The sequence below is a fragment of the Camarhynchus parvulus genome, chromosome 6 (assembly GCF_901933205.1).
Source record: "Camarhynchus parvulus chromosome 6, STF_HiC, whole genome shotgun sequence".
Taxonomy (NCBI): domain Eukaryota; kingdom Metazoa; phylum Chordata; class Aves; order Passeriformes; family Thraupidae; genus Camarhynchus; species Camarhynchus parvulus.
Genome location: NC_044576.1, coordinates 19,074,393 through 19,146,481, shown reverse-complemented (window position 1 = coordinate 19,146,481; position 72,089 = coordinate 19,074,393). Strand labels below are relative to the sequence as shown.

General features: G+C 39.0%; 1 protein-coding gene across 3 annotated transcripts; it reads right to left on the bottom strand.

Moving 5' to 3' along the window:
• Nucleotides 1–36,779: 36,779 nt before the first annotated feature.
• HECTD2 (HECT domain E3 ubiquitin protein ligase 2) lies at nucleotides 36,780–69,645 on the bottom strand. 3 transcript variants are annotated; one of them, XR_004060843.1, is made up of 21 exons: nucleotides 69,268–69,645; nucleotides 64,954–65,083; nucleotides 61,400–61,538; nucleotides 59,860–59,962; nucleotides 58,925–59,014; nucleotides 58,305–58,369; nucleotides 57,249–57,294; nucleotides 56,073–56,182; nucleotides 54,505–54,653; nucleotides 53,011–53,134; nucleotides 52,180–52,276; nucleotides 51,201–51,308; nucleotides 49,237–49,369; nucleotides 46,282–46,370; nucleotides 45,101–45,259; nucleotides 44,736–44,810; nucleotides 43,817–43,904; nucleotides 43,460–43,529; nucleotides 42,161–42,276; nucleotides 41,403–41,546; nucleotides 36,780–39,313 (listed from the first exon to the last, which is right to left on the bottom strand). XR_004060843.1 is itself a non-coding variant. In XM_030951391.1 (21 exons), exons 1-21 carry the CDS (start codon nucleotides 69,517–69,519, stop codon nucleotides 39,193–39,195), a joined length of 2,445 nt encoding a protein of 814 aa, XP_030807251.1. In that variant the 5' UTR covers nucleotides 69,520–69,645; the 3' UTR covers nucleotides 36,780–39,192. The 3 variants fall into 3 exon arrangements, 1 of the variants encoding a protein (XP_030807251.1); XM_030951391.1 differs by having other exon boundaries at nucleotides 43,460–43,566; XR_004060844.1 differs by lacking the exon at nucleotides 43,460–43,529.
• Nucleotides 69,646–72,089: the final 2,444 nt, after the last annotated feature.

Below are 72,089 nucleotides of genomic sequence, written 5' to 3'. Positions count from 1 at the left end.
AAGTTGCTGACCTGAGGAATTAATTTAGAACTTACATATGGCTGGACTCAGAGCCCACCTACCAATCTCAAACTCAGTTACTAAGTGCACTGGGTCTTCGTGGGCAGGAGCTCTTACATACTGGACCACCAGGTCCCTGCTCTAGAAAAAAAAGTGAACTAAAAAACTAAGTGGCTTGAAGGCTGCTCTGCCTCAATGTGAAATTTGGCTTCAACTACCACAAAGCTACTGGGTAAAGCAGAAGCCCTCTAGCATGAGGAAAAGAAGCATTTATCCTCCAGCCAGGCTTTGACACCAGCCAGCCCAACTGCCCTGCTCCTGACTGAGACATAAATCACTTAAAATTACCAGAAGACAGATTCCTTTGACCAAGCCTTCCTTTAAGCCAGCTGCTTTGCAAAGACGCCTTGCAAGGTCCTGCTTGCCCAGCAGAGAATCAATGTGGTGCTCAGTGTTGCTTAGCAGCTTCAAAGCCCTCCCTCAGCAGAAAGGAGAAATCCTTTGCCCTTTCTCCACTCCCTACCAAAGCAACAGTTTCACTCTTTCCTCTTTTGAAGCGGCTCATGTTTAATGCTAAAGCTCACATCCATCAGAAAGGTAACAGGCTCCTGGAGAAAAGTGTTCGCAACACTTAGGTATATTGACTGAGAAAAATACTAGTCTACAAATCTTTTTATCAAACACTCAAAAAAACATCACCCTTGGAAAATTGTCTTAGCATCTTAGATGCTGCCCTTTCAGACATATCTGTTCCAAAACCTGAAGGTATAAAGCAGATGTGGTCCTTGGAAAAAAAAGCTTGTAACCTGTGGCATTGTCTCATTCTCTTAGGAAGTCACTTTTTCAGCTGCACTGTAGGTCTGTATTTCCACCACTAATGTGACAGCAGTGAGTAACTGGATTCACTTCTATACTTTTGCAGTGCCTGACTTTCAGTTATAGCCTATGGGTGGCACAGTGCTTACAGACCTTATTCTTCAAGCATGAGTGTTTTATGCTGGGTTCCTAATAGCTGTGCTCACTTTTGAGAAGCTAGATCTAATTTTGCCATGCAAAATTAAATTAAGATTTGCTGGTGTTTTATATTAACAAAGATCTATCACCCTGGAAGATCAGTGTCTGAACATTTCCTGAGAACATAATTAGAATTTTCATGGGCAATTAGTGAATGTCTTTTTCTGTAGTTAAATATAGCTAAGCAAATCACCACAATTTATACGGTAAATCTGGTATATTAATGGTAATGTGGTAGATTTTACAGTGTTAAATATGCATAAAGCAACAACTCCCATCTCTCTCAGACACTTCTGAGATTTAAAATGAAATGTAATCAAGAATACAATATTTCCATGAGGCTAAAATGAAGGAAAGCAAGAATGTGCTAAATCCTCTTGAGGGGTCTCTGCTCCTGTTTCAAGAACCACCTGTACTTCAGCCTGTCCTGGCTGGCATTCCCTTCACCTATTCTTACAGCCCTTCAGTGGTGGTGGCTTCCAATTATTCTTTCCTCATTTTAAGAGTCTCCTCAGGTTCTAGCCTGATTAAAACTAAGCTCTTAGCCTCTTGTTTTATTCTGCATAGGCAAGAAGAAACACCTATTTCTTTCTTTTTATAACAGCATGTAATGGCTTGAGAGGAAAGAACAGCTCTCTCTCCTCTCAAGACATCTTCTCTAGGCTATGTAAAACTTCATTTAATTAAAATCAACATTTTGACTTCCTATCCTTGTTTGGGAAGAACCTGTTATAGCTTTGAATTTTCCTTAAAGCAGAAATATCACTCTTGACTATATTGGCAAAAGCCTCATGGTGTGGTCCTCAACTTCACCAGCAAAAATTTAGCACAGCTCAGTACCCGTTTTTCATTGCTCAACTGGTTTCATCTATCTCATTCAGAAAGGCCTGGGGAATGTACAGCTCATTTCAGTGCTCCAGAGCTGTCTGTGAAGATCATGGCAGCTGGGCAGATTGAGCCACTGATGCACTCCTCTGACCATTCATCCTAACAATGGCATTTCTCCACTAAAACCATTAGTCTTTTTCCTAGTCCTCCTCCCTATATTGCAAGGGCACCAGACAAAGAAACTGGTCTACAATTTAACTATATTGTAAAAAGAAATTAGTGGGGAAGAATGAAATAAAATTATTTGCCTCAAAGGTGTTATTGGGGAAAAACATCTGCTATCTCTTCATATTTTAGGTCATTGTAATATTTTATATGCTTCAATCCTTACTTTCAGGAACAACATGAAAGTGGCTGTTGCTACAGACTTGGTGGCAATTAGAGTGTAAGGGCAATTCCCCTCAATTGCAAAAATGGGAAAACAAAACAAAAACCTTCACACAGCAAAACTCCTGCCCTAAATAGTCCCCTCATCCCTGAATCACACACACAACAGTAGTTAACCATAAAGTCAAATCTGTGAAATAGTTGCTTTTGGTACAACAATCTCAATATTTTTTTTTCAAAAAACATTCCTTACTGATATCCTTTTGAGAAAACAACGTTTTAACAGATGAATTCAGAGTGTGCAGCAAGCATCGTTACCTGAAATCAGCAGAAGGTCAGGGTGAGGGTTTTTTTGTGTTCTTTTTGGTTTTGTTTGTTTGTATTTTTTTAAGTGCTTTTCTTCACAAAGCTTTGTCTTTTTCTCCTGCCTTCCCACTCACAATTCCCCTCCACTTTTCCTTGCCTGGGGCTAAATCAATATTGAACCAGGAGACACATAAATTCTCAAAGCATCCAGCCTCACTTTGGCCTAAAAGTGAAGGGAATTTCCAGAGATATACAAGAGAATTTCTAGAGATATACCAACCCTCAAATACAAACCCATACCAACAAAGCAAAATCCAAAACCCCCAGTTCTTGTTCTCAGTTTAAAGCTAATTACACACTACAGGTCTGTCAGCTGAGGCACCAAGAATGTTATGGTACAGCACAAACATCTTTGACTTGGCTCAGAGCACCACAGTGAATCTACTGACCCCAGGAAAATAGACCTGTCCATAAACTCAGAGCTCAGCCACAACCATTAGCAGCCACCCCTCTTCTACCCATCAGAAACTCAGGTCACACACTGGTACCGCACAGAAACCCACAGGGCCTGCAGACTTAAAGGTGATTTTTTTGTGTTCAGGTGACACAGTCATATGTCAAATATTGATACTCTTCAAACTCTCCATCTAGCAAAGGCAAGTAATGGAAGACATCCTAATATTTTCTGCTCCACTTTTTTGTTTTCTTGGAACAGTCACATTCTTCCATAGCCCAAACCAGCCCATGGTCTCTCTGTCTGTAACTATCACCTCAGCAGCTGCACCACCAAAAGCATTCCCCCTTGCTCTGCATTGAGAAGTCAGGAAAAGTTAACTTCCAAACCACACTCCCCAGCCCTAGAGTTTCTTTACCTTGTTATCAGGCTGTAAAATCCTCCTTTTCTTACTGCTGTAATCTTCTGAAAGACCATGGTTGTCTGAATTTCTGGAAAATACCACTTTCAGAGGTCTGTCATCATCTTTGTTCAGGAAGGACACCAGGCAGGATATAATCCCAGTGCAAAGGAACTGTTTGCTGGTGCAAAGGCAACCCCAGCAACTGAGATAGGTTGAGTTAGGATCAGTCATAGCTCCAAAGGACAGGAACTAAGCCACTTCCAGTGGCAGGAGATAGAAATGATGCTTTAGGGATAGCTGCTATTGCTGAAGTGAATTTCCTGCAAGCTTGATGTCATCCTGGGGGGTGGTGGGTCAGTGCTGCATTGGCAGGACCTGGGAAAATGGGCATAACAGGTGCTGCTTGTATGGCACACATGGTTATTTGCTAAATAACAGAATTACATTCTTCCTCCTCCAAATCAAACCTTTATCATGCTGAAGAAAACTAAAAGGAGTGTTTCACAGTCCCCTGTCTCTGTATCCTAGGTGTACTGGGGCCAGCTGCCCAACTTTGTGCATTGAATCATGGTGAAGTCAAGTCACCAACAGAGAAGCAGCTGGGCCTGTGCAGAATGCAGTGCAGACCCTGCTGGAGTAACAGCTGTGGTACAGAGCATCTCTACTCAGCTGCAAGAGAGAAATCAGGCACTACATTACATGATAAGAATCTGCTTCTTTATGGCAAAATCCATGAGCAGCTGAATACTGAAGAACTCAATTCTGATATTTATTTTAGCTAGTAATTAGAAAAAAATAGTATTTTATATTTTGGTGAACTGCAAATGACAATTATTGTATTATTATTCTCAAGATCAGTAACATAGATATCGTTGCATTTTATTCTATACAGTGAAAAATATGCTACCTCAAATATAAAATGTCATACAAATGCTACAGGTGTATATCCTGGAAAGTTAAGGTGTCATGTCATAGTACAATACTCATGTATTGTACTATGTACTATTTATTTTGTTTTGACCCAGGAAAAGCAAATGCTACAGCCTCAAGCAGCTGACTGACAGAGAAGGTTGTGCTGGGTTTCTCCCATCACGCTTCAGTCATTGTTCAAAAGGGGGGAAAAAAAGAGGGATGAAAAGTGTTTCTGAGATCACATCCTGCTAGCTGTTTATTAGAACTCCCATCTTTACTCCTACCAGCTCCAGGAGAATGCCCAGGGCAGGGCCATGGTGGCTGTGAAGTCATTCACCCTGTAGTCTTTCTTCTCTCTTGTGGTAGGGTGGGAAGGAGTTACTTTCTGTCAGCATGGCAGTGATGAAGAATCACAGAATCAAAGAGAGGTGATTCTGCCACAGAATCAAAAAGAGAAGTCTGTGAAGTCATTTTATATAGTCAGTCACCTTTCCTGGACTAAAAGCTCCTTAGAGAAGGAAAATTTTACCCCTTAGGACCTATGGTTCAGAGGTGGGTATTAATGCCTTCTTCAGCCACTGGTGAACATATTGCAATGCCTTTACAAGGAATAATTAGGCAGAGACATATATTTAGAGTTAATTATCTTGTTAGGGCAGCAAGAGCAGAGTGAATTCCAAATGCAAAATAAATGCCCCCCCTTCCTTCCATATGGATTATATTAGCCCCTCTGGTGTTTGCTTATTCCTCTTGGGAGCCTTTTCAAAGACTTCTCAGCTCTGAGATTTAATGCCTGGCATTGCTGACATGAAGAATTAAAAATGTAAAGCGTATTTGCTGCCTTCTGTTTTTAGATTAGCAATAGAGAAAATGGAACTTGACCTGCACATAAAGCCAGAAGGGCCCAAGGGACACAGCTGCAGTGTGAGCAGAGTGGGGAGAAGAAAGCGCATTGCAGACAGCCTGGAGGGGCAGAAGTCCCTCTGGAGCTACAGGAACAACTGGAGGAGAGGGAAGTTGTGGAGAAAAGCCCTATCAAATCTTCTTTGCTGGCATGGAGATCTGTTGAAGTGTTATTTCAGGAGACAAGAGCAGAGTGGTTTTGTCTGTAGGCCAGGGAAAGGATTGTGTCACAGCTTTACTCATATCTGCAGTTAGTGATCAAGTGGTTTGAGGAAAGAGTAAAACTCCATGATTTTCACTGGATGTACAAAACTAAAAATCTTTAATTAAAAAAAATAAAGAGAATAAGAAGAGTGTTTTTTCCACTTTCAGCGGAACATTATTATCACCTCTAGTGTTTGCTTTTTGAAGTGGCCTACAGATAGTTTCCAGACATCATCCTACCTATTTTCCAATTTGTCTTGTTTATGGAATATTTTTTAAACCCTGAAGGCATAACTATTAAATCAGCACTTACAAAATGTTTCTCATGACATTTTTGAAGAATTTTCTCAGAAAACAGGGTTACCACACCACCCTTGCATGACTAGAAACTAGAATAAATTCCTAGTATTTTCCTAGTATTTTAACACTATTTTTATACTGTTCTTTTGGTAAATAGAGCAGCGTCATTCACAGGTACATAACCTGAGACTTAGGTGCCACAGGCTTATTTGCCACAGGTTTAAAATAATCTTGGGACAGTGGTGGGTTTTTTCATCTATGGTTTCAATTTTTGTCAGAGCAATTTTCTGCCTTCCCTGGTCTGAGTCACAAGTTTGTGAGAACAGAAAGCAGCTCCTGAAGTAAATTTACATAAGAGTTTATTTGTGCGCCTTTCTAGAGACAAATCTGCACAGTGCTTTGGGATGTATTCTTTCTCAGCTGAAGTTCTGGCCCCCTGCAAATAACCTTTCATGTCACTATGAATTTGCTGGGTTTGTGACTACCCTGGAGAGGGAGAAGTGTCAGTAGGGCAGTTCCTCTGAAACTCATGCCAGTTCTGCTGGAAGTGACTTTGGCTCCTTATGTTCAAGCACCTTTTGTTCTCCAAAGGGCTTTCCTTTTCAACACCATGAGCCCACATGATTTCTTGGACAGTTTGGATTTCCTTTGGATAATGGTGCAAATTAAGTGCCTCTGGCCTTCAGTAGAATTGAGATATGTGTGACTGCCTCTCAAAGTGGCAAGAAGCACAAAAGTGAAGAAGGACAGCTCGCGGACTGAAGTCCCTGGATGTGTTCCACCATCCGGCCATAGCTCCTCACTTCCCACGGCGGCTGCCAAGCAGAGCCCAGGCAGATCCAGACACAGGGGGAAGGGAAGGCTCAGAACTGAGGGCTGGGTTGCAGCTCAGTGCTTCTAGAGGAAATACTCCTCTGCTCTAAGAAGATGCTGAAATAGTTGTACTGCCAGCATCTGCTTCCTCTTAGACACCTATTCTACTCCTACATTTGACAGATGGACCAGTGAAGAGGAGATGAGTGCTGAGAGCCTCCTGCTAATTTCACTGATTTGGAAACAAAACTGAGAAATACATATATTTTTATCTCTCACTTCTTTCAAAGGCCTTCTACTCCTTCATTCAGCAAGGCTAGAGCTACAAATCAAACGGGGATTTTGTTTAACAAGGAGTGAAGTAGAAGATGGAGGTGTGGCTGATCTAAACCATTTCACCTGTTTTCATGTTTCTGAAGGCCTGAATATTTAAAACACAAAAAATATATTCTTGGTGCAAAGACTCCTTCTGAAGTAGAAGGAGCTATTTTTCAATATCCAGCTGAATTTCCAACTCTATTCTGAACATGCAGTAAACAGTTAAGATTTTTCTTGGATAGCTCTCAGTTCTGTAGGTCAGGTGACACAATAATTCTATTGTGCTTGCCCTTGTTCTTGGGCTTCCTGCAGTTTTTCCTGTCATACACCCTCGATTCCCAAACTTGCTGTGGATCTGTTCTCACCTCCTGCCCTGCCTGAAATTCACTGTATGTGCCAGTGTGAGTCAGCAGTAATTACACTTCATCTGTAGGAAAGACAGTGGAAAAGGAGTTGGAGGTGATTCAGCAGAACACTTTATTGGCAATATCACTCTGGAAATCACCACACCTGAGTCCTCAGGTTGAGGGCTTCACAGTCATAGATCATTGTGTAATAGACAGCCATCCTAAAGGCTTTCTGCAGCAGTCTGAAATTTGCTATCCATTATACTTAGACTGCCAATCAAAGCACCATGGCAGGGCAGGGATAGTGCCTAAGTGCTGTGAGCAATTTCCCATTTGTTCTCCGTGTCAAACGTTCTCTCAAGTCTCACAAAACACAGCCCTGGAGCTGGAAGTCATTTGAGTCTGATGAGTCAGAGCTCACAGTATTATTCTGGCACAATGGAGGCACTAGCAATTAAACCTTATTCTCCAGTTGTTCTGCCCTTTTAATCACTGCCAGTTCTCATGTGTTTCTGGCTTATTGGTTGCTTTGAAGGAGATGGAGGCAGACAGCTGATCAGGTATCACAGAGATGTGCTATACTGATGTCAGTCTAACTGCTGAGTTAAAATCTACTGTCTGATCAAAAATGATTGGATTTATATAATGAATCCACCATGGGATTATGTTGCCACAATCATTAAAACAAGAGCAAAACAGCACTACATACCAATATTATAAAAGGAACCAGCAGTTAATTGTGTGATTGGCTTAGTTAATTTTTGTTATAAATACAGTAATTAGCTGTGTAAACCAAAGTCAAAGTAATTTCTTCCAAAATGTAACTATTTCTATTTTTTTTAACACTTTATGGTTAGGAATAGCTCTTTATGAGGCTGAGGGTGAACCCTCACTGGACTGGGCTGCACAGAGCAGGCTGTTCTGTGGGACGTGTAAGTCTGCAGGTTCCTCTCCAGCCCTGCCAGCACTCTAACCCTGGGTGTGGTTCTTCCTTTCTGGTCTCCCCTTCCAACCAGAGCCTAGGAATTACATGATAATTTGTACAAGACAAATCAATAAAGGATCAACACAAGAACAAGAAACTCCTAGTTTGTGGCTTAAGTAATGCAGTGCTTAGCATATTTTTCCTGTAAGTATTTTGCAGCAATGACATGCTGTCCTTGCAGTGCTTTATAAGGCCAAGGCAAGATTATCTTTCCTTATCTCCTAAATATGTGTAATACCCTGAACAGCATTGGCAGATGCTAATAAAGACAGTGTATTTTATGGATGTTCTAATTTTACAAAACCATGTTTCATTATTTGTTTATTTAATATATTCTCCAAATATTCTCCTTAAGACTGGCAGTATTTTGAACACATGTCAGAACTGAAGCACTGGGTGTTTAATGTCAACAGAAGAGACTGTGTGAAGGCCAAGTAGGGAAAGATGTGAGTGGAATGAGAGCACTGTGGCCATGCAGGGGGGGTCACATTCAAGAGCAGATGTGAAAGCTGCTAAGCCTATTACTGAATCTTAAACGTGCAACAATTTTTCCTTAAATTCAGAACTGAGACTTCTCTTCCTAAGGGGAATAAAGGCATTTCGGGAATAATTCTGTAAAAGCCACAAGGTTATGGAAACCGTTGAAGTTAGCCAATATGAAAGTGTGTGTTAAGTCTTGCTCTTCTCAATAACTTACTTCACATTTTACTAAATTGTACTTCAAATTTTTTCTCAATTCACTTCTGCCAAATGCTTTGATGCTTTTGGTTTTCCTCTTTTTCCTAAAAGCCTGAATTAAAACCTACCCATCTCCTTTCAAGATTCCCATTTCTGTCAAATAAAAGAAACAGAAAGAGGGATATAAAGATAGCAGAGAGAGACCAAGATTATATGGAAATAGGATTTTGGTAGCTCGGCTCTGATAGCTCCATCATTTCCTCCCTCTTTACAGGCACTGAACCACAAACGAGTCCTTCTGCAAGCACGGGGGTACTGAGTTTCTGCTCATCACTTTTCCTTCCTGCAGGACTCTGACAGCTCTGCAGGCACCCAGTGCTGTAAGGAGCATCCACAGGCACAGAGCCAGTCAATGCCCTCATCCCAGCTCAGTGTTGGCCCTTCACTGAGACCACACGGAATTCATATGGCAGTAATAATTCAGATGGCAAATCTGCCTTGTGGAGCACAGGCTCAGGGAGCTCCTGCAGCCACTGGTGTCTAAAACTCTTGTTTTTAGATTGCCATTAGCTACCTCAACACCAGTACAGGACATCCAGTTTGATTCCATTTCAAATCTGAGAAAACTAATAAATATTTTCTAGAAGCATCTCCTGCTCACAAGCTAATGTTCCCTTTGGATCCAAGTGAAAATGCTTGGAAACAGCATTTTCAGGGTATTGCACTATGTGTTGCAGTAAAAAAGCTTCCTTGCATGCAATAAAAAATGAATATCTCTTAACTAACTTATCTTAGTCTACTGTTTAAAGTATTAGCCTGGCTTGCCCTGCCCTATGAATGCTTAAGTATTTTTAAATTGCCATTGGATAAAATGCACAAGTAATTCCTGAAGCTGTCCAGGGGAAATGTATTCCTCCACTTATCCACAACAGGAGAAAAATGGCAGAATCCCTCTCTCAAATGCATACAGTATTTGCCTTTTCCAGAAAAAAACCAGACCAAATTTCTTTATATGGTTTTGCAGAGTTCCTATACAGTTCTTAGCTGTGAAAAGTTACAAGTTACATTTTTTTCTAAGTATCTATAGATTAATTGAGCATTTAACAATGGCTAGAAACAGTCATCACTGAAGCATGCATCTGAGCTCTTGATAAATGCCTTGTTTAAATGTAGTCAAGATACCACCAAATATTTTACTAATAGGAAATAAAACATAGTAATCAGTTCTAATTTCAGTGATGCTGATGTAGCAACACATGTATTCATCAATTCACTTTATCAGAGAGTACCATAAGGACATGACTACCACACTTCCAAGGAGATCCCACAACAGATCACATTTAAACAATGTTTCAGCTTCATTTTCAACCAAGGATTTTCTTTTAAATTTAAAAATGAGACATGATCTGAAATGTACATACCCTTACTCAAGCTATGCATGAATGAGGCCCGGTCTCCAGCTGATGCCTCTGTTATGGACTTCATAAAGAGAAAGTGTTTTATGCTCACCTCAAGCACAGCTTTGCCTACTTTCGGTTAAAGCTCTTCTTTTTAGAGAGCTGATGGCAAAGGTGAGCACACTCAGTATGTTCTTGTAGCCTCATTTACATATTTTTTATATCATGATTTTCTATCTAGGTTATCCCACCTCACCCTTTTTCTGAATAATTGAGCAGTGAGCAAACAGCAGAATTGGGTAATGAAGAAGAAATATCTCAGGAAGAGACTGTACCCCCAGCAGCTTCCCAGGGACCTCCAGGGAGACTGCAGGGAGCTAAAAGTGCACTAAGGAAGGTTCGCACCTTCTGCTTCTGGCCACAGGGTAAGAAGAGCTCAGCTCAGCGAGGAGCTTTGAGCAGCAGGGTGGAATGCCCTAAGTTACAAGCTCTTGGTCCACAGAGCACTTTGGCCTGGTTACATTCCTGACTCTCCAGCTTGTCCTCCAGACCTTTCCTAAGGTCAGTCTGACTCAGGGACTTACATGTGGGACTACAGGGGCAATGCAGACCAGCAGGCTCTTGGGCACCACAGCCACATAAATCTTCACAAACAGAGGAGGAAAAGGAGGTGTGTATCTTCTGCCAGGCCATTTTATTGCACAAAGACTACTAAATCCCAAAAATATGCAGGGTCAGGTTGTGGGTTTAAAAGCATAGATATGGAGAGTATGAGAAGGAGCCACAATTTTAACTTACTGCAGAGTCAGAAGACAGATGTATTCATAGCCTTAAATCTCTGAAAAATGAAGAATGTGAGGCCTCTTGTCTGCTCTCTGACTCCATGTGCTTTTGGGATCTAGCAGTCATATAATACCTCTCAGAACCTGGAACTGAGTGAACCTAAAAAAAAAATACAAGAGCAATTTAAGAGGTCCGGAGAAATGCCACAAGCGTCAGTGGTAGGCATCCTATCCTGCCCCCAGCCCACCAGCCATGCTCAGTGGGAGGTTTTCCTTGCTGGAGCTGCATTAAAAACACTGTCCTGGACCTGATTTCTGTGAGAGGTATTCCACATGCCCATGCCAGAGCTTGGCCCCAAGCTTACATTCCTACTGTCAGAAGTAATCTTATGCTCAACACAACTTGATTTCAACCTGCAAACCACAGACAGTTTTAAACTAAAACAGGGTAGATTTAGATTAAATATAAGGAAGAAATTTTTATGATGAGAGGGGTGAAACACTGGATCAGGTTCCACGGGGCGGGGGGTTGTCACTGTCCCCAGTGGTATTAAAGTGTAGACGTGTTTGTTGTTAAGGAACATGGTTTAGTGGAGGACTAGACAGTGTCATGGTTATGGTTGGACTCAATGACCTTAATGGTAATTTCCAGCCTAAATTATTCTATGATTACTCCTGAAATCCATTGTGGACAGTGAGTCCTGATTGCTCCTTATGCTTCCCTCCCCTTCTAAAAAATTCCCCTGCAGATACCTCAGCTCAGTGCACACAGGTCCACAAGTCCAACTCCTTTGGATGCTAGAAAACAAACAAATAAAAAAAAGAATTCAAAAAACAGTGTTTCTTTTAATAAGGGAGAGAGTTCATGTGAAGGCAATATGCTATGCTGTAAGAAACTCATTCTCTCTACAGAAAATGAAGAAAGGACTAGTGAGACAGTAGCATTCAATAAGTGCTTTTTTACAACACTGTGCTAGCCTCACTGCTTCCTGAGAAACATCTTTTTGGGTAGTTCTCTGAAGAATTCATTATTCCACCCAATGACTTCAATTTATTCCATATAAAGCAGTTATATTTGGAAAAGTTGCAGTCAAAACCATATGATGCCATCACTGATTTATGTGCACAGCAGTAACAATGAGTAATAAAGTTAAAAAGCAATAAGAGAGGTCTGGCAGATGGGCAAAACATAAAAATAAACGTTCTGTTAAAAATGCAGATTCAGCAAACCACCAAACCCAGCAGATTCTTGGGAGTTTGGCTTTATTTGGGTTAACTAAGTAAATTTGCTCAGAATGTTGTTACACTATCATAATATTAAGGACAGTGGAACATAATCTGGATATCAGAGGACGAGGATATCAGAAAGAAAAGGCAGAACATACTGTAGCTCAGTTGCACTTTGCCCCCATCACATAAACTTATAAATCCTTCTAGAAGAGCTGCCCTTTCCCACAATCCATGCTACTAAAACTAGATGCAGCAGTGGTATTTGTGTACACAAAGCCCTCAGCTACTGTTCCCCACATCAAGCCTTCCCATTTTGTATGAAATTGCTTTTATCTCAGGAAACTAGGCTCAAACTCAGGGAAAAATGTACAATAATGCAAGTGTATAAAATACTGAACCATCTTAATGGGACGGGTACATTTGGCAAATAAATTCTCATTAACAAGGTTTTGGGTCGACTGGGTTCCTGTTTCCTGCACCAGGATAGGAAATATTAGTTTAATAATACTTTTGTATTGGGGAATGTGGCTTCATTAGCACTGGGGAATCCAGTGCCATTGCCAGTAGCGGCTTGGGAGAAGATTCTGAAAATCAGTAACTCCCTTATTTCCCATATCCAAGAGCTTTGAACCTGCTCACAGATGGGTAACCCCTCCTTTTGATCAGAAAATGACAGTCACAGGCTGTCTGTGATAATGAAAGATGATTTTTAAGTGGATAGCCCTGCTGCACAATCCATTGCAATCAGGAAATGAAACGGAAAGATTATGAGGAGCATGGTTTTCTTGTATACACAGCTTCTGTACAGAACTAACATTTAATGCTAAAAAGATTTGAAAGTAGCTTCCAACTGCAATTATAACCTGTGGATGGCAGAACACATTTCCAGAGATAATCATCTGTTCTGGGCAGATAATGAGATTTACCATGGCCTGAGAGCAAGATAGAAGTTTAGAAACACTTAGAGAAATAATTTCTAGCATGATGATTTCTCAACAACTCTAAATCAATCCAGCTGTAAGGCACATTTGCCCTGCCATCCTCCTCTGCCTTTATGTTTTCTGCCTTCTGCTGGGCCTGTGGAATCAGACAGTGACAGGACCAGGACACTGTGAAACACAGCTGCAAACCAGGCTCTTTCTCAGCTACGTGCAGCAGCCCAGCAGTTCTGGTTACAGCAGTGCTTTTGAGCCATGTACAATCCCAGCAGCTCTTTGCATGCTGTAGATGAATAACCTGGTTTGTGCTGCAGCAGCAGCAGCTCAGGGGGGTGGGAGCTGCAGTGTGCTCACCCCAGCCCTGAGTGGTCCCTGGTGCCCAGAGCTTGCAGCCTGGAGCCCTGCACCCACTGAGGGACTCCAGCCTTGGGCAGAAACCCGCTGCAGGACTGAGAGCAGGGCTGGAGGACCTGCCTGCTTGCTGCCAGCTATAATCTCTGGCCCTGAGCAAACTTTCCAACGTGAAAACTCACAATGAATAGAGCTTTATAAAAAAATATGGCATGAAGCTTATATAAGTAGGTTTAACCAGAAACAAAGGCTGAATACTGTATGAATGAGGACATTTTGCTCACAGGAGACTGTAGAGCACCTTTTTCAAATATGCATTTGTTGGCTATGGCTGTCTCAGTCTATCAATTCAACATTTTCTAAATTAGGAGGGATTTATATAAACAGAGCATGGTCTCTAAGGTGCTGTTTATGGTCTGTCTGGTATAAATATTTATGATCATTCTAAAATTAGTGATTTTTCTAAAGTGTGCTTTTGTTTAATACAGCTCCTGACAGTCCCTCTGGTAAATATGCAGTTTTGTTTTTTATGAGAGAAACAGAGGCAACAGAGAAACCCACTGGAAATACTGCTGCAAAGATAGCTGATCAATGGAGGGTCGTTCTCAGCTCTGAACTGCAGACTCTCTGCTGTCTGAGAAGGATTCCCTCCTACACACTTTTCCCCAGGGCATGCAATCCTTTTCCCACGTGCCATGCAAACCTACCCATGCCCCGCAGGAATATATATATAGGAACAGGGGGCTGGGAGGAAGCGCTGGAGCTGCTGCCTCCTGCAATAGAACACGTGTGATCACACGGAGTGCATCTGCTTACTCAGATCTGGTGTCAGAATGATAATTCATGTCCTCTCTGCAGAAATAAAAATAAACTGGGTTCAGGCTGAGTTCAACAATCTAAGGTTGCATATTAGCAGTTACCAATCTTCCTGGGAGGTGAGGCATTTTTCAAGTTCCCACTAAGAGGAAAGAAACCAGATAAAAGCCTGGTGCATGATGAGAGGCACGGCGCTCACAGTGACGTGACTCAGACTCATTGGTCGTGACTTCAGTGGGCTTTTGTGAGCCATGACTACAGCATCTTTTAGCAGGATTTCCTTGAGTCATTGGCCTGTCTATTACAGATCTATAGATCTGTGGAACCTGAGCAAACTTATAGAATAGACTGTTCCTGTTCGTGTACTGCATTATGAATTGTAAAGTGCAACTGTGGGTAGACTGTCAATTCATTTCTATCTTAATCTCTTTTTTGAATAACAAAGCTGTATTAAAAAGTTGTAACTATCTCATTGCCAGATCTTGCAAGTCTGCTCTTAGTATAGAATCACCAAATAAGAATAATAAATGACAGAAAATTATTATGAACTTCCAAGCCCCTCACCAGATTCAATCATCCAAACATCCCTTCTTGTGTCTCTTTCCATTCTCACTATTCTCCCTTGTTACACAGCTAGGAACATGGATTTCAGAACAAGAGTTAAGCAAGTTTGCTATGGTCCTCCACTTGAACCACTTCAGCAAATCTCAAATACAGAAAAAAATTTGAATTCATTTATGACAATTTACCAGGAAGATGGAAAACTGGCAAACTGTAAAGAGGACCATCCACTGCTATAATTCAATCTGCACAAGCTGACAAGATGAATGATTAATGTACTTTTGCAAATGGGAGTGAATTTGTCCAGACTTGGAGAAGCCAGGCAGTAGTCATTGAAAGGGAAAGAAATGGGTTTAAAAAAGAATTTGAGGTCACAGGGAATAATTAACTGAACATTGTATTATTGTTGATAAATACCTGGCAATTGTGGTGAGAAGGAAAGAAGAATGAGTCAGACTCTTCTCTGCAGTGACAGGACTGTGACAGGACCAGAGGCAATGGACAAAACCTGAAACGCAGAAAATTCCCCTTAAACATAAGAGAACACTTTTTCACTGGGGTGTAGTGAAACACTGAAACAGGTTACCCAGAGAGATTCTGGAGTATTCACCCTGGAAGATATTCAAAGCTGGACCAGACAGAGCCCGGAGCACCAGCCCTGGCTGGAGCTGCTCTAAGCAGAGGACTTGGACTTGACAGCTTCCAGAGGTCCCTGCCAACATCCACCTCTTGTGATTGATTCTTCAGTACCTACACAGAGATCAGAAATATGAGAATAGAAAGACCAGAAACTTATCTGTGGGACAAGATTCAAGAAATAGGAGCTGATATAAATGCATGAAGTTAATTGTATAGTTTTGACCATTTGACTCGCTGGAGCAATTTGCTAAGGACTAATGTGGACATTCCAACAATTCCAACTTTAAAATCAAATTAGATTTTATTCTAAATATAGTGATAGGACAAGGGGGAATGGCTTTAAACAGGAAGAGGATCTTTTAGTTAATGGTTTATTCTACATAAAGTATATTCTTATACTTCATAAAACACATTCCTGAATGGGACCTATATTCCAGTGAATTGAAGTATTGTGGTGCATCTTTCAGGTAATGATTTTCATTACATTCTTCTGGCCTCAGAAAATGGAAAAAATGCAGAATATATTCTTTTGCATAGCATTATCACCAGGTAGAAAAAAACCTCCAGTGAGAAGACCAGCAGATATGCTTTTTGAACACCATAAATATATTTTTAAGGAAATAAAACCATCTTTGAAAAAGAAAATATAGCAAAAGAAGGCCCTATACACGCAATATTTCTCCCTGGGTTGCCCTGAAGGATTGGTCTTTGCAGGGAGAAAGTATTGGTGTATCTCTTAAGCTGAGGTTTTAAAAAGTTTTTAAGGAAAAAATCTCCCAAATTACAGCTGTAACCATGATGCCCAATTTTGGTAATACTTGTCAATTTGTGGAAGACATGCTTCCTTCTGACTACAGAGGATGGTCACAGAAGATGATGGGCACCGAACTGGAGCTCACAAAGACCTTTTGTATTCCAAGCTAGCTCAGAATATGGGAGCACGTGCACCTGAGCAGCACAATTTCTAGCTCACTGTGTCACTGGGACAGCTGCCAGTGCATGCAGTGTGTGGCACATGAACAGAGTGCCTGAAGAGCCTGCCTCAGTACAAACACTTATCTTGTACATATCTCCCTGATTGCGTCTATGCAGCCTCTTTGTCCAGCTATAGTGTGCTGCAAACATTCAGGTTACAGCACCCATTTTGCTGCATGTCCAGCTCCAAAAGCAGAAAATCCTTCCCAACCTTCCCTTTGACTGTGGCAATTTTCAGAAGTGGAGGTGGTGCAGCTTGTCAGCATCTTCTGTGGGATGGCTGGGTAGTGGCAGCCTGGGCTCCACACTGGCATGAGACAGACCAAGAGAGAGCTGGGGGCTGTTTTCCACAGCCTTCTGTCAGGCAGCCAGACCAAATCCCTTCCGACACAAAGAGGGCATTTTTAGAATAACTAATGTTCAGACAGTGACAAGCTAGACAAAGTGATGTGTTTCAGAAAATTGATGCTCAGGAAGGAAGATTTGAAATATCAGGGAAAGAGGACTCTCAGCTTTACAGAGCCATATTAAATATGTGCTAAATATTTTCAAAACCAAAAGAAGTAAAAGTAAGTTGGCTAAAATCACCAAGTATGTTTGACCTTTCTTTCCTATAAGTAAAATCTTAGAGTTGAGCTGAGGCCTCCCTCATATGAAAAGAAGAGACCTTGCTCCTTCTGGTATGTTACTCCTTTCTAGATATAGGGAAGATGCCATTTGTAATCTTTGTGATTCCAGTCTTTCCCCCTAATCAAGAGACCTGTCCATGAGATGGGACTGCATGGCAGATCCACCTCCCCACAGAAAGCAAAGCTGTGGATTGCCACTGCCTTGGAGCACTGTGGAACAGACCTCTGAATCTGCAATAACCAGGGCTCAGAAATGCCCAAGGCGTCTCACCCGCCTTCCCCTCTACCCTTCAACTCAACTTTGCTTAACAGAAAAGCAAAGATGTCACGGCCACACAAAGAGAAATATGAAGAATGTTTCTCACAGTTACAATTGCAGGGAGTCCCAGATCCCTCCCTCCCCACCCCCAGACTCCCCAGCCCCCAGGCAGAAGCGCCAGGAGAGGCTGCAGCAGCCCTGGCGCAAGAGGGCAGAAAGGGCACAGCTCGCTCTCTCACGTGAGCAAATTTCTAAATACCCACTGTCAGTAAATTAAATACCAACATTTTTTGCTGGGACTGGTGCTTTGTTTAAGTGATTCATCCACAGAGTTCATTTTGTAAAAGAAGTGCAGATAAGCACTGCCATTTCTTTTTTAATCAGAATCTGATGACGGGCAGAGTCTGTACCAGTTTCCTGGGCTGCTGAACAGTGGGTCACCTGCCCAGCAGAGAGTTAAGAGTACCTCATAACTTGTACAAAATGATTGTTGTTGGTGTTCTTTTAAAATTTCTCATTCCTTCAGAGGAGAGGAATGGAGATGACAAATAATTGCTAACTTATAAGGTTTGCTGTTTTTTTTCAAAATGCACCAGCATCTTACCATCCATTAAAGATGAAACCATTCAAATTTTGTACTAAAAAAGTTGCATTTAAGTCCTGGGGGAGATGAAATTTTTTGATCAGCCTCCATGTATTTACTAATGTCCAGATGTCTAAAAATATGTATTTACCAATCAGAGGTTACCCAACTTTAACAGATCAGACAGAAAGTGTAATGTCTGTTAAAATTTAACAGTCTTCTTCTAGCTTGTGTGGCTGCAGACTCTGAAGTCATGGCCAGAATCAAGTAGGAGTTGTCTGGGACTCACCTGATTTGAGCACAGTTAGAGAGTAACCTTTGAAGGACTGCCAATACAAATGATCCTTCCTGATAACATCTGCCTTGGGCATGATGAAATGGCTCTTGGATCCAATGCGCTAAAAATTCTGTCCTCTGAGCACATTTCAAGCTAAAAAAAACCCCACAAAAATTATCAACAAAAATCCCATGGAATTTCAGTGAAAAGTTTAATGATAGGTTGAGATTAGACCTAAAATGGGATTGCCAAAGCACTTTTCATGTTTTACTAAACAAAGATATTTATAATGATTCTAATTAATAAATGTCTGATGGGCTGATTTGGAGACTTCATGATGGGACAGAACAATCAACAGCAGAGTCTCTTCTCATTTAGTTTGCAGATGCTGCTGAAATCAGACCCCTGCCTCAGCTCTCCCAGGATGAATTTAGAGCAAAGAAGGTTGTTTGCAAAAACAGTTAGTTTTGCTTGCTGGAGCTTGGATGTAAAAGCACTGGTATTCTCATTCCCTCTTCTCCCTCCTTTTCCCAATACAGTAGTACCATTTCTTAGTATGCAGCTTATGCTGAAAGTGCCACAGAGCCCAGATGTGGACAACAACAATAGAGAATTTGCAATAGAGAATATGCAATAGAGAATTTGAATCCACACAGCTTCCAAAGTCTCTTTTAGGTAGTACTCTGACAAATGGGAACCTGAATGTGCCCTGGACATATCTTGCTTTGCATATGGGAAGGTGAAGGGAAACACTAGGTACATCTTTTTGGTCCATTATTCCTATTGTTTCTTCCAATATGCAGATTTAAGAAAGTTTTGTCTGGAAGCTCAGTAAAACCATTTATCTTCAATTGTGGTAGGATTTCCTAGAGTTCTGAAGGCTGATCCTCCTGCTTCAGAAAAAGGAGCAAGGTCAGGCACTTGGCAGTTCTCCTGTGTGCTCTGCGTGCTTCCTCCCCATCCCCATCCTGACCTACTTTGGATAACCCTGAGGCACGTCACCATTGCCTTGGCCTTGTTTTTTCAAAAACACCACCTCAGACTGTCCTTCAAAAAATTACCCCCCTGACAGTTTCTCTTTAATGCCAGTATTTTAAGAGGCTACTTTTTGCCACTGTGAATGTCAGTATTCACCCCATCTATACTTCGACACAGATCTCTCCTGCTATCCTATTAGCAAAGTATTATCGCATTTAAATCCAATTATCATTAATTCAAAAGACAGCAGTGAAAGCTCCTCTATGGTTTTAGAGGCTGGAAATAAGTGTCACTGGTTCAACTTTATGTGTATTTTTTTATAATGAGGTGCTGACTTTATTCCCAGGACTGAGAGCATGAACTCCTCTAGCTCAGGCACAGGGTCCCTAGGCATCACCAAAATGTTACAGGGATCTCTGAAGCCCTGCAGCAAATTTGAGACTCTGTTTAGAGATGCCATGGAGCAAACTTGAGCAGAATGAAGAACCTCTGCCTCCGGTAAAATTAACAGCTACCATCAAATTGTGTTAACACATACATAGTACTTCAATTCCCTCTGCCTGGTTCAAAAGCACGGGTAAACTTGGATTTTAGGATATGACACTCAAAAAGCTGATGTAGGCATGTAAGTAGGTGGTAATAAAGCTGTAAGCTTTTGTTGTGACCTCTGCAACAGAAAGCAGAGATGACTTGTCTGGTTATGGGAGAAATACAACTCCTGACAAAATCCTGTGCCATATATGAACTGCATGAAATAGTTCTGAAATGTGAAAACCTTCTTTTTCTTAATGTATTTTAGAACACATTCTCCCACTCTGCTGGACTACTTTGCTGCAGCACAATAAACCATTTCTTGGCTCTGTGCTTTTTGTATTTCAACTCCCTTTCCTGGATTCTGCTCTCATCTAAAAGAGATGGGTTGTTTCTGCATTTAGCAAACAAAAATGCAAGTACTGTGAAGTTTAATAAAATAAATTCATGTCATGAACTAGAGACCTTCTCTTCCTCTCCTGCCTCCCCAAGCAAGCTTTTCAACTGGCCTCTAAGCAAGTGTTTAAACTTCTTTAAAATCAATACAGTCAAAAAATTAAATCAAAGTGGCTTTCACTCTCTCTTCATCCCTACTAGCTATTACATATGGAAATACCCTGGGACTAATTTTCTGACAGGCAGTCCTATTGTCATTTCAGTCCCTTAAGAAATTTTTTTTTTTCAGTCTAAGAACAGTAAAGAAAACCCCAGAAACAGATTTTGTTTAGGAAAAATATTTGTATGTTGCTTAAAACATCCACAGCAAGTGTAGGAAAATATACAATCCTCCCAGCTGATATATTAAAATTATTTTGCTATGAGCCAGGAGGTAAGGTGCTAGAGCTTTCCAAGAGAGCTGGTATGTGGATGGACCAGTAGATTCACCTTCTGGATAGAGAAAACACAAACTGCCCTGCAAACAGCTGGAGTGCTGCCAGGTGCTGCAGACAACTTCGCTCATGTGATGCAGCCCCACAGCTCTCCTCCTCTGACACTGGAACCAAAACCAGCTCTGGGTAGTTACACTACATAAAACCACACTAGATAAAACTTGTCCATTCTGTTTAAGAAATGACCATTTATATCCCAGAGCTACACAGCTGTGATATGAACTCAGACACAGAGAGGATCCACACCACCACAAACACAAACACTTAGAGTGACACTGCTCTAGTTCTGGCTCTACTAAACCCTCCTTAGGGAATTCTGTTACTACAAAGAGGGAATTTCATGGTGTTAGCGTTCCTAGGAGCTGTGCTGGGGTCACAGCAAGTGGTGTGCCAAAAAGTGCCGATCTGACCACACCTCACTGGGTGAAGGGCTGTTGTGGTAAGGAAGCGGTGGCAGGCAAAGGGCAGCTTGGTAAAAAGGAACAAGAACAGCACTGTAGCACCCTGGCACCTTGCTTGCAACAGAAGCTGGCTGCAAGTTTGTGGTATTATTATGCTGTCTCTCCCAGACTCAGGACCCTATTTGCCCTCTGCATGAAGAAACAAAACAGTCCTGAGATTATGTTGGTTGTAGCAAAAACAACCATCATATATAGAGACATGGGCTGCAGTTTCTTACCCAGCCAATGCAATGCTAATAGTCCTGGAGACTACTGTCCTGGGGAGAACTTTCTTTGGAAATATGAACACCCTTCTGCTTAAATATGGTGACGATTTTGGTAAATAATGACTCCATGCATAAATGAAGTCTGATGTTTTAATAATGCTTTTGAAGAAGATGAATATGGATCAGTCTTGGGGGAAGGTGATCAAGAACATATTTCTTGCGAAGGAAAGTGGGCTGCTCTAATACTTGTCAGCATAATTCCTTATTGATGCTATCAGCCTTCAACAACTGACTAGAAGTCGTGGGTTTAGCACCCCTCAAGCACAAAATCTTGAGTGCCACACTCTTTCAAGAAATTGCAAAGGTGGCCCAGAAACACAAAGTTTGTTTCTTAGGCTGTGATGACGTTATTGGGAGTAGGCTGAGCTAGATGCAGAGAAACATGAAACAACCATATAAAGGCAAAGAAAGTCTGTTGTAATCACTGGCTGAGTTAAATCTGTATTTGTAAGAAGCATGTCATCTCAGCCAACAGAAGCTGGCAGCTATACATCTGCAGCTAGTTTTTCCAAAGGAAGGCCAAAGCAAAACTAGAGTGTTTATTCTGGCATCAAGACAGTCTCACCCCAGCTGAAATCTCAGCTATGTTTGTTCTAAGTTCGGCATTATCTTAATTCTACTCAGTGTATTATTATTCCTTTCAGATACACAGACATTCTTGAAACAAATAATAATCTCCATCCAGAAGTAATGTTTTTGGGGAAGGTTAGTTCTGGTGAGGTCACCTGACCATTCAGCAAGGAAAAAGGCAGCCACACAGTCTGTTGTCCTTCATATCAGGAGCTTTTGTAAGACCCTGCACTGCTCTCACTATTTTATATGGAAAAACTGAAGCATAGGGAGATCATCTAGTGTACTGTAGGGTCAATAATTACCAATATTGTTGCACCTTCAGTTGAGAAAATTGACAACATACCATAATTCCCAGGTAAAGGCTATTGATTTTCAAACCAGAGCAGTAAAAAAGCACACCAGTGTTTGCAAAAATCATGTCACACACAAACTATGCAGCCCGGGGAATGAGTTGGCTGTACTAAACCCAAAAAACAAAATAATCACATTCACCTTATCAGAGAGAGGTCTGTGGCTGCCTCCAGTTATGCAGGCATTATCTAGAGGAGTTGTCTGGGACCTGCAATGAGAAGGGGAGAGCATCACTGGAGCCTTGGAAAGAGCTGTGGAGGGTGAGTGGAACATTGCTGTGGTTGGGCTGAGTTCCTGGGAAAGGGACAGAGATAAAGGGATCCCCAAGCTCCACTGAAGCTGGGTAGGTGCTGCTGTGTGCAGGCTGCAGGTGTTGGAGGAGGTGACACCTGTGACACCTGCCCCAGGAGTTGTGGGTGTGCTCACCAGACAAACAGGGGCTGGGCAGGCCTGTGAGATGCTGGTGACTCTGCCTAAACCTGGGTGAGCATCAGCTGGGGTCACACCAGGAACAGCCCCAGGCTAGACCAGGACTGCTCCTGCACCTCCTGGCTGGCAGGGAGCAACAGTGTGGAGCCAGCAAGCCCGGCCCAGAGCCAGGCTCCGTGGCCAGTGTGCCTTGTCTGCTCCCCATGCCCAGCTGCACCTGGATGCCAGCTGCTGTCTGCCCTGGATCACACAAAAGCTCTGATACAGAGCCAGGTGCCCTGCACAGAAGCCCCTTCCAGATCTCTGGAGCTTCAGGCCAGTTCCTTCATCACAAAACTCCCTTCATTCTCCATCAAAACATATGCACTTACTCTCCAAGGTGTATGACTGTCTGTGAGAAGAAAAAAAGAACAGGAAAAATACCAAAAGAAACCTAAAAATTGTAATTACTTCATGGAAAAATCTCACAGAATACAAAAATGAAGCCTGAATTTTATAGAAAGAGTCCCACAGAAATTATAATGTGAAGTCTAAAGAATTTCATCAAGAATTATTACTTGCTTTTTCATTTAAACCTGTATTCAGGCTAGAGATTTCTGCAGCAAGCCTTAAAAGTCCACTTATAAAGCAATACATTATCATTTAGACCTTACATAATGATTTTCAGAGGAATCATTCCTTCTGCAAATCAGCAATTTCATATCTGAATGAGACTTCACCTTGAACATTCATTATTGTTGTTCTAACTGAACAATTTTACAAAACATTCTTTTGGTACCTTGCAAATGCACTTCAGTGAAGTGCAAGATAGGAAAGATAATTACCTTTGGATCTTTATATGGCTGCCCATTAAAGACACCTGCAATGGGAATGAATGTTGTCATCTAAGTTCCCACAAACATATTTATGCCTCACAGCAGGAAATGAGTTACATTCAGAGCTAGCTTTGTATCTTTATTCATAAAATTCCAGCTGTGATGAAAGTATTAGGGACATTAGTAACCAACTGCCAGTCCCAATATAACAGTGGATGTAACAGCCTACTATTCCTGGGTGGGAATTTAATGGCCTGCTAAGTTGACATAACCATGTAGAGTGTCTAGCTGCTGGAAAGAAGGACTTTGGCACCTCAGTGGTTCACAAGAGACTCATCTCCCAGAGAAGGTAGACACCCAAAATGTATCAGAGCCTGAGTTTAAAATATGATATAATTTTGTAAATTGTATTATCCAGACTTATTATGCACGTATCAGCTTTAAATTTAATCTCAGCATTAGCTGACTATTCCGCAGAGACGTACCTTGCCAAGAAGATGCACTTTCATTACCTTCCTATTTGATTTTTATAATACTAATCCCGAGGCAAGCTTGAAAAAGCAGAACAATGACTAAATCCCCATCTGGTTTTGCAGAAAGTTTGTGGAGGTTGGAAAAGGGCTTAGGAAAGGATAATTTACAACAGATACATAGCTTTCAGATCAGATTTAGCAACATGACCAGCCTTAGGGAAACAGGACAGGCCTTGCTACTGAAATCCTTGCAGATTTATTGCCGTATTCATGACCTTACAACTGGCATGAGATACTGCCTCTTGCCATCAGCTGCTCAAGATGCTGATGCTCTGCCCTCAGCAGCAAACTGGCACCAGAGGGGTGAGCAGGCTCCTATGAAATGCTGCGGCTCATGTGGCAGATGAACCATTTCCATTTGGTAGTTTTGGTGGGGCTTTTTGTTAGGTTGGGTTTTTTTTTTTTTTTTTTTTGTTTTTTGTTTTGTTTTTTGTTTTGTTTGTTTGCTTTGCTTTGTTTCCTGGCACCAGATAGATGAGTTGGCTTTTGAAATCTTCTGCATCCTGTGATCACTCGCTGTCTTACTGATCTGGTAACAGCACAGGACTTGGGAATGTGTGGGGGAAGAAAGGGGTACTTTACCTTGCCTGCCATTTCCTTTTCATCTGCCTGCTCATGTTCAGAGTCTGACTACAGCAGAAAGGAGTGTGTGAGGAGTGGGCTCAGCCAAATACACTTTGCTCATGGAGGCTCAGAGGCAGTTGCTGTCACAGACGAGGCCTAGTGCAAACCTAAATTCACAAAATCAGGAATTTTAGGTAAAAAGAACACAAACTCTAGTTTCTTTTGCTTCATTCCCCATCTCTTTGCAAGCTGCTGTGCTCACCGTTAAGAGAAGTGTATGCAATGAGACATGACAGTGAGAGTATTGGACAGATGCTCAAGAATAGTTTGAAATAGCGTTTTTGCTTGCCTGAAGCATGCCTGTGATTGCCAAGTCATGCTAACACACCACTACTAACAAGAGCCTTGTTACTGAGAGGGCAGGCTGATAGCCTTGGCACAAGAAGCTGTTCCTTCAGCTGCAAATCCAGTCCAGCTCACAAACAGGCTTTGGCTCCATCCTGGAGAAGCAATGTTGGGTCCCTGCCCTGTGGACTGTTACCAGAAGACTTGAAAGAGCATAAACAAGGGAAGTTATCTCCTTCTCAAAATCAGCAATTTCACCCTTGAAGAAGAAAGAGCTCACCTTTAACAAAGCTAAATTAAATAAAGGTAAATTAAACTATAGTTCTATTTGAACACTTTTGTGACACTGTAGGACTGGGACTGAAGGCAGAGCCCTCTGCCAGGAGAAAGCTCCTGCTGATGAACCAGACCACTGGTGGAGCCAGAGACCTCAAACCAGCTTTAGAGAGCGAGTGCCAGACACCAGGTTACTCTGAGTAGTCTGATGTCCACAATGCACAAATCCCATGCACAAATCCAGCATTAAGTGAAAGCTCTACTGTGCTTCAAGAATGCATTATTATATTTAAAAGGTAGAGGTAATTAGGTGGTGAATTGAAATTAGATAAAGAAAACATTTAACAATGGTTAAAAAATTTATAACACAAGACTGTGTATGTCCCTGCAGAGGAAATACTTTCAGGGTTTTTAAGAACAGATTTTTTTTTAAATTTTTTTTTTTACATCCTAAAGTCTAAAGTGTCAGCACTCTTTTGGGCAAACACTCCATCACACTGAAGTGAGGATTTATGTGGAGATAAAGCCTTAGGGGCAGATTCCTGCCTAGCATGAACTTGCACCTTTAGGATGGAGGATGGCTCTACTTGTTTGAGTAGATGTCTTTCTGCTAATACTCTGAACCACAGCTCTTGGTGCTGACAATATACATGACTCCAGCAAGCTCTCCACATGAGCTCCGTGCCAACCTATCAACAGCATTTCTTGCCTTGAACTGACTCAAAGTTCTTCAACAACTTTAGAGGACAACTGGGAAACACCTCATCTCCTGTTGAAACAGAGGGCAAAACAGCAACAGATCAAGTGAGTAGGGGACAAACACCCAACTATTTCAGAATAAATAAAAAAACCAGTTAGACTGGAAGAGTAGTCTTTTTTTGTTGTTGTCTTAGAAGTATTTCCAAAACGTGATTGCGATGAAGTTAAAGGTGACGAGTTATACAAACCCATGTTGAGACACCAACACAAACACCTACCTGCAGAAAGTGCAAAGATTAAACAGTCTGGACAATGATTTACTTTATTCATTCACCCTCATCATCCCAAACTAAACATTCAAAAATGGTCAACAGTTTTGCAAGAGAGTGTTTTTAAGTAAGGCACTGCCTGCAGATCAGTGCCAGGTCTGTACCCCCTGCAGCAGCCACATCCTCAGGGCAACTGCACCCACTGATGCAGAGTCCTGGAAGGGAATGGATGGTCAAACTCATCTCAGGCACAATTTCATCTAGACCAAGGGAGTTATACTGGAATGTGAGTAGGCACAGTTAAGCCCAAACACAGAATGTGAGCAGTTAATTTATGATACTATTAATTCTCAAATGAACAGGATGCATGTAAAAATGTTTAAATGTATGCTGCATAAATACCCATGGGAAACAGGCACAAAAGTGCTCATGCTGTTTTTCTTTTTTCTTCATAGTCTATTCAGAACCACAGTGTTCCTGCAGCTGATTATGGTCTCTCCCACAGATTGGAGAGTTATAAGCCCATTTCAATCTACTTTCCTCGTCTTGACAAAAATCAGTTCACTAAAGAATGAGAAGTTCCTTGAGAAATAGGCATAATATTCAGTGCAACAGTACTTCAAGGCAGAGGGGAAAACCTACAGGAATGCTATTTACCTGAAAACAAACACCACCTCCTCAATTAAAACTGAAAGTATTTGTGTTTCAAGGATTTATAAGAGGTAACTTAATAACAAGGCAATTTAGGAATATACAGAGGGGATAACAGCTTTCTGTGGTTTTGGTGTGCTCTGTGCTTTATATAAACATTTGCAAAACATCCAAGTTTGATAAAGGGGAGAAGTATTAGAAAATAAAGATTGAAATATGTTTTTTCATTGTGCAGATTGCAATTCTATGCACAAAGTTATGATTTCCATAAATAAGGAAAGAATCATGAAGTTGTTAAGTTTGGGGAACATATTTTGTAAACCACTGAGTATATAAATAACTGTATTAAAGTCTTTGCCAATCAAGTTGTCAAACTGAAATTCCTACAGTCAAAACTGAGTTCTGTAATGACAGCATTTTTACAAGTTGGCAAGTATGGGATTCATCCAAAGCTCTCTGAAATCAGTGAACATTTTCATGGGCTTGAATAAGTACTTTAACAGGATATGCTCCATAATGCAAATGACAAAGCATTCTCAACACCTATCCCTGCAGAACTGCTCAAAGTTTTATAATAAAAATGGATTATTTTCAGCTTAGAATTTTTCAGCATATTAAAAATTCAAAGTCTTATTGAGGCTCCAAATGCATATTTTTCAAGATAGTATTTTTCAAAGCTTTCTGTACTTCATTTACCCAGATGAAAAAGGCCTCAGTTAATTAGAACAGAGAACCAAAAGTCATTAAATCCAGGTTGGGTTCAAATCTAAACATGATTTTGTGCAAAACAGTCAAAACAGCTCAGTGATGGAGTTACAAAGTGCCATAGGCATGCTCTCCTCCAGAACTTGAAATGCAAAGATTTTTCTACTAACAAAATCTGCAAAAAACAATTAAACTAATTTTTTCAATTATCTGCAACTTAATGTAGAGTTTTGCAGAAGAAATGGCCTAGAAAGCAGTCATAAATTTTCACTGACTGGCATGGCTCTTGCAAATACCCACTAAGAAATCATATATACAAATCCCCCCCATATGTTATAGAAGTGGAAATTTTAGGATGCCTTAAATCTTGCTTGTTCACACAGAATTACTATGCAGTGTGGGATGTGGAATTGAATATTAAAAAGTAACAGTAAGAATTGGTGATAAGGCCTCTCTCTCACACAAGAAAGCAAACTGGCATGAGGAAATAAATCCCACATCTGATGTGAAGGGCAAATGAGTGTGGGATGCAGAGGTTCCCTGCCTGCTCCACTTAGTGGCTATTGAGCTCCCAGCCTGACCCAACACCAGAGCTCCCTAGAGAGAAGGCAGTTACTCCAGAGAAAAGAACCCTTTCAGTGCTTCAGAATCCAGCTTGGTCATAGGTTTATGAAGGCTTGAAGGTTAAATGCAGCCCAGAGACTGTAGTGCTGATATAAGGATAAAAACATGCAATTTTCAGAGTTTGATAATAAAAAAAGAAGTTAGTTCTATGTAATAACTGGATAATTTTCCAGCATGGCTTTCACAGTATTCTCTGTATTTTCAGCCAATAAAGTATTCCTAGCTTGTTATTTTTGCACATTGCTCAGGAAAATTGCACACTGAGACACGAAGAAGAATGGTAATTTAGTTTTTAGACTTACCAGACTTCTCAGAATACTTTCCCATTCCCAGCCCCTTTTGTCCATGGTTCACACCTGGCTTGTGAGTAGGAGGGAGGGTTTCAGGCATGACTCCTGAGCATGATTAATATTTGGTTCAGCTAACAAATAATAAGATTTATAGGAAACAAAGATTATTATCAAATCACACAATTATAGAATGGCTTTGGTTGAAAGGACCTTAAAAATCATCTTGTTCCAAACTCCTTGACCTGTGCAGGGACACCCTTCCACTAGACCAGGTTACTCATAGCCCCATTTAGCCCAGTCTTGGACATTTCCAGGGATGGGGAGCCCACAACTTCTCTGGGCATCCCATTCCAGTGTCTCACCACCTTCACAGTGAAGAATTTCTCCCCAGTATATAATCTAACCTTCCCTCCCACAGCTTAAGGCCAATTCCTCTTGTCCTATCACCTCATACCTTTGTCAAAGGTCCCTCTCCAGCTGTCCTGTAGACCCTCAGCCTGCCTTCATAGGAAAAGTGCTCCAGACCTGAGATCAACTTAGTGGCCCTTCTCTGGACTCACTCCAACAGGTCAATGTCCTTCTTGTGTTGGGACCCTCATACCTGGACAAAGTACAGGTGGGGTCCCAAGATAAATCAAAATAAAAGTGCAGCGGGGGCTATTTTATTTTCCTGAGGTGAGGAAGTAGAAGGCCATGATTCCCACTGAAGCGGAAATGAAGCTTTTATTCCACTTGGAGATGTTTAACAAGAGCAACTGCAGAAGTTAAGAGCTCATGCAGCACTCATGATGGTGGGAGAACACTGTTCTCTGTGAGTGACTCAGTATGCTCACCTGGAGGAGGAGAGGACTAGCCTCCTTCTGCTGATTCAAACCACAGATTCGCAACAACAAAAATTCAATTCCTGCCTTCAGAATGCCAATTCCCCCCCTCACTGGTAAAAGCTCTGACCACCTGGGTGTTGAATGGGACAGATGGAAAAGCATGACACCTTCCTCACTTTGTAAATCAAGTATTTCTCCCCACAATAGTTGAAATTAGCCATTACATTTTATCAGCAATTGTGGATCAAATGAAAACCTCCAGTAGGGTCTGAATGCACAAGAGATAATTACTACAGGTGCAAGTATGAAAAAGCCTGTAGCTGTACTCTATGGATGCTCTGTTTATGTAATTTCTGGCATACACTGTACATATATCTGTATTTATCTTACTGCAAAAATCAGACACCTTTGCTAAAAAAGTCATTGGTGAAATAAGCACTAACACTACTGGCTAGATGTAACTGGGAAGGTCAGGAGCAGTTACAAAAGTAGAACATTGCCCTAGAGTTACCCTGGTGTTATATTTCCTTCAGCCAAAGCCAGCCTTGCCCTGCTTATGGGCAGTCTGGGAACCCCACCAATAAATCCACTGAAACAAAATCCAAATCCAAAAAAGCTGCCCTTACATACATAAAAATGAACAAATCTTTTCTCTTTATATGCAAGTTGCCAACATGTGGTTTGGTACTTTCTGTGGTTCTGTGTTCACATTCTGCCTATGCTAAAATAGTGAGGGAGATGGGAAAGGCTGTTACCCAGTTTTACACGTTATAATGGACATATAATACCCAGCATGTTAAAATAATATGAGGCTACTTTATTTAACTGCTTTGGACTGGTAATATTCAATAATTGTGACAAAACCTGATCTTAACAATAAATTTCTACAATCTTTTTATATCACTGCTTTTAGGTTTGATAAGCTATCTGAAAATTTCTTTGCTATTACCACTAAAAAGCTCTAAGATGGTGATTGGTACAGATGCTTTGCCTTTTAATCTGCAATAACTGAGACAAATGAAGCAATGATATCAATGTTGTACATTTCCAAAATTGTCTTGATTTAAAAAACTCAAGAAAAGTCACCAACCAATTGGTTGATAACTTGGTAGTAGTACCTGATCCATCCAAAACACAATCATCTCCTGCTTCCTGGTTTTCTCCTTTGACCCCCAACCTGAAAAGAAACTGGGGTTCAAATTGCTGAGTGAAGTAATAACAGTGATACCTATATTAGGGAAGAAAGATAATGGCAGAAATTTAGCACTCCAGGATTTTGCATTTAGGGTATTTTACAGGACAGCTCTGTGGTCACATACTACAACGCATGAGCAAATGAAACCTAAAAAAGGCAGAGAGATGGTGGGGTTTTTTAAATAATTATTTTCTTCAAAATAAATGGCTAGTATTTGACCTACTAATCCTATCAATTTAGTAACAAGCCTACATTTCAAATTTTTTTGCTCACCTCCACTTATCAATTTCTAGCAAAACCTGTTTGAAAAAGATTGAGAAATTGTCAATGAAATACAGAGCCAAGATATCCAGTGAGCTTCAGCTGTGATCCAGCCTTCCTTGACTGAGTGACACAAACAAGTGGCAATGACTTCAAAGTTAAAAACTGGGAAGCATTCAGAGCTGAAGGGAAGGGCTGAAGCTGGCTTGCTGCACTGCCAAACCCTGCTGCAGCCTCTCTGCTGGCTCAGCAAACAAGGTCTCCCCACCAGCATTGATCAGGCTGGCTTAAAAATGGGTCCCTCTAGACAGACTTGAGACAGATACTGGTAAACTCTTCAGCTTTCTACATATTGTTGAAAAGGCTGGGATCTCGTATAGTCCAAGACAAGCCTTGGCTTCTTTCCCACCTCCTAAGTGGGGCTCATTTGCTCAATTCTAACATTCAAAGCAGGAGAAACCCACTACTAATAGAAATTAGGTAAGCATGGGCTATGACAATGTCAGTAGAGAAAAGAGCAAACATCCCCAAGGTAATTCAAATAATAAGCTAATGGCAACAAAAAGGAAGAGCAGATTGAGTTATAATGACTGGTCTGAAGCTTATAGAGTTATCCCTCAGGGATTTTTGTTCCAGGATATCTTCAGTATGTAGTGTCTGTGTAGCGCCTCAAAAATGAGAGAACAGCACAGCAATTCTCTCCACTTCCCTCTGCCACCACCTGGAACCCATTGTTTTTAATCTGCCTTTCTTTTTCTTCTTAAGAGGCAGAGACACATTTACAAGTTGCACCCTAGAGACAAAAGTCATTATCCTTTTGCAGTATCTTTATCTATGTGTTCTTCCTCAATATTAGAATCACTTGATTTATGAAGATGTGCTGAAAAGAGAGGATTGACATCACATCTAGCTAGGATAAGGATAGACAAGCTGAATAACTCATAAGTGCAAGTGACACTACACTCTGTTCTAAAATGCCTGTTAAACTCCCCTAAGTTACCCAGTGTTTTGAGAAAATACAAAATAAAATCCAATACCTAGTGAAGAAAAAACCAAAAACCTAGAAAAATGTTCACAAATAGCCAGTGGGATGATTTTCTAATCTAGGAAAATTCAAAGTGAAAGCCTCTATTTCTTTATCATTCTACAATTACATATCTACTGTATTATGAATGACAGCAGATCTTGAACATGGTGAAAGCCAGCAGAACTATACAAAGAATGCAGATTGTTGCTATAAGTAATGACAGGAGAAATTAATCAAGGATTGGTTGTGCTGCATGAAAGTAGCAATTTCATCTTCCCAATACACCTACAAGTATGAAAATGCTGAATGTATGATTAAGCATAGCAGCTGTGCTTAGGTCACACAGAATTAATAAGCCCTACTAATAAAGCCAGCAACAAATAAATTGAGAAGAAATTCAAGGGCAAAAGATAAAGTGAGACTACCTTTGCACCATAAAATAGAAAAGCCTTGATGTGTCAAGGTGCCCTGAAGAGGGAAGAGAAACACAGAAAGGTATTTTTTTCTTTTGAACAATTATGTGAAAAATGATGCAAGCAATGACACCTTCAGATCCCCAGCTGCAGTGTACCCACTGCCAACAGTTACAGGTGAAAATCATACCCAACTACAGCTACCACACGAGGATGTAAGCAAACAGATAAAAAAATTCCAGTTCTATCACTTTCACGTAAAAACTTGAATTCACCAGAAGACAACCAAAACCAAGATCCACATCTCCCATGTTTTTGTTCCATGCCTACAGCAGTTTACACAAAAACAACCAGGGAATGAGGAACAGAAGACACAGCTGTTGATGTTGCCTCAACACCGTTGATTATAAGATGATGTTTAAAATCTGGTATAGGAAAATAAAACAGTTTCTAAACTAATTTTGTTGAGATTTTAGTTCTGTACCCGAGAGTTCTTGACCAACATTATAGACTGCTGAAGAAACTGACTTCCCTTTTTGAGATGAAGAATGAATGGGTATTTAATTGTCAGTATAAGAAATACATTAAAACATCCCCTGAAAGGGTTTGAAACCCATCACCAGTAGAAACTGGGCCAGCATACTCTGGGAGACAATCAATATGAAGAAAGCAAACATCCCCATGGTAATTCAAACACAGCTTGGTTGTAACACCCCAGGAGATTTCAGCCCCCATCTGGCAACTAACAAAGCAATTAGCTTTTAACAAAAAACAATTATTAACTTGGAATCCTTTTCACATATTTGCTGTAACTTCCAGTAGCACAAGCTACTGGAAAGAGAGTTTTCACCTTCCAGAATGTGCCATTTGATGTAACAGGTTAATGCATTTCAACCAATGTGCAGAAATATGATATTGAATAGATTCCGGATCCTAAAGCAAAACCACCCAAACCAAAATGCAATGAGCTTGTTTATATGCAACAGGAACAAATGTCTGTTATTACTTCAAAACTTTCAGTTTGAAGGAATACTGACTGCTTTCAATGTTTGGGAAAGCTTTTCTTTCACGATAAAAATTGCCAGAAATGTTGGAATTTCAAAAGAAAAATGATGAACACTTCATTAATATCAGTACAATCAGACAATGCAGTAAGCAATACAGAGAGGTACATGTAGGAAAATGTGTACTTTACTCAAATTTTAGCTTTATCTAACACATTTATTGAATTAAAGAAAATATTTTCAGCTCTTAAGCTCTCTAAGATATTCTACCCTAGAAAAATTTAACCTTATCAGCTAAGGAAATAAAATTAGATTTCTCCAACTAAAAAGCAATTCCATCAAAATGCTAAGGAAGTAAATTTCTTCTATTCTGCTACTGTGCTCATCTCTATTTTCACAGGCCACATTTATCTGCTATGGTTAAATAAATTTTATATTAATGAAGGATAAAGAATTAATATGCATTTAATATACAAAACATGTTTTGTCAGAGTGTTCAAGTATCTGAGCAAGATATTTTCCATCTTGGAATCCAGAAAGAGCTGGGAAAAGCTCCCTCTTTAAAGCAGTTGAGCAAGATGACAAAAATAAGTGCCTTCTCTGCTCAGTCTGGCACATTACCACTAATCAAGGCCAACTATTAAAAGCCCCAAGCAGTATAAAGTCTTTGGAAACCAAGAATGTGAGGTTCATAAATTCACCAGAAAACAACCAAAACCAAGATCCACATGTTTGAGTTTAAACCCCATGGCTTTCAAAAATGACTGTGCTTTAGCTACTTTATATCCAGCTGGATTGATTTTTCCAGTGGACAAAACACAGTTCTTGACTTTCACAGTATTGCTACTGACACAAAACAAATAGCAATAGAAATTCATGTTCTAGCTCTCTGCTAGAGCAGAGATTGAATGTACACTGAGTAAACTCAGCCCTTGACAAGATGTTTGAATTACATAATGTAGCTACAAATAGTTCTGTTCTGGTAATGCCAGTGGAGGCTGGATTGTTATTATCCATAGTATGGCAACGGCCAGAGATCCTGGTGAGAAGATAACTAACAACTCTCTGAGAACAGATTAATCTCTCCTGGTTAATAGAAATCATGTTATAGAGTTAAAACAGCAAATAAACAAGAAGCCCTTCAATTAAACCTGAACATCATATATCTACAGAATCTAGAATGACTCACATGGGAAGAAAATACTGGATCAAAAAGTAAAAGCCTTACTCATTACAAGTACCAAATCATTAAACTGATGCCAAAAAGAAAAATAGTAAACGAAGCCTTCCTGTAGTAGAACACAAAACACACAAGAAATTCATTGATATATCCTTTCATTATGCATATAGGTATCACATAACTCTATTATTAACTCTAGTACTGCAGAAGAGTCCAGAACTAAACTTAGTTTGCCCAACTTATCTGAACTTCTCCTACCTTTCCAGAGTCTAATGAGCAAGTGCTTCACCAGATCATCAGAAAAAAATCTCTCCATCTTCCTTGACCTGTTGTGTTTTACATAAAGGCATTGGGGTTCAAAGAATTCAGTAAGAATTTAATTAACAATTTGAAAGGTGCAGATCACTGGGGGCCATTTTTGCTCATTAATTTAACAATAAACCTATTTCACTATTAATTAGAACATTTCTAATACAAGAGAAACAGCTTTGGCAGTCCAGGCCACCTCATTATTTTCTTATACACATGAATATTTAAAAGTGCGAGGAACTTCAACAACACATAGCCCAGTACAGACCCTCAAAAAAACCCAACCAATCAACCAAAAAAACCAAACAACCAAACCAAACAAACCATCAAAAAACCCCAAAAAAACAACCACAAAAAAACAAACCAAAAAACACCCAAAACCCCCAAAAACCAAACCAAAACAAAACAAAACCCCCAAAAAAATCGCCCCACAAAAGACTTGAAAACTACTTGACTCAAACAAATTAATTGGAAGAAAACCAGGGGCTCTAGAAGAAAAAAAAATATTATTATCTGACAGTCAGGACATGAAACCAGAGGCTCTGAGGGACCTTTCAGATATTTTCATTTTTTCAAGAAGGAGCTCTGAAAGAATATTAAATACTAAAGCTATGAAGATTAACAATGGGTATAACACTTGCTTCTGGAGCAAGTCAACCAGTACCAGCACCAATTACTACTACAGAGAAGGAATCTCATCACTTTTGGCCAAAAAATCAAAAGGAAACACAGCATTTCAATTTTAAGCCCCAGTTCCAGCCTTCTGATCCCTAGCTGAAACAGGACAAGGCAAGCCAGGCTTTCTAACCTCTTTCCAAATATCAGTCTTGAGGCTATTGACTGGTCAGCGATCAGGTATAACCAATCTCCTGTCTGAGGTTTTGGCAGAGTCTTTCATTGGTCCCAAAACCACATTAGGAACTCTTCCTGAAAAGAGAGGACACTTTCAAAATCCAGCCCTAGATACAAGAAGCTGCTTCTCCTTTCTCCATATTCGTTTGCTATAAGTCAATTTATATTGGTTGACTTTGCCAATTTGCAATTAATTGTGATATAATTTTTTAAAACATTACTTCTTTCTTCATTATGTGCATTTATAATATCTACTGTTAGCTAAGAGGAAAGTCTGACCTCTAATTAAATTGTTTCAATCTTCATCTTTGCTGCCATCTGTAGGTAACTTGAGTGGTGCAAAGGTAACAGTTCTGTGACCAGGACCTGTGTCTGTGAGAAAGCACCATGTTCTTGTTACCTGTCCGTCCTGACTTGTGTTCAAATTAGACAGAAAAACATACAACAGCTCGTGGCTTTGCACCTCCATGTAATCTTGCAACTGAGGTAGTTAAATAAAAAAAGAGGAAAATTAAGTTAGAATCACAGAATCATAGAATGCTTTGGGTAAAAAGGGGCCGTAGAGATGACATAGTTCCAACCCTCCCAGCCATTCACCAGATCAGGTTCCTCAGGGCTCCATTCGGCCTGGCCTTGAATACTTCCAGAGATGGGGCATCCACAACTTCTCTGGACAACCTGTTCCAGTGACTCACCATCCTCTAAATAAAGACCTTCATTCTAACATCTCATCTAAACCTGCCCTCTTTCAGTTTAAAACCATTTCTCCTTGTCCTATCTCCCCATACAAAAAGTACCCCTCCCTCCTTTTCATGAGCCGCCTTCAGCTACTGGAAGTCTGGAACTGCATGTCCCCAAAGCCTTCTCTTCTCCACACGGAACATCCCAAGTTGTTGGATCCATGCTGAGGATCCATGCTCTATTACAGCATTATTACACTATGGGATGCACCAGAACACCTGTAATTTTGACTGTAAATACGAAATTTAAGTCTTGATGTATGTCTGGTTGTTGGAATTTAGTTTCTTCTCAGTGAGCTATGCAATGTTTTAGCAGAACTGTTATGGTAAAGAAAACTTCTCAAGAGAAAAATAAACCAAAAACAGAGAGGTTGATCATAATTTTATACCCATTACGACCAATTTTGGAAATCTGAAATTATACAAGTGAGGTCAGCATTTGAAATATTTGATTTAATGACTGGACAATTTTGATACATAAAAATAGATACTTAGTAGTGAACAAGTTTATACAAACAAGATTTCTTTTGTACAGTACAAAACAATGATGGAGATAAAAAAAGATTTGCTGGGTTACAGGGCAAGACACAAGAACAACAAAACACCATTGAATAAATTTTTTAAAATTATCAGAGGCTTATTTCATAAATACAGTGTAATGCTTTCATTTAACAAATACAAAATTTACTATTTAGTTTATCAACATCAGGAAATATATAAAATGTCTTTGAATGACAATCTGATTTAAAAACTGATGCAAATACAATAGCATTTTTAGAATTCTGAGGTAATATTACACATTATCTCAAAAAAAGCTTCAATAAATAAAACTGAACAGAAGGCAAAGTGCAATTCAGTGAAAAGGAGAAAAGATAAAGCTCTTATTTTAACAATAGTAGAGAAATAGTTATTAAAAGCAGGTTTAAGCCTTAAAAAAATATTTTGGCTAATTTGCCATGTTTTCAGATAAACTGTATAGCTATTTATTCATAAGCCAACCTTTGATGAATCCAATTCTACAAAGAGAGGAAAGGGTGTAGGTCCTTGTTTCCAGGTTTCCCACTTACATCCACATTCAGGTGTTAGAAATTTAACATTGCTTGCAGCTATCTAGTTCATTCAGTGCAACAGTGAAAGCTTAATTTATTTCTCAACATCTGAAATCCTTCAAGTTAAAATTAATTTTAAATTCTCCATTTGGGAGATAAAATGAAAAAATGCAGAATTTTTCAGTGCGGCTTTTAGCACGCTTCATGCTAACCTAGCACAGTTCCAGGCTTAAGCCAGTGGAAATTTTATTACTGGTTTCAACGACAGCAATATGAATACAGTGTCAAATATTCTAAAATATCCTAATATTTATCTCTGCCTTAATAAAACAGTAAAATCACCAGTAACTTTTTTAGGAGAAATAAAAAAATAAAATTTACACGTAGCTATTGAAGAATATCCAGAACAGCTTTGAAAGCATGAATTAGACAGATTAATTTGTTAATCCTTCAAAAATCTGTTGATTGTATCTAAATAATACAGAGAAAGAAAGAAGACCAATATAGTAGTTTGAGTACAGATACTACAAGATAGATATGCATCCATGCCCCAGCAAAAGTCAATGGGGAAAGCTGACAAATTAGATGCCAAAGTGTCTCAAATGATCTGGGCCTTATTCAGCTGAAAGAAAAATCTACAGAACACACAGTAGCTGTTCAAATTTAAAACTATACTGCATGCTGACAAAGTCTTTCCATTTAATGAATAAAACCCAGACTTACAATTATTTCAGTATTTTAGAACCATTTCTTCCCCAGCTGCTAATTTACTAATTCAGAGCAGACATACCAAGAATTCTTTTCACAAAGTTTGTGCAGTGAAAAACACAAAACATTTTTAAATGCTGGTCTCCAAGTTAATGAAAGTTGCAACATTCTTCAGAAATGTTATTGTGTTCACTTTTGTCACAGCTTATTTAAGACTTTTAACAAAGTTGCTGCAAAAAAATGATACCATAATACACTACATCAGTTTTCCACCAGTTGTGGATATAATTCTCTTCCTAAAGCATTTCACCAGATGTGGAATTTATTTTAAATATCTAGTTTTGTTTACTATAATGCTACAGTAGATCTGGCTAGTTTGCTGTTAAGAATGGACATACAAATTCCTTAATACTTGTAGCTTGAACATGAATCCCCTCAAGCTGAAAAAATACCTTTTAACACTCTTGTACAGTCAAGTGTAAAAGCTGAATATACAACATCTAAAACCTCTTATTCATAAAAATAATTTTTTAGCAGTAAATGGCACTATCAAAACCCTATTTCTTCACAGGCAGTTATTTACATACTTCTTAGACAGTTGGTTTCACCAAGCAGGAAAACCAGAATAATAAAACTACATACATTTTATAAAGACTAAAATTCCTATTTGCCTTTGTGAAAAAGAAAAAAAAAAGGCTACATGCTGATGTTATATTTTTTCTGCCACTAGGATTAACCAATAGAGAAATACTCTGTATATTTTCTCCCAGTGGGATACCTTGATGTAAAGGAATTATGATTAATAATAAAGTGCTATTAAGAAAAACCTAGCACTTGGGAATTGCCTTAGTTGGGTTTTGTTTATCAAACAGATGAGCTTTTTGTACAAAGAAAGCTACTTCTGTGACAAAGCAAGCAGCAAATGTATTGCCATTCAGGAAAAAAACACACACTTCATATTTAATTTTAAAAAATTATCTAAATGCGATAAAACTGGCACAGTATCAAGAGACATAACAATGAAAAGCTTAAAGGCACAATCAGAAGAGAGTGAATGCTACATAAAAATGCTGTTCTTGGAGTATTTTATCTTATTCCAGACCAAACCCCTCTGCATTTGAAATTCCAATTATTAACTTTTGCCTCAGTTCCTTCTTGTTCTTGTAAGGAGGGAGACAAAGCTGGTTGAAGCAGGTATGTGCCACAGGTAACCTAAAATAATTTAAAAAACACCCAGCAAAACACATTTAAGAATAATGCCATAGAACCAGAACACTGCCAATTGCCTATATATTTTCAGTTAAACATTTCTTAAATAAGAAATCCTATAAAAGGAACATTTATCCCAATGTTGGTTCAAGTTCTGTTGAATGCAAGTAACACCACTGCTGGTCAAAAGTACTTCAGATGAGTTTGTTTGCCTGCAACTCCCTCCTCCCTCTGTTTTTTTTTCAAGTTGGAAACATCTCCTTCCAGATTTTGGAAACCTCAGGTACCACACTACTTCTCTAAACACAAAATCGGGGTATAGTAAGAAACCACATCATGGAAAAGGAAGGTGGGTCCTGCAGTAGGTACAGACACACCTAGAAGAAGCACAGTTCTGTGTCCGTAAGGATACAGAACTCAGGGTTCAGCCTGGTAAAACAGGTCCTTACGGACTTCAGTGGGGAGCTCTAAAGAACTGACTGAAATGCTGGAAAACAACAGTTCACAAATTCTGGTCTCGGCTATACCAACACTTCCAGCTCCAAGTTTCTTCTGAGAGAGAGCTTGAATATATGTATTGCAGATATGGCTAAGGAATGCCTGACTGAAACACTGGAAACTTTGTTTCTCACTAGAATGGATTAATTTGATGAGCCACAGGTAATAAAAAGCTATAGGAACTTCTCATCATTTAAATTGTCAAGTGACATGGAGGACACCTGAGGATATATACTTGTCCTACAGCTGACAACTTGGGAGCGAGACAGGAGAGAAAGGCAATGAGCTGAAACTCAACCCACCATTTGGAAAACACACTAAAAAATGTATTACAGTTGGACACATATATTTTATTATGTGACTCAAAAGCCCTCTAGGTCTCTCTTAATTTCATCCCTCAGTCTTTTGAATGGCACCAACTCGGCCTTTGATCATTGGCAAACATGCTCAAAAGGGGATGGAAACCCCAGATCTGGAAATCCAAGTTACTTTTCCCCTTCCTGCCCTTTAAATGATCAGTGAAAATCTGTTAATTGGACTGAAGTCAATGGCTTCAGAATTTGGCAAGTTGGGAAGCTTTTATTAAAATTGCCAATTTTTATTGCTATTACATTCTTTGATCCTATTGTGTGAGCAACATGATGATGGTGTCCACATTTATCCCTGTGCAGGCAGTCTGACAGCAACAATTATCTTGCAAAACATGGACCTACAGCAGTTTAAAATGCACACTTATTTCAAAACACATTTTCTCATTTTTAAGAAAGAAAATTATTTCAAAACACATTTTCTCATTTTTAAGAAAGAAAACATTGTAAAGAAGGTACATAAAGAGTGATTCAATGTTGACTGATTTATCTTCAATTCTCATCTGATCTTCATGTTCCTTTAAATGTTACTGGAACCAGTTATTACCTCATTGAGAAGAGCATTAGAAACATCACAGTAATGAGATAAATTAAATTTAAAACAACCTCAAAATTTATTATGTTTATGCCTTTAGATCAGCTCTTCACAGAAAACCCAGCAAAATTCAGACTTTGAAAAATACAGTTCCATTGAAATATTTTGATTCCTCTAAGTGTTTGAGAAATCTAGGTAAAGCCAGTAATTATTGCTTCACAGAGAGCTTTGGAGCAGCAAGTTTTTTATACAGCTTTCAAATTATTTAAACTGACTTTTCCCAGTCCTAAAAATTAAAAAAAAATACTAACTGGTTTGCTATAAATAATGCCATCAAACTAAAAAAATTCAGAAAAAATCATGGTAGTTCAAGGTGTATTTTCATTAGGTCAGCTGTCATGTTAGGAATGATAAAAATAAATAATTTATTTGAATTGAAAACATGTAAATAATCCCTATAAATAATTACCAGTCTCAAATGTAAACATTGACTGGAAAAACAATTTCCTTCTTTTTAAAATTCATGCAATCAATAAATGGGTATAACATTCTGAAAGCAAATTAAAGGAGTTCATGCAATTTCTTCCTTACACAATCATTTAGTCTTCTGTAAAAAGACATTCAAGAGCAATAAGGGCTCTTGGGAAAAAATTAATGAAAAAAAGTTTTAAAAATCCAAAACATTACTTACCAATTAGTGGATGTTTCACTCCTTGAAATCTTGAAATTCAGATCAGCCATTCCTCCCACAGGTACTCTATCACTTCCTGTAGCAAAATGTAGCAGCTTCTTTTGAAGATCCAGAGAAAATCCAAGTACTACATCCCAGAAGTATCTATGCTCAGGGCAGAGGGAGAAGAAAAAGTTGCAAGATGCAATATCATAAAAAAGTAGAATGAAGATGATAATAAAACTACAAGTACTACATGGTGAATATCACTTACTGAGAGTTTAATTAATATAATCTATAGGACATCAGCAGCACTCCAATATACCAGGGTAAATTCGCAAGGAATTGACAAGTACAATATTCTATTAATTTTGGAATGATGTCTTGCCAAATGATGCCCCAACCCACTTATCTATACAAATAAAAATGCCTTCTACTCACTAATATAAATGTCCTTGGTATCAAAGACAATTGAGTAAAAAAAGTATTTTTGAAAGACTGGATAATAAAAATACTGACATTTCATATGAAGGATTTGGAGCTTTTCAAACTATTCCACTTCAATGTGGTCATAATCTTTTAAGGACATTCAGTAAACACACACCATTAAGGTTCTAATTCTTCCCATTTATGACAATTTAGTAGTGTCTTTGTCTTATTTAGAAATAGGTTTCTAAAACTTCAGTCATTCCCAGGTTATCCTTGAAGAGATTACTGCTGGAAGCTTAACATTCCATGACATTTTAAACTCACTAATTAGAATAAAAACTCAGGCCTACCGTATAGTCAGATCAGTTTTCTGGTAGCCCTCATATTGGGTACTTCTCTGTAAAGCAGACATGTCCAGTTCAGGACTGCCACAGACGAGAATTTCAACCTCCTCTGGACGAAGTAGCTGCCAAAAAGCAAGGACAAAATATTTAATTTTTTAAAGAAGATGAGAAATTATGCTACTAGATTAATTTTTCATTTTGTCATTAGAGAAAAATTAACTGAGCATCATACAATGTAAGTCTCTAACTTGGATACATACTGATTATAGAAAAATTAATTGCTCAGCACTTTGAAGAATCTCTTACTGCCATACATAGTAGAAAGGTAATTACAGGATAACACAATATTTCAGCATATTATGTTCTTCATTTCTTCATCATTCTTACATTTATTACACTGACTTGCCTATGATGTGATCAGACTACAAATGAGTCAGGAAGTTTGTACATATGGAAATCTGAGGGAGGGTCTTGATGTCAATTCTGATTTCAACTTCCATTTCATTTGCACTGACAGTCCCAGCATGAGCAGCTGAGCAGCAGAGGCTGACAGAACTTGACTCTTAGCTGTACACACTGCTGTGCAAAGCAAATACTTCTAGCAATAAGCCATATTTAATTTCCACTAAACTTACTCCTGCAGAACCCACTTATTCATTTACTACAACATCATCAAGTTGCATGGAAGTATGCCATGGCATTTCAATGGAGTATCATGGTCCTTCCAGAACCTTCCCTGCGGTTGGGCACACCTCACTTTGCTGCAAGGTGTCACAGTTCACCAAGTTCACTGGAATTTAGAAAATCCCTGACAAATTGAAACTTTCTCTTCTTTCTCAGTGCAGACGGGATACTGTAAATTAAAAAAGTTATTCCAACAGCCAAAGAAGGCTGAAAATAGAAGAATGTTTAATCTCAACCTCACTGAGTACTCTTCCTGCAAAAAGCAATATATGTTTTCAGAGGAGACACTCAGGAGCCCTCAGACACAGTTGTTCTGCAGCTCCTAAATGTGGGGAATACATAGAAACCTTGTAAACATTCACTGGAGAGCCTGTGATGTCTGTGAATACAGAGTGACAAATCAGTCTTCTGGAGCTTTATTTATGGCTTTTCAATGAAACACTACAGAGAATAGTTGATTAATTTCTGATTAATTTCTTCTACTTATGTTGGATTAATCAAGTCTATCGATCAGTCAAGATTCTTCCCAAATATTAAAATCATCCAGTGCAATTTAATTTAGATAACTCACTGTCAAATACTTGAAATAGAAGTGAAGAGTTGTGTTTCACTTATTCTTACCAGTAATGCATATGAAGCACAGACACTATGAAACCCATAATAGAAAGCTGCAAATTGTTTGTAGATCGATCTATTGAGAAGAAAATCAACATAGAGCTGCACATATTCTAAAAAAAAAAAATTATTTTGTTACATTATAATAATTTTAATCAGTAACTTGTTCTGCCATCTAAAATTGTAGTGAATATGAAAAGCAAAAGCATTTAGTTTTAGATACCATTAAATTGGTAGGCATACCAGAAAGAACTACAGCCATTTCATTTTCACACTCTGTTTATGAAAGCATAGGTCTATAAAGGACAAAAAAGGACAAACTTAAATCTGCAAAGTATGTGTGGTTAATACATGTCAAATTACCTTTCCTATTCCGATTTGTGACTGGAATTTTATCTCCATTTGGCTTTAAGTTGTAAGATTTTATAACACCAAATTCTTCCTGAAAAACCTACAGAAAAAGATGAGTCAAGGTCAGCACTGGAAAATACATTCATACACTTACAAATGCAAAGCTTATATTATGTCATGTATTCCCTTCCTTTCTTCAGCACATGCTGTAATTCTGAGGGTTGTGAGGTTTTTACAAGTTAAATATTACAGTTTTCAACCAATTGCTCAGAAAATTAGTATTCCAAGAACAAAAATTTACCCTGTTACATAATGGCATGTCAAACTGACCTGCAGGCTCTGGAGCCATAGATCTTTTCATACAAAAGAATAGCACAGGAGCAGCAAATTCAAATAAGAAGGTATTTGCTCTGCTGTAGCTCACCCAGGAACTAAGTACCACCAATACGAAATTTCATTAACTCGTATGTGTGTTCTGAAACAATGAGTAACTGAAAAATACTTTCCTGACTGAAATAGCAGTTACAACACACAGGTCAGGCAAAACTGTAAAAACCTGAACAGGCTATTGCTAAAGTAAGATTTCTTGGACAAAGTGCATAAAAAAAACAAGTAAACTTTGACTATCTTCCAGGTTAGACAGAAAAGCAAAGAGCTGGAAATGCACCAGCAGCTGGCCAAGTGACCCTGGTGGTGAGCACTGGGATCACCTACACTATCAGGAACAACAGCTTTGAGTGTCACCATGGAGCCAACAGCGGAACACGCAGCGGGGCCAGGCAGCGTGGCTCCCGGAGCCAGCTCTGATCCCGTGCACTTATATTCCAAACAATCAGCAATCACACTGCAATAAACCACTCCACTGCCATTCTAACATTGGGAAAAATCATTGAATGAGTTGAGAACCACTTAGAGTTATGCATTTAATGACCTGAAATGTTGAGTAGAAATCCTCTTCAACATTGCCTTCATAGGATAGAAGTTCACTTAGTCCATGCGCCAATTCCTACAATATGAGTAAAAAACTCTTTACTAAATCTACAAAATTAAGCGATGTACTTTGCAAGGATATGCTAGAAGCGTTGTTTTACACAAAAAGCATCTTGGAAAAAGCTGTATTTTTAAAATGCGTGCTACGCTAGAAAACACAGAGATTTTCTGTTTCCATCAGAAGACAACGTTATCAGCCTGTGCTAAAAAAAAGCTGTTTCCAAACAGTTCATAACTCTAGCATTAAATATGAATAAATCAGGTTTTATATCAGTAATTTTGCCTCTTAGAAAATGTAATACTTACAGGCATAATCTGAAACAGGTCATCTAATGTGACACCACAGATGCCTACAAGTGCATTATGATCACAGGGAACAATGGGAGGACTCAATAATTTCTTGTAACAGCAAGGTGGGAAACGAATGTCCAAGGTGATACTGTTATATACAGCAAGTCCCATAAGCTATATATGTCAAAAGTTAAGGGCAAATCTGACACATCCATATTACAGATAGTATTTTTGTAGCTTGGAAAAAATATTTTAAGATTCATGCTCAACAAACAGAAGGAATGCGAATTATTTCATTGTTTCTGGACTGACAATTTTAAATACAGTTTCCCATTACAATTAAGCAGTGGTTAGCATGGTCAAATGATGCACATTGACAGAATGCTTGAGAATCTTCTTTATAATATTCTATACAAGCATTTCTACAATAAATTTTTCCAAAGTATTGTTATGAAAAATAGAAAGATAAATATGTATTTTCTAGTGAGACATCAATAAAGCAATGTTTCTTTTAAATAAATCTAAAAGCATTAAGACATACCTGCACTGGTACTACAGCTCATCCATTAGCATATTTAAGTGCGTCCCATGAAACAAATTTGAAACAATCCCTATTCAGTTTCTCACAAGAATAGAACAGATCTGTTAGAAAAGACCTACAACCACCATCTGATCCAACTGCAATCAGTTAATAGACACTATTACATCATCTCAGTGGAGTTATGAGCATATACTATCATAAATTGTTTGTCTGAGGTCTTCATTTATAAGCACAAAAGAAAACCTAGAAAATAAACTGGTGCTCAAAAAGTAGCATGTGGCTTCCATTTTGTAATAAAAAAGGCAAAAAGCCACATATTGCTCAATAGGGACTTGAATGAACTATTAATGGACACAGACACATTGATGTTTACTGAAAGAAACGCCAAGGCTTAAAATTACAACGTATAAACAAAAAGATGCATGTTTAATATTGACTTAGCATTTTCTGACTGTAAAATGTACCATGTACCTACGCACCACCATTTTCTTCCTATTTTTAGTTCACTTGCTTGAACAATATTGAAAAAAATACATTTAAAATGTAACATAGGCGCATACACGACCTTTGAAAAAGCTTGAGCCTGTGCCTTATTCCATCCCCACACCATTCCCAGAATGTCGTTTGGAACATTCTAGCAGACATAAAAGGATACAGCTCCAACCAGTCGGAATTCTGAGTAGTTGTCACATTTAAAGCTGCTGAACCAATGGCACTGTGAGTCCTTGTGGTAGGTGAACATGCCTGCAGAATGGCAACATGACCCTTAAAAAGGCACTGAGCTTTGTAAGAACTCGTACAAAGCCTCCTCTTTCTTACCCATGCACCCCCGGAATGCGCCTGCGGTGCCCACATCCCATGCTTGCTCTCAGGACCCTGCTCCCACCCACGGCAGGGTCTGCAGGCTGGTGCTTGGGAAGGAGCACCAAAGGCAGGGCCAAGCTTGAAGCAGGCTCAAGCCCACCAGCCCTGCTTGGTGCAGGTGCAACACCTTCAGGGCCTCCAGTTGTGGATATTTTGCATTTTCCCTATGCAGTCTGTTTCTTCATTGCACTCCAGCATCGGTACTGCCATAAATATTAACTGTCTAACCAAAAATTTTCTTACTGCAATGTAAACTCACTTCCTCCTCTCTTTTCTAGGTCAATAGCAGATGACAATCTCAAAAAATGCTGGCATGAATCCCATGACACAAACACCATAAGTTTACCTTCTTAGAATAAAAAACTGTAAATGGTTTATGTTATACACACACTACCAGCAAAGGGATATGTTTCATATTTTCTGTCAAAAAATTATACCAGAAAAGTTAAAAAAGCCCCAAACCACACGTACCCTAAAAAAGCCACTCATGGGTCTAAATGACAAGTTAGATCCTACTGAAATCATGAGTATAGATGAGTTTGACTGCTGTTTGCGTCAGATACAGAACATTCTGTTTTAAAGAGTGACAGAAAGTAAAAACCTACACAATGAAAGCAGATAACATCTCTAAAATGCCTAGGAGGTATTGCTCAGAGAAGTAAGACACATTCCACATAAAGGTGCTCTAATGCAGAAGTAAACTGGATAAAATGTGATGGCCTTTTTGAATTTGTTGGGATTAAATGGGCCAAGCTTATTATTGTTGCCAAGGTCTTTACAAACCAAAGCACTGACTAGTTCTAAGCATATCTCGTATGCAATAGCTCACTGTATCTCTGTTTCAAAATAAATTAGGTGAAAAATAATATTTAATTAAAAAATAACCAAATCAAAGTCCTTTTCATTAGAAAAAAAAGGAATGAAAATACAACTTTTCTCAGGGACATCTAGTTCTTATGATAAATTACAGGCAAAAAACTGCCTTCACATTTTCCCCCCCCCCACTCTCCTGAACAATTCAATTTATCTTTTGAACTCTTTTTTGAACTTATCACAAAGGGTGATAGACACTGCCATTAGACATTGACAAAAGCAACAGAACAGCTGCATGTAAGGCAGAGCAAAGCTCACATGCTAAAATATTTTAAGGATGTTGGAACAAAATAGGTTTCGAACCCCATTTATTAATTGTCCACGCCAAGAAAAAGAAAGCATTGCAAAACACACAGGCAGACAAACAGCTGACTTAATTAAGACTTTTTAAATTCCAGGAGTTAAACCTGAAGAATCAGTTAACCAGGAAAGGGTAATAACAGTGACATTTTCCCTTCCAAGCTTCTGACATGTTATTTGCATTACAGACAGCAGAGGATACAGTCCCTTTTCCAAGGGACAAGAATATTTCTGAACTCCTCCCACACTTGGCTGATAGTCGTAACAATGAAAGAATTTGCACTTTAAAGTAAGGAAGCCTGCCAGAGATAGTGAAAAAATAAATTACTCTGACTGTTTCCAAACTCATCAGTTACCAAGCTCTGCTGACATCTTTTTTACTAACGAAACTGTCAAACTTACAGAATGCTTTCTGCAGGATAAATTGTTTCCTATTAAGGTTGCTATCACCAATGTCATGTCTTCACACAGACCACATTTCCTGTAGCCCTGGAAAAAGGGCTACAGGCAAATAATCTCAGCAGATATGACGACAAAATTATGACTTAAAATTCTGTACCTTTAGAAGTAGTCCTAATAACAATAAAGGACCATGATTTTAAGGGACATGAACACTTCCAGGCAAAGACAGGCAAGCTCAATGACTATCAGGTGTTATGCTCAAGTCCCTGGAAATCAATTTAAAAGTCATCCTGGCAACACTTTGATGCACTAAGTCATCAGTAATGTATCCATGCATAGAGGAAAGCTCATCAGAATGGTGAATAAAACACATCCAGATCCATCTACACCACTATAAAACAAGTGGATAGAACTGCTTGTTTATGACTGCTCATTCATATCTTACAACCTCCTGTTTAACCAAAAAGCCTTACTTTTTTTTCCCCTTGGGCATGAAATGTCCTTATAGGCTCACAAGCCCTGGTAACAGCAGAGTTAGGCTTTTTCATTCAGGCTCACACCTGCTATACTGTCTCTGCTCCTGACTGAAGGACATCTCTTTTCTGAGATTACTCCAGACCCCTTTAAGAATACTGACTACACAGATACCACAAACAGAACGTATGACAACAAAGATTCAAGTAAAAACTAACCTCTACCTATCCTAGTCACAGAAACAGTACTAGAATGTGCAGGCAGTCTCAGGACCAAAAAAAATCCCCATTGATACATGAGAGACCAACGTTGGCAGTTTGTCAGAACCCAGCATAGTAACAGCACCCAACTATAGTTGCTGACAAAACCCAGAAATGCTCCCTCCCTAAACTAGCAATATGAAGACAACTAAGGGCAGAAAGAGAAAATGCAGCATGTGAAGAAATAGGGAAGGATGGTAAATGATAAACCAATACATTTGGCCTTATCTCCACTTGAATATTTGCTAAACCACTGAGCTGTTTTAGGCTGAGATAACTTCCTTCATAACTAACAGCTAAGCTATTAGAAAGTTTATGTTTTGGATTTGTGCTAAAAAAGTGTTTATAATACAAAGAAATTTCCATTATTGCTGAGTAGTGCTTACACAGAATCGGAACAAATTCTCACAATCTACTTAAAAATTATGAGGACTCACCATAATCTGGGTGAAAAATCTGCCGAATCAAAAGCAGAAACCATTCCTTTGTCAGGCCACCCATATCAAGACCAGCTTCTCCTACAAATGTGACTTTCAACTTCTTTTTCAGATCTGCCTTCTTCCTTGCGAGCTATTGTGAAACAGATAAGGCAGAAGAAAAAGGACATTGAACATATTATCACAACCACTAGCCATAGAGAACACATCTCAGACTCTGCTCTACTCCTCTCACTTCGCTGAAACCATTAATTTGCATAATTTTCTACTAATAGGTCAAAACTATATTAAAACAATGATTGAATTGCAGAAGCAAGACAATTATGAGTACTTGACATCATCAACTACTTTGCACATGGTGGCACTCTCAGGGCTTGAAAAGAAGTTAGGTGGTGTACAAACAGGCTCAAAAAGAATTAGATATAATGAATTGAATTTGTCTGGAATATTTCAGACCTACATAATTTTTTAACTTCTACTGTGCTACCAGAAGAAAATGACAAATTATAGAAGTAGTTAGACATAATTTAGAAAAATTTAGAAACAGGGAAGTAAGCTAACACTTTCAATATTTGGACACCATTTGGTTCTGTGTAAGATGCCTGCCAGCAAGTATCAGCTGCTTTTTACAACTGTTTTTTAGACAATGGTAACAAGCACTTTTCATTGCCTTGCTCTAAGAGATAGCATTTCATGCAGGTACACAAAAAATCTGCAAAGAATTAGATTACAGCCTTTTACAATTAACAGTGATCTTTCAGACTGAGTCTCTAAGCAAGCTTCCTTTAAACCACTAATTACTGTCCAGCTCCAGAGAAAGTGTTTAAACCAGCAAAGAACATGCATGTGCTAAAATAATTTCCATGTTGTTAGTTGCTCAAGTAAATTCCTATTACATAGATTTTATAACTGTAAGTATTTCTGTTATTTGAAACAAGCTATTTATTAGCTGAAGTGATTTTCCTTTGCAAATTTTTCAAACTTGAAATACAAGTAAGATATCTTCACTCTCCACCTGCTGGTCCCCATAAATTTGAAAATATTAATATAATGCATTCTTACTTATCTCTGAGATGGGTAGAAGAAAACATTGGAAATAAACAGGAGAATATTTCAACTGTAAAAACTTCTGAATTTGCTGTTGGTTATTTTAGTGTGGTTAATAAAATGACAATGCCTGAGAAAAAGCAATATTACCAATTATATTTCTTTTCTCTTAGGAGAAAAGGCCAAAAATAGACAGGTTTTAAGATAGGAAAATAAAATTTAAACTTACATTTTATGACATGAGTCATCAGAATTTGTTTGATGCTGTTTTCACTACCTGGACTTATTTTTCAGTATCATCAGGCTGTTCTCAATGTTGAGAAAGAGAGGGAACTAAATTTCACTAAATAATGTTAATTAGTAAGGTTCAGTGGATACTGAAGAATTGCCTACTTTAATGGACACATCTGTTTCATTTCTAAAAAAGGAAAACTTACATTGAAGAATGTGAAGAATTAGTTAAAAGAATTTAAGACTAGAAAGCCCAAAATTATTCTTAAAGAATAGAGAAGGAAAATAAAAATATTAAAATAATTAGAACAGAACAACCTCATTAGTGATTAGTTACATACTATTCATGCTGCTATCATGGAATCAAGTCCTACAGAAATTGATAATTATGCACTGTATTTTTAACAGAAGATTACAAATACAAATACAGACCATGTGCAAGCATGTACGTTTGTTATGCGTTTAGCTATGGAGCACTATGAGCACAGGAAATGAATTTCAAAATGTCTAACCCAATGTGTTCTGCAGCACTACAATTTTGACAGTAATAAAATTATCTTTATTTAGTATTATGTAGTTATATTCCTAAACTCTTCATGCAAAAGATTTAAATATGAGTTATCAAATTGAAATCTAACAATAGCTACTCTACAGCAACACACAATTTAATTTTATGTTTTTGTTACCTCATCAAGAGAATCACTAACAAGGTGTGTCCTCCTCACTTTGACATTAAGGAATAACATATTCATGTCAGGCTTCTGTCTGCGAGAGACTTTATCCACAAGGCTTTGCTATTTGAATGAAAAAGAAACATCACACATGCAGTATCTTCACTTGAAGAAAAGGTGTCACACTTGTTAACTGTAAAAAGGTCTCAGTATCGTGTATTGAAGACATTTCCCTGACACTGTAACTGCTTCAGTCTCTTCCAGGAGATGGAGAGAAATTTCTTTTCTACTGCAGCTACCTTCTACACGACATTTGAACTAACATCTTGGGAGGCTGAACAAGAGGGTGGCACTTCCCAAATTGTTAAAAATATACCCACAAGATTTTGGAAATTGGCTTATGCTTTAATTAGTTATTCACAAGGTATATCCTGCAAGACAGGAGTGAATAGGTGGTGGTGCTGCCACACAAGGCACTGAGGAAAAGAGTGTCACCTATCACCTGCAGAAAACTACTGCTGAGGGAGGCAGACAATACCTCTTTCCAAACACAAGAGGCTGCTCAGAAGCTGTACCTCTTCCATGACCTGAAAGGATACAGCTGAATCTTGGTCTTCCATGACTACACACCTCCACAGAATAAAATACAGTTCCAAATTCTCATGGAATTTTTCTTCCTCAGTCATTGTGTTAATTTAACACGCTAGCATGTTACGCTGGTTTCTCAAAAGAGGAAAAAAAGTAAGTCAATACTAGAAGCTATTCTCTAAAACACTGCTCTCTATAAGGATCCTGAAACGAAGTACACAAAAAGAATAAAAATACTCAGAGAACTCAGCATGGACATCTATAGACTATTCATAGTAAAATGGTTTAAGTTCTTCAGGGTAGTCAGGAATACTAGAAGTTGTAACGACAGGTGTAATATCAGTCTGGCAAATACTCATAAAGTACCAATGGATGATACATAAATATTTACCATTGAGGGACTTACCCGTGCAATACTTATCATTTGTTGTTCTGAGTCCCTTTGAATAATAACTTTTTTTGCTGCTATAGAAATAATAAATGGGTATTGACAGAAAGAAAACCTAACAAGAGAAAAGAAGATTAAATATTTTCTTTCTAGCATACTATTTTCATTTTAAGAATATAGGAGTGAATTATCATTCAGTAAGTAATTCCTCCCCAATAATTTGCAAATAGCTGCTGGTTTTTTCACTTTGTATATAGTGATACTTGACTCACTAGAACAAACTGTTATTTGAAAATACTGCTAGAAACTGAAATTAGTAATACTTATCTCTTCTCGTTTGGGTTTTTTTGTGGTTTGTTTTGTTTGGTTGGTTTTTTCCCTTCTCAAGTAGAATATCAGGTATCAGACAGAAGAGCAGCCTGAAATACCTGATTTAGTGGAGCAAATCATGGTCTCCAAGTTTTCCCCAACTACTGCTGAAGGCAAGGAAAATGCCTATGAATGTATTGGAGGCTAAAATATGTCTGTAGTAAGACACAGTCAGAAGTCTATACCAATAATTAATAAAATTACTTTATTATCATCCCTATTTTACATATTTTCTCTAGTTTGCAAAGGCAGAATGAGATTTATCTCAGACGATCTCACATCCATGCAGTAGCAAGTAAGTAGGAGCTATGTTTTTACAATAAAATTATACAGTATTTAACGAGGATCTATACAGACATAAATGGTGTGCATATCATACGCAGATACTATACATCCTCTACATTGAATACAGATATACATAGCATAGATACAATGCTTTGAAGTACTACTCAACAAGAAACAACCAGTAATTTCTCTTACCTGTGAGAATTCCCATAGCATTGCCAGTTATGATATTCTTCCATAAGATCAATATGATCAAGTGTAGAATTATAGAAATCCGTATATGAAATAATAGGAGGGCTAATCAGACTATTGGCAGCATCTGCAAAGAAAACACAAAAGTCTTTTAATATAGTGCCTAGGTTCAGCACATCTCATTTCTTGGCATCATGAGCACCAGTGATCTCAAAAACTTTAAGCCAAGTCTAAAATAATACAAAAAATTAATAACTTAGTTACAGAACTTAGCTCAGTCTTAGCTACAGAACTGTAGCTACAACATAACACTATACAACATCACATTAATTGCTGTAGAAAACAGTAAATCCCTAGTTCAGCCCACTTATGATAAGGGAACCTCAGTTTGACTCTGGTTTCCTTACTGACACACACTAAATTAAGCTTTTATGGATAAAGGGTTCTATGTTCTGCTGGAATTGATGAAAAAGCAGTTTGATAAATGAAAGTGTTTAAGAAATCCATACAATTTCAAGCAGCTATGGCTAGAAAATATACATTTTTTCCAATATACCGTCTAGACATGCACAGAAATTAAGTACTTGACCAAAGGAAGAAAGCCAATTCACATTTAAGCTGTCATGATATAATGGCATTCATAAAATGTTAAACAGCTAGTACGTTTTCTCCATTTACACTTCAGCATAATATAATTTTGGTCAGTCAGACACAAAGCAGCTCTTTTCCCAGAATTTAGGAACAAGCAACTCTTTCATAGATGACTATAAGCACATCTTGGGTTTAGATACAGGTGTGCTAACGTGCCTAACTCTGGACAGGTAGGACTGTGCAGAAGACTTCTAAGTAGAAGTTTTAGGTTGACAGTGAAAACATCTTAATTCCAATTTTAATTTTTATTTGGTGGTTTAGTCTTCTCCTAAAACAGAGAAAGTAAATACTCTAATCACCACTTGGCAGCAGTTAAGAAGGTTTACATTTGCATTAGTCAAATTTGCTGTGCTCTATGCTGAATTGAGCAGGAATTCATTTTTTAAGCTGTAGTTTTGGATGTAAGAGGCACATGCATTGCCTAAGTTCCTTTAGATGCTATATAGTTCTGTGGGGGTAGGTGAGTTACAGAAGAAATTCTGGCAGCTACAAGTTTAAGACAGTTTATTTTATAAATCTAAGGGAAACCTTAACCATTGGTTATCTCTGTGGATTTCTGTTGGAACAATCTTCAGCTGTTGTCACGGGAAAACTCTGCGTAACAATTATCCTCTACTGGAAAGCAAGTAGGAAGACTTACCAGAAGACTCTTGCTTACTACATTTTAGCATTTTATTGTAGTTTGTACTGTGCCACCGTCATTATCAGTCTTCCCCAGAAGAGGAGCAGTAAAAACTATCCTCACCCAGTATGTGTGTGCATGTGTATAAAACAAACCCTATATACACACACAAATATACATATAAAAATATATACATGCCCACACAGTTCAAGAAAAATACCTACTAAATAAAGCCAGGACTTTTGTTGCTGATGGAATCCACCAGGTACATTTCACCATAGGTGGAAACTCTTCAGGTTTTGCAGGAAACAGCCGTAAAGAAATAAATTGCAGTAACCTGTCCACCACCTGCTTGAACCTCTTCTGTGAAATCCTAAAATAAACATGCTGCATTTACTCTCATGTGATCACTGTCTACACTAGAGTTTATCAAATTTCAATTTTTTAAAAAAATTCCCTCATTAAAAATTTTAAATTCAATTTTAATTATTTAAATAACTATTTGTTATTTGCTTTTGTCCTGTACATAAAAACAAAATTCTAAATGTAAAGTTTGAAAAAGCATGCTTTTAAATATTGACACATGGTAATTCTCTTCAGTACACCCCTAACTATGCTCTTTAAGTCTGTGGAAAAATAAAAACAAGAGCAACAGAATCATTATCTGTTCTTGACTTTTTGTGAACAAAACAAAAATCCTTATCAATTTCACTCCACACTCTGAATACTGACGAATTCTGATTTATTTTGAGATACATGGTCCTTTTAAATAAAAAGTGGTATATGCTTCATATGCTTGTGCCATGTGCACATTTTAAATTACGTGCTGCACCACTTCCATAATAGCACAACAATACACATACATGTGTAGACATGTTAAAATAGCCTTTTCTAAACAAGAGCTCTCCTATTTTAATGGTTTCCATTTCTAATACAGACTTTAGGACTAAAAACATTAATATGTCTACTGCATCCTTAACTAAAAGTGGAAACCTCAGTTTTAAATGCAGTTCCAATGAAGTAATATTTTACCACAATTTTAAGCAAATCTGGACATAGGGAGGGGGAGGGAAATTGAATTACCATCGTTGCAGAGAAGAAAATCGTTAATTAAGATTTCCTAGGAGAACTGGAAATCGCATATCTGGCCAAACTTAGTTTTTACCTCAAACAGAATTTTTGCTCAGTCAGTACATGGAAGGCAATCTGCATACAAACCTAGGAGCTGCTCTTTGGGCAGTTACCCCCATATGACTTTTTTAGTGAGGTGCTCTTATGAGTTCTTTCAATTAATTACAAATCTAATGCCCTAACCACACTCTCTCACCACCTTTATTGCACTAGGGAGCCAGGCCTCTAGCACCGTTGTGGATTCTATATATAACAGCAACATTACAATATCTTTTGCAATTTACGTGAGATTAAACTTTATTTAAATAAAGATCATAAAGATGTTTGTTTTAATAATACCATGTAAACATATAAATAAAAATTTACACACAAGGTTATTTTGCATATGTTATCAAAAATAACTCTGATAAGTAATTTTGCGATTAAGGCTTTTCTGCAGAAGTATAATAATTTTTATACATTATGTACATTTTGCATCTATAAATCAGTATCACTTAGTGGACTATGTCCACATGTATTTGAAAGCAACAAAACCAATCTCTTTAGTCAATTAAATTAATTTTCATATAATTTATAAAACAGTCAACATCAATGGAAATACAGAACAATTGTAATCCTAGAAATGGAATTTGTAATGTGGGGTTTTGGTTTTTTGTTTTACTTTTTAGACCAGTGCACTAGGAAATGATGGTCAGCTTCTGTTAAGGCTGCTATCTGTCTTAGCAAGTGAGCATAGATGACATAAGTAGAAGTGTTACTAAATTGAGGATTCTGAAAAAGATTAAAAAAAGTGTTAGGTTAATAAACTGCATAAAGGGAAAAAAGTCATTAGGATTTTTTTCTTATGTTTGTTGTTGCCAGTACAATTACACAAGAAAGTAGTTCACCAAACAGCTGGGACAGAGGTAAAACTATGGGAAAAAACAACTCACAACTTCTGTATTGTAAAAATACAATTTTTTTTCCCCCAAAAGAAAGCCCGCAGGTAGCCCAAAAGCAGCAGTCAAAATTCTGGATCATTCTTTACATTGTAACACAAACTACACTCCTCTAAGTGATGTGGTTTTCGTATTAGTAATACAAATTCTTATAGCTCCTGTCTATCCCATATCAATCCAAACTAATTTTCCCTCTATTCCATGTGTTCACATATTCCCTTATTTTAGCAGGAGACATTATTTTTAATTCACAGCTAGTATATACCACCCCAGAGAAGAAAACTATTGTCTCAATAAATCAAATTGCCATTTGATATTCTCAAATAGCAGCAGAAACTGCTTTTTGTGTGCAAAGGTGTTAGGTACACTAGCAAAATATAAAGGGGAAATCTGCTACAAATGCAAGCCAACATAGCAGCAAAGGCAAGAGGTGACCACAGACAGAAATCAGACATTGTAACCAGTCAGACAGACTGAAAAAAGTCAGCCAGACAGAATGAATAAAATGCAACACTGGAGAAAGTCACAGCAATATCAGTGCATATACTGAAACTTTCGGAGTTACAGCATCCTAATACAGCAAATCTGGGAATAATGACAACATAAGAACAAATAAATAGGTAAAATATTTATTCTTCCAACACAGAAAATAAAAGCAAACAATTACTTGTTGCATAGACTAAAACAATGCACTAATAGACCTTTCCCCATCAACTGTCTTCCATTAAGCTCCCATTCCCATCATGCATAACACTTTTTCCATATTTTAACGCATTCTTACAACAGGAAATTGGATGTGAAGTATCTCAGTTTATATAAACTATCTTGTTTGCACAGTATACTGGTTTATAGATTGTAAGTTGACACATACTTACATAAAAATACTGTATTTTCCTTACCTGTAAAAGTATACAATATGCTCTAAGATCATCCTTTGTTCGTGGCCTATGAAGGAATGAAATTACAAACAAAACCATATGGATCCATAATTTACAGATATTAAGAGTCATGAAATCATGGATGCTTTTATTTTGCTTTGCTGATATGTATAGAATACCATATTAAAGAATCTTCACTGCTCTCAAAAACTGAAAAGGTCATTTACAGATTCTGACAATTCTCTAAAAGTAGCAGGCCATTTATTATCTGTCTTCTTAAAACATGATAGAAGGAAAAAAAGGGTCAGAATTGAGGACTCAAAGGCATTCTAAAGAGGGAATTCAGCATTATTGTCTATCTCAAGTGACACCATAAAGGAGTTTATTTGCTCCTCTTTGATATTTCCTGCAAGAATTCTCCATACACTTCTACCACTGCAGCCTCTGTACTCCTTCACGTTTATCAAGGCTTTTACATAACCACAAATACACGCAGCAACAGCACAAAAAACAAGTTGGAGAAAGGGGTTGCCAAGACCTGGGTCACATGTGAGCTACAACAAGCCACTGTCTCTTGTTATACCTTTTTATAAATTACACTATGCATTCTCACTTCTATTACTTCATGCTAAGATGCTGTCATCTCCAAAAACCTCCTGCTTTTTGCCTATCCCTTCTGCATCTTGTACTGCTCTTTCTGCAGTGCTACCTCACACAAACAGTATTGTGAAGTAAACTTTGGATCAGGGAACTGTCCTGGTTGCTGTTGGGGGATAGACAATGAGAATAAGTTTTAACCTAGTTAAATTCTTAAATTCATCTCACAGTTAAGAAGTCCAAAGAAATGCCCCGGCAACAAGCAGCTGAGATTTGGTGACAGAATACATGGCTGCGTATGGATCCGTCTCTCAGAGGTTCAAGGCCAGCTTACAGAGCTCAAGATGTATTTCAGCAGATTTGCAAAAAGAATTAAGTTCTTGTGTATCAAATAAGTTGCACCACATTTTCTTTCTTTGCCTAAAGCAATAAATATAAAACATATAGCAGATTTAAGTTTCAAACATTTATTATAATTACCCTGTCCATTCTTGCAGTAGACCATTAATTATTCCTTTTAGGACTGACTTCTGAACATCTTGAGGCTATGAAGAAAGGAGAGGAAAAATAATATCTGAAGTAATTACACATATTCAATACAAGGCATTGTACAAACAAGCAACTTTGCTATGCTTATATTTCAAGACAGCTAAGAAATCTTTTGTGTTATGATGCTGATCTCCTAAATATCTTCCTCACAGATGTACTAGGTGAGTGTGGGGTTGTGCCAATGGTGCCTTTCAACACTTATATCCTGTAAATATAATTTCTAAACTACTCCTGTCCTTAGTATACTAGGCAGAGGACCTACATTTTACTATTCCCATCCTCGCAGTTTTTTTATTTCTCACCATGCAGTCCCATCACAGCCATGTAATATCTCTAAGATATGCAGTCTTTAAGAACTACCGCAATATAAACTATGCTTTACTAGAAGGAAAATTTTCCTCCTCTTTTACTAGAGCAGCTGTCAGGATTCTATGACAATTCTCATGGGATCATCTGAAGTATGTTTTGAGAGATTCTTCAGAAATCATGCCTATCTGGGAAAAATTTTGGTATAAAATGGTATAAAACATGAATTCTTTTTCTCTACTTACAGTATTCAATAAGGCATCATAGACAACATTCACAAATTTTGCATCGATTCCAGAGTCCTCAATGGTATTAAATGGAGAATTGGTATCTTTCTGTAAGTTAGATAATACATGAAGCATTTTGAATATTTTATAGCTATCTTTAATATGTAAGTTTAACAGCAAGCTTAGGAAAACACGTTCAGATATAAGTATTCCCTTAATCAAGACATAAGAACATAAGTTTCCTTAATTAGCATGCTAAAGACAGAGCAAAACAATATTCATGTTGGCATTCTATTTTCAAAATATAAGAGGGTTTCAAATAATGAATTACATTGAACTTTCATCTTTATTGTTGATCCATTATCAGACAAAGGCAAGAAAATTTTAAGCATTCAGTATTTATTAAATAACTAAAGGTCACAGGTTATTTCATCCAGGCTCAGATCCTACCATCCATTTTAAATATCATAAGCACAGTTTGCTCTATAATAGTCAGGAAATAATAATTTAGCAAGAATTCAGAAAGACAAATATAACAGTTCCCAGGAAAACCAAGTATGCCATCATAACACATGAACAGCTACAATAGAGCCCATACAACATCTTTTTTTTTAGGGGTATGGAATTTCTGTTTCCAGATTTGCCTGGGCCTCTGCCTTAGCATGGATGTTTTAAAACTGTAATTTGTGTAGAAAGTACTCACACAGTCACAGTGTCACAAACAAACTACATACTGGAATTTTAAAGGTCCACAAACTTGAAATAAAATTGCTTAACTGGAATCAATAAATCAATGCAATAACAAATTGTCTACAAAAGGCAGGTGAGATCATGACAAAATTATCTGAGTGGCCTTGAATACCTGGCTGAAAGCCTTTAACAGATATTTTTGGAAACATTTTGAAGATACAAAGCATTGTAATTACTAAATAGTATTAGGAATTATTTTCTACCTTAAATGCAGCATTTATCTCCAAGAAAGAATCAAAAGTTGTAGAATAAAAATTATGTACAGCTTTCCAATCTCCCGATGCCTTCGACTTTTCCATATCATCCCTAGAGAAAATATATTCAAATACTGGTAATGGTTTGATCTTGCCAGCCACTTAGACCTTAAAATGCACTGTAACTTTAAGCTTTTCTCACTAAGCACACTTAGAAGACAGACGAGTATAATATGTGTATCTTTCTAACCTCTTCTTTGTCATTTAAAGATCATGGTATTATAAGAGAACAAAAGCATATTTTGTGTTTGATAAACCTGAGCAATGTCTTTTATTCAAAATGTTAATTCACAATGTCACAGTTCAGCGTGTTAGGACAAATAATTAGCAGAACAGAATTAAGCTGCAGCTACACTGATATGATAAAGTTTCTCAGAGTTAGTATGATGGTGCTTAAACTACTCAAATTCACTAGAATTTCTCAACGTTTTCTTTCTTTTAAATTTTTTCAAATAGAACTAAATCTTAGGCACAGATGGTCAATCTAAGGTGGTTAATCTTAGACAAGGTGGTCAATGGTGACAGTCAACGTGGTTTCACTAAGGGCAAATTGTGCCTGACAAATTTGGTGGCCTTCTACAGTAGGGTTACAGTGCTGGTGGATGATGGAAGAATTATGTCATCTACCCGGACCTGTGCAAGGCCTTCCTCTGGAAGCTGCTTCCTCTCACTGCGCTGCAGGCTGTGCAAGAAATCCTCAGCATAAGGAAATCCAAACCCAGCTCAGTGCAGGGAGCAGCTGCCAGATCCAACTGAGAAGGACCTAGCCCTGCCCGGAGGATGGCAACCATGGGAGAGGGGAAATGGAGAGGTGGTGGGGGCTCACAGCTGGGGATTCAAATGGACAGGACAAGGGCTAATGGCTTTAACCTTCAGGCTGATTTAGATCAGATGTAAGGAAGAAGTTTTTTACAAACAACTGCCGCAGGTTGTCTAGAGGCAATAGTCAATAAATACAAAAATCTGAATGTGGAAAAAAATTCAGCTCGTTGGATCACCTGAATACCAGGAAAGAATCACCTCTTTGCAAATTTTCCTTTATAGCTCTTTTTCTTTCTCACAAAATACACACCGAATAATCAAAAAGTGTCCCTTTTCCTCCCTAGAAGCACAAAATTTCAAACATGGAAGAGAGAAATAATTGCCAGTATAACAAAAACACCTAAGACTGCATGGGCTTTGCCAGCCTACAATAAGCCATACATATTCTTTTCCAAAACTAATGCTCACTGCATTTCTAATTCTGAAGTGTGTGTTTTGCCATTTTCTGTGTGGTACAACAGTTCAACCTAGAAAAAATATTTTGATGGTTTTCACAGCAACAGAGTTATCAATCCCACCACCACAACCAGATTAATTCCTTGCCAGTCTTACTGAAACTGTTTCCTCATCTGAGATTAACAAAATCAAATGTATGAATTAGGTCAAAATGAAAAGAATTCCAAAGAAAGGAAGAAAGCACATTTCTAGGAACATCAATATAACTTACTGAAAATCTTTCACAGTTTTGGTTCGAATTGGAAGGGAAGGTTCAGGAGGAATTGGTGCTTTCAGTTCCTGGGGTAACGTATCCATCGACATGCGCTTCTTTTGCCGTACATCCAGGCAAAGAGCTGGTAGGTCCCTCCCTTAAAAGAAAGGTAAAGAAGAGCAAATACAATGCATCTGACACAAATAAACTGGTACTAGGAAAAAAATAAAACTCCAAGTGTTTGATTCTAACTCTTTAAAAAAGTATTTTTCTTACCATGTGCACATGCAGACACAATGGAAAATTTGGCTAACTAACAAAAACAGCAGGGATGCCAATTATTGTATTTCCAATGTAGATTGTAAATTTTCAATATACAAACTGCAACACTGGTGTTCCTTACAGCTAAGAAAAATCTCATGCATGACCATACCAAAGTCCAACTATCATATAAGGACAAGACTTCTGTCCATTTTTTGACACTCTGATATAGAATTTTAGCTACAGATGACTGTAAAACATCTACAGCTTCCACAGAGAATCTCTAAAGAAAAAAAAAATTGCCTTTTCCATTTAGTTGTCTTACACAGAATTAGTGGTGAAACAGAAACATATTTGAACACTTCTTTTTAATACATTTGGCTACCTATTCTAGTACAATTCGCAGTGCTTTGCCAAGGTCTTTCTATTCTACTCCTTCCTTTCTATTGATCTGAGAATAGTTGATCAGATTAGCATGGCAAGACTTGACAACAGCTACAGTGAGAGGAGAGACGAGGCTGCCTCTGTGTCTGACACAGCTCCAAAACACACCCGCCACAGGCCAACGCTGAGCCCAGCAGTGACAATGGTATAGCACCCCTGTGACAATATACTTAGGAAAGTGTAAAAAAAAACTGCACAGCAGCTGAGAGAGAGGAAGGATTAAAAAAAAAAGGAAGAAAAAAAAGAGAGAAACTACCCTACAGACACTCACATGAGTGGAAAAGAAGGAGAAGGAGGAGGTGAGTCAGGGTCTAGAGCAGAGAATTCCCTGCAGCCAGTGGAGAGCCAATGCCTGATCAGGCTGCTGGCAGAATTGGAGAGAAGTTGAGAACAAGGGAAGGTGTGGCAAGCAGGGAAGGTGTTTTGAGTTTTGTTTCTGTTTAGTTTAACTGGCAGTAAATTAATATCCTCAAGTCTGTTCCGCCTATGATGAAAATCGGAAAGTGTACTCCCAGCCTTTACCTCAATCCATGAGCTTTTTCATCCTATTTTCTCCCCAAGTCCTGTTGAGGAGGGGAAGCCACAGAGCAGCTTGGTGGGTGGGTGTCTGGCAGTCAGCCAAGGTAAGCCCACCCAAAACATGAAAAAATATTTCCACTGCATTTCCAACACTCATTTTGACAGTGTCTTCACAAACATCCTCAAACATTCTTACAGTCTGATTTATGCTGCTCGTTTATAAAAGCATTTACGTGAATTGTGACTTATGTTTGGGATAAAAGACATTATATAAAATAAAAGCGTCCTCAAAAGTCATACATATTTAATGAAAATCCTCTATGAATTGTATAAGACCCCTCTAAGCCTTTTTGAAGATTTGTTTTTTTTAAATTAACTAAACATCAAAGTAGTATCACTACACGGCTGCCTACTCCATTTATCACAGCAGGGAAACAGATGCTATAAAAGTCCCAGGAATCCAAAAGCAGATTTTTTTCTCTCATGCTCATGACAGAGTCATTGTCTGTGTGACTTAACTCAGCCACCATTCATGAGATAACAGATCAGAGCTGTCCTCAATCCCCTGAGGATCGCATCAATTACTGATATGGAACCTTGTCCATTCTCACAGATGGAATTTTAACCATTTTAGAAAAGAGTAGTAATTGAAAAAAACAGAGTAGACATACAGATAATAAATTAACCCAAGCCAAGGCGCCAAACCATCCAACCATGCATATGTTCTGCTATTGAATACCATTCTCTGAAAGCAGGATGGACTGATTTTAAAGAATCTAAGAATTTGTCTTATTTTTATACTCTGAGAATAACAAGTGTTTTGATTTAACTTTCATTCTGTCTTCTCAATTTTAAATGGATTAAACATTGAGTTATAACCAGCTGAACACACTGAATGAGCAAAACATTCCTTCTACATCTGTAGAAGAGACATCTGCTAGCAGACACTGCTTCTCAATTCAGTAAATTGAGGCTGCAGGTGCTAAGCTGGTAACTTGCACCCTGTCAGCAACGTCACCTTCTTTGAAATACATGCAGTTTAATTTACATGCACTAAAATTGATTTTTAATAGTATCTTTAACACATATGGTCAACTTCAGTATGTTTTGTCATCATTCAAATTTATTTGTACATAGGTTTATTTGCTCTTCTGCCAGTAAAGAATACTAATTAAGATCCATCACTGGAGTTTCATTGAGCAGAAATGGGAAATTTTTTGTATTGAGCTGATAAACAGCAATAACACAATATTACAAGACAAGAAAGAACAGTAATTTCTGGCTTCTTGCCCAGTTACATCAAGTAAAGATTCAGCTGTGCACGACTGCTCAAGAAATGATCAAAAACTTTGATGAAGAAAATCTCCTTGATACAAAGCAGAAAGTTTTGCAGTATAGCTAACAGGACTAATAAAAGATTATTTTAGTAAGAATTTAATGCTGCAAGTTATAAACCACCTTTTCCTGTACAACTTTGAAACTGACAATACTTGTCAACAGTTTTGTTTCAACGTTGCACTACTGAGATCTCTCAGTGCAGTGTCTTTCCCGCCTCAATTTCACTGAGCGCTATAAAGACTTAGTGAACCACAGTACAATAAGTCTGAAGGGGACTTGCTCAGAGACAAGATCAATACAAACCTGACAAATGTTTGTACAGTGTTTTATGAAAAGTCCCAAATTACTGAATTCCTAGCCCAAAAGTCAAATAAAAATTCCAGGTCTAACCACAACATCATCTCATCTAGGCTTCATTATTCTAGCCTACCATACTTAATACAGAGCTACACTTTCTATCTTTTCATCAAGTACTGTTACCTCATCACAGGATAACAACCTTCCTTCTCACTTATAAAGTCTTCAGAACTCACTGTTTCCTGTGCATTTTACTTTTTGCCATCACTGGCCTTCATCTTCACTGAAAAACACCATCTCTCAGCAACTGCCTCCCTTATAAAAATCTTATGCTTGCCTCATTCCCACCATCCTTCAGATGGCAATAAAATAATTATCTCCAAAGTTCTGACAATTTCTAGAGACACTGCCTGATTGCAGCTAGACAAATATCTGCAGATAAACTGCTGAATCAGTACCTTTCTCTAAAGTTTCAGATAGTTATTCCATCCTCCAGATCTATTTATTTTTTCTTATCCAACTTGTCTCTATGACACAACCTCCACTGAGGATGGGCTATCATATATCTCACTGCCTCTACAATGTACAACACAGCATAATTGAATGAAATCTTGATTTCCAGATTTTCTGGCACTACCAAAATACAAATACTGGCAGAAAACCGAGCACCTTCTAAACTTGGTAACTAAGTAACAGGTATTTTTTTCTCTTACCATTTTTGATGTTGGGTATAACAAGTTGTGTAGGTGAATTTCTGTTTCCGATGTCTTCTTTCTTTTGGTTGATAGTTGTGATGAAATTGCTGAAAGTGGAAAACTGATTTTTGGCTCCTTCCTCCAACCCCTGTAATTAAGATGACAGTATGCTCTAAAGGGCTAATACATTACTGCTGTAATAATCTTCCTAGTGAGGCTTTTACACAGAATTCTTAAATACCTTTTAAATCAGACTGGTAATAACTGAATAAAACATAAATAATGATTCTGCAAGTTTGTTTCAAATTGATTCAGGAGAGGTACCATAAAATTCCTTTCAATTACATTAAAAACTCAACCGTTAATTTGCCGGATATGAAGATATCCTTGGATTTCTGTGAGGAAAACACCATACAATTAGGATGCTGTCAATAATATTCTAACTTTCTGTATTCTAATGTCTACTTTTATACTTCTCACTACATCCAGCTCAGTTTAAACAGAAGAAAGTGTCACATATCCCTTTTTCCAAATAGCCCTAACATAGTCAAGTAGTATAGACAAATCTCCCAAGACTTAAAATGTGGGGCCAAAAATTCTAACCTCTAAAAAAAGTTGAATACTGACTACCTGGCTAAAACTCCCTAATGATTCAAAATGGTCAGCATCTGCTGCCACTGAAGAAAGGCTTACCAACAAAACTTGGTTAACAAAGTGCTAAAAGACTCCCTGCTTGAGCACCTGTACATGCTGTCACCAAGGAGCCTGCATAAGTCTCTGCTGGGAAGTGTTGAGCACTAATGTGTTTTAACAGCAACAGAAGTGAAATCACACATCAGACTTCCAAAGGATTGTGCCAATTAGTCTGTTGGCTTATCAGCACAGGGGGCTATTAGATATAGCTATTCACTAGAGAATTTGCAAAGCATAGGTGGGGTTAAGAGGCTTGCCCAAGATGACAGAAATCTCATGATGAATATTTTAATTTTCTTCTCAATTCCAAGTCATCAGTTGATATCAGAAGAAGGTAGATCAACTCAAAAAAAAATATACATACCCTTCCTGCACATCATGATTTTCAACCTCACAGTAACCTAAAGACTCATTTTCCTGATCTGTGCTCTCAGTTAGAAAAATGTTTCCACACAAACCAAAACTTTAATTCTGCAAATGAGAATACAGGTTCTCATGTAATATCCTACCAAATTTTTTGAACCAGTACATTTCCCTTTTCCCTTAACAGAAATACATTTAGACTAAGACATGCAGTCAGAGTTCTAAGAAAAGCATTTCACTTCCACCACAACATCCTGAAAAAACACCAAGGGTAATAATACAGCCCATAAACCTACCACACCACAGTGTACACAAGCTGGTACACTGCCAGAAATTTTAAATAACTGTGGCACATACAGCTATTTTTCTATGGCTCATAACTCACTAAATTGTAAATTTGAGCAATCATCAGGGCTTCAGGCTTTAAAAATATCAAATTTCAATTTCTAAAATTTCTATTTTTACCAGCTTTCAATTTCTAGCTCTACATTCCTCGTATGCAACAAACATTCCAAAATAAAATGTAATTACCTGTGTAATTTTCAGATTAACATTTCTTTTTATTCTATAACTTTTGAAATATTATTACGATGACTCTTAAAAATCATGTGGCACATGATCGGAGTAAAACAGACCCTAGACAAACAGTGACTGAAAAAGAACTTTTAAACAACTCCAGATCTGAGGTTAATCTGCTCCATCACAAAATGTGTGCTGCAGGCAAAAAAGCTATGAAGCACAGACTAGTCTAATTACGATTATTAAGGAATAGATAGCAGAGATAATTGAAAAAAGGAGTTTTTGTTAAATAAATTATTGTGACAGCCTTTTTGACTGACTTAGCTTTCTAGGTTTTACTCCAGCCATGTCACTGAAATATTACAGGTGAACAGTTTCTTAAAAACTTTCTCCTTACTGTCACTTCTGTCAGCAGTGATCATAAAGAACAAAATCTGCATCCCCTCTTTAACTCCATCATTCTGTTTCAAGTACAGTTCCAAGAATATTAGACAAACATATGGACTAAGGCTTTATTGGGAGGCCCTGGAAGGAAACTTCACACTCATTAATGAGAAACTCTGACAACCCACGAGGGAGTAATCTAGGGCAAGTGCACAGCACCATGTCATGCTTAAAAATTTTGTAGGAGGTCATTGGGCTTTTAGAGCCTAAGACTCTACAAGCACACTGCCACCAGAAAACTGAACATCCACTATCCCCTCCCACCCACCAAAAGGAATGAATATGCTAGGAGGGAGTAAGAGGACCAAAGTAATCTTTAGTCCTTTTTTAAGGTCATATTAATAACCCACAACTCTGCTGGCTTCTTAGTGGAAGCTTTCCAAAGCACTAAGCCCCACCATAAGACTGGAGAGTTACTAGCATCGTACTTTATAAAACTGTATTTTTCATTATTGAAGTTAAATGAAATGGTGAAAACAAGTCAAAATGTTTCAAAGAGCACATATAGACTGCTTTCTCAGAAGAGACAAAAGATCATCTAGAAGAGCTTCTGGAAAATCCTGTGTTAGCCCTAACATTGCTTACTCAAGACCCTTATGTATATGGCAAGCAAAGAGTAGTGAGGATGAAAAGATTTTCTTCCCTGTGCAAGAAGATGTGGAGGACATTCAGATTTCCCAAAGGCATATGACAATGGAACAGGCTGCACTAGAAGCAGGATTTTCCCTTCCATTCATAGCTTGAAAGGTGCAACTTTGGACTGTTTTTCCTTTACAGAAGTCTCTAACTGTTCTGGTTTATTAGGGAGCAAATTACTTAGCTTTCCACAAGTTTCTTCCCAGAATGTGAATGCTGACACCCAAACTATCACCTCTCTGGTGATAGTCTATGACATCTCTCCACAAAACTCTCTCTCTACTCCCCCTGTAACACGCTACTGAACCCCAAGTAAGGCTCTTGGTAAATTCAAACCCTGCCCTGCACCTGACACACAACCACACCCAGCCAGGTCAGAGCTCCTCTGCAGCAGGTCCACTCAGACAGATTCTGACTGGGGCCAGCACTTCAGAGGTACATGATGGATGTCCAGCTATGATGTTCGCCTGGTTCTTTAAGGTAGCTGGAATTCTATATGGCCATCCAGGGGCACACATTTTCCATTAGCTGAGCTAAGCCTGACACATTTTAGGCCAGCACTTTTATCTTTATTCTAAGGGACGGGCTTTTACCATTCAAAGTCTAAGCTGGAGATAATCAAAGGTAGGAAAAACTCCTGGGCACTTGTCCATTACAGATTTCTCCCACCAAATCGGTATTTGAATCACAAGAATAAATATATTCTTGCACATCCTGACAGATTTACAAAGCTGAAAGTCTTTCAGAAGATTGGAACATTTAGGCAAAACACAAAATTGGCAGAATTGCTCCAAGGAGTTTGCATACAATTACTCAGCTTAACATCACAATTATTTCCTGACAGTTATAAATATTATATGTGCAATCTTTTAAATTCAAATTATGAATTTAAATAAATGATAATTTAAATGATAATAAGTCCAATGCCTATCAGAACTGCTGCACTAAAATCTCCTAAGTGTATTGCTACAGGATTAGTAACATTTTTGTTCAGTTGTTGGACTGAAGTAACTTAACATGTTCTAATGTTAAGCTATGTAAGATATCCAACTCGTTGGGATTGGAATTTTTGGGAAAATTTTATGTTCTGTAATATTGTATAGTCAGCAGAAAGAAAAGCCCAACTCTGGTATAATTAAAAACCTCAAAAAGGTGTCTGAAAGGAAGTTATTCTGGCAAATATCCCTCCTCCATTTTTTTTCTCTGCATTAATTCATTCATCATTTCATCAAAATGTTCTGTGATCTTTGCTTCAACACCAAAAAAAAAGGAACTATTTTTAAAGAAAAAGTTAAAAATACAGAAGTAGTCCCCAGCTACCTCTCTCCATCAAGTGTATTAGAGCTGAAACCCTCCACCCCCGAGAGCCCTTAATGAACATTCACAATGCTGCAAACCCTCAGTCATGACTAACCCGACAGAGCAGACCGTTGTAAAATGTTAACTATAAGTGGATGGAGAATTTATAGCTTCATTATGTCATTGCTTACAGATGCACTTGTTATTTTTAAGAAACTTGAATGAAAGCCTCTCAACGGAAAGGAACATGAAAGAAAACGAAGACGATGATTCCCCCCATCCCTTTCTCCTCGCAAATGAAGCGGCAAACACAGCAAACGAACACGGAGTGGCACAGGCGGGCCCGCGGGCGGCTGCCCGGGCGCCGACGGGACTTACCCCGGCAGCCGCGGTGGACGCCGACGGGATGGGCGGCAATTTCTCTCCCTCCTTTTCCTTTTCTTTTTCCTTTTCTTTTTCCTTTTCTTTTTCCTTTTCCTTCTCCCCTTCTCCCTCTTCTTCCTCCTCCTCGCCACCCTCCTCGGCTGACGGGGCCGCGGCGCTGCCCTGGCTCAGCTCCGCTCCCGGTGGATGCCCCTCGCCGGGGCCGGGGGCCAGCTCGGCGGCAGCCGGCGGGCTCTGCAGCGACATGGTCCCGCTCCCGGTCCCGGCAGCCTCTCAGTGCCGTCGGCACCCGCGACCCCGCGCCCTCCTCTTCTCCTCCCTCCAAGGAGCCCCGGCGGGGACCCTCAGCTCCGCCGCTCCGCTCGGCCGCCGCGGCACTGCAGCAGCCGTGCTGCTCCCGGGCGCCCAGACACCCCCGCACGGCGGGGCGGAGCGCAGCGCAGCGCAGCCCGGCCGCCCCCGCCGCGGCCCCGGCGAGCAGGGGAGCGCGGGACGCGGCGCAGCGGGAGGCGCCGCCGGAGCCGCTGCCCGGGAGCGCCCTCGGCCGCCGCGCCACCTACAGACCACGGGCAGCAGGAGGGGCCGCCGCCGCCGCCGCCGCCATGCTGCTCATGGGCGGCTTGTGGAAACGCGCCTGGCGGCCGGGGCGCGGCGCGGGGGGAGCGGAGGATACGGCGGCGGAAACTCCGCGGCGCAGGAACCGGCGCGGGGCTGCGGCTGGCCCCGGCGCAGCCGCCCTGGCAAGGGGTGCCGGGCAGGCACCCGGGAGTGGCGACGAGGAAATAGACGAGTAATAAACAAATATAAACACAAATATATAATATATAAAAAATATACAGCTGGGCGAAGGGCCTTCGGGGCGGATACCGGTAGGCACGGCCGCGCCTCCGTCACGCCAGGTGGTGCCGGGTGCTGCTCTGCCGGCACAGGCCGTGCTGGCAGTGGCACCTCTCACACCCCCTGGGGCCGTGCCAGCCGTGCCACCTCTCACACCCCCCTGGGGCCGTGCCGGCAAGTGGCACCTCTCACACCCCCCTGGGGCAGTGGCGCCTCTCACACTATCCTGAGGCCGTGCCAGCTCTCACACTGTCCTGGGCCGTGCTGGCAGTGGCACCTCTCACCCCGCGCTGTCACCCCACGGCACGTTCCTCGCCGCTTCGGGTCACGCTCCAACGAGAAAATACAGAAATCGTCCAATCATTAAAGTTGAAAAAGCCCTTCGAGATGATCAAGTCCAACCTTCGACCAAATAACACCGTGCCCACTATACCATATGGTGGAGTCGAAGCCCTATTGCGAAGGACTGCACCGTATCATGGGGAATGAACGCGTAACCGATGTGCGAGCGTGGTCCTGTCCGTGCTGGCAAAGCCAGAGCGGCGCCAGGGCTGTGCAGCGGTCGGTCCTGGCGCTCCCTTCGGGCAGGGCTCGGGCAGCCGGAGGCGGTACCGCTGTCAGAGCCCCAGGGCAGCTCCCATGCTGTGCTGGAGCCTTGCTGTAAGTGTGTGAAGAAATGCCATCTTCAGAAGAGGTGCTGTGTTGAACTGGTTGCAAGACACCATCTAGACCAGATGTCACACGTGCTGGCTTGGTACTGACCCGCCACTTGGCTTGGTAGGTGAAGCTGCAGGAACCCTGCTGCGTGAGAGGGGGACAATGTTTTGTACACCAACCTACATCCAGTTTAAGCTCTTCAAACCCCTAGCTGCCAGATGAGACAAGTTTCCTTCAGACCACTCTAATTTTGTGTCTGAAGAAGAGTTTTTCTCCCAGCTTCAGGAACAGAGTGTGAATAGCATTACAGACTGCGTGAAACAAATCTTCAAAATTGTTTTTCAGGTGGTGGAAAACCACGTGATGGTTTTTCTGAGCACTGGCACTACATAAGTAGCTCCTGCAGGAGCTGTGGGAAATATTTCTGTAAGAGTCATAAAAGCAATGGCACAATAGGTACTGCAGTGTTAATCTAACACATTGAAAAAGGCTTTTCCTTTCTGAAGGAACTGGCAGACCTGGAGTTTTTTTAGGTTTCATTAAGAAATGGCTTTGTCTCCTTACCAAGTTAAATATGAGATCTGGTTTTCCAAGAAGTTCGCTCTCCTCACTGTGGTTACTTCCCAGTGGCTTTCAGCAGTTTGCATGAATAAGTGGCCTATTGCACTTAAAACAAAGCCCCCCAAACACTCACTCATCTTTTTCCTTTCCATGCCAAGAAACAACATAATGATAGTAATTTCAACAGCTTCAATACAAGCAGCTTTGCACCCAGTGGCAGTCCCCAGCTAGAAATAAATGGCACAACTGTTTTGTGGAGCTGTGCCAGCTTGAAACATCGAAGGATTTGCTCCATTGAGCCTACAAAGAGAGCAAAATAAAGAAAAAATATATGTAGAAAGGCAAGTATAGAAACAAATTAATACTTTTTTTCAGTTCCATTGAGCTATAAAGGCCTGATTTTTGACAGTGTCAAAAACACTGAAATAGTTTTCTACCAAGCTTAGCTCACAAAAAAGCTAATGCAACATCAAAGACATCAACTTCTGTTGTCCATGCTCTCCTGTGCTATTTGAAGCTCAAGTGCTCTATTGAACTGAACTAATTCAGATGAATATTTTGACTCATGACAATTATGAAAATAGGCACAAAAATTTCTTCCTATTTTTGTAAGAGAGTGAAATGACCATATACTGAACTAGCAAACACATTTTCTTACTTTTAACTAATGTAGCATACATCTGGTGCCCAGAGTTTGAAACTAAAAGTATTTCAATATCATTCATAGATCCACAAGGGAGTCAAAGATATAACCACAACTG

Bases quoted from the DNA above. Each gene is read 5' to 3' on its own strand.
- HECTD2 (XM_030951391.1), bottom strand. From the start codon at position 69,519: ATGTCGCTGCAGAGCCCGCCGGCTGCCGCCGAGCTGGCCCCCGGCCCC. The intron at 53,135-54,504 runs GTAGGTATTTTT...TTTTCTTTGCAG, and splicing joins AAAAGTCCTGGCTTTATTTA to ATGCTGCCAATAGTCTGATT. The intron at 49,370-51,200 runs GTAACAAAAACA...GTTTCACAATAG, and splicing joins TTAGTGATTCTCTTGATGAG to CTCGCAAGGAAGAAGGCAGA.